The sequence below is a fragment of the Denticeps clupeoides genome, chromosome 3 (genome assembly GCF_900700375.1).
Source record: "Denticeps clupeoides chromosome 3, fDenClu1.1, whole genome shotgun sequence".
Taxonomy (NCBI): domain Eukaryota; kingdom Metazoa; phylum Chordata; class Actinopteri; order Clupeiformes; family Denticipitidae; genus Denticeps; species Denticeps clupeoides.
The window spans coordinates 16,191,683-16,254,339 of record NC_041709.1 but is presented as its reverse complement, the minus strand read 5'-3'; the positions used below and the strand labels follow the sequence as shown (position 1 = coordinate 16,254,339).

General features: G+C 39.5%; 3 protein-coding genes across 6 annotated transcripts; 1 reads left to right on the top strand and 2 right to left on the bottom strand.

Annotated features, from left to right (window-relative positions):
- Positions 1-7,380: 7,380 nt before the first annotated feature.
- Positions 7,381-11,392, bottom strand: arid6 (AT-rich interaction domain 6). The gene is made up of 6 exons (XM_028973925.1): positions 11,260-11,392; positions 10,498-10,646; positions 10,354-10,406; positions 10,073-10,170; positions 9,553-9,712; positions 7,381-9,411 (listed from the first exon to the last, which is right to left on the bottom strand). Exons 2-6 carry the CDS (start codon positions 10,640-10,642, stop codon positions 7,984-7,986), a joined length of 1,884 nt encoding a protein of 627 aa, XP_028829758.1. The 5' UTR covers positions 10,643-10,646; positions 11,260-11,392; the 3' UTR covers positions 7,381-7,983.
- Positions 11,393-21,268: 9,876 nt separating this feature from the next.
- On the top strand, positions 21,269-23,276 carry c20h2orf81 (chromosome 20 C2orf81 homolog). 4 transcript variants are annotated; one of them, XM_028973999.1, is made up of 3 exons: positions 21,269-21,495; positions 21,681-21,936; positions 22,017-23,276. In XM_028973999.1, the coding sequence occupies exons 2-3, from the start codon at positions 21,688-21,690 to the stop codon at positions 22,659-22,661; spliced, it is 894 nt and encodes a 297-aa protein (XP_028829832.1). In that variant the 5' UTR covers positions 21,269-21,495; positions 21,681-21,687; the 3' UTR covers positions 22,662-23,276. The 4 variants fall into 4 exon arrangements, with proteins under 4 accessions (XP_028829832.1, XP_028829833.1, XP_028829834.1 ...); XM_028974000.1 differs by having other exon boundaries at positions 21,607-21,936; XM_028974001.1 differs by having other exon boundaries at positions 21,269-21,936; positions 22,017-22,229; positions 22,332-23,276.
- A 7,406-nt stretch (positions 23,277-30,682) lies between these two features.
- On the bottom strand, positions 30,683-36,418 carry aqp3b (aquaporin 3b). Its single transcript, XM_028971862.1, has 6 exons — positions 36,203-36,418; positions 34,213-34,339; positions 33,650-33,787; positions 33,183-33,301; positions 32,183-32,400; positions 30,683-32,048 (listed from the first exon to the last, which is right to left on the bottom strand). The coding sequence occupies exons 1-6, from the start codon at positions 36,308-36,310 to the stop codon at positions 31,859-31,861; spliced, it is 900 nt and encodes a 299-aa protein (XP_028827695.1). The 5' UTR covers positions 36,311-36,418; the 3' UTR covers positions 30,683-31,858.
- Positions 36,419-62,657: the final 26,239 nt, after the last annotated feature.

Sequence of the window (62,657 nt, the reverse complement as noted above, 5' to 3'; positions counted from 1 at the left end):
TGGCCTGCACAGAGCCCAGACCTCAATACTATTGAGAATCTGTGGTGGCTGCTTCAAGTGAATTTCCATGCTTGGAAACCATGTAATTTGAATCAGTTAGAACAACTTGAAATGGTAGAATGGGCCAAAATTCCTTAGTGTCAACCTAGTACAGAACTACTGTAAGAGATTGGTGTCAGTTGTGGCTCAGAAAAGGTACATTGACTATTAATGGCTAGAGGGCTAATCATTTTGGACATTGTTATTTATGTTGTTGTTTTTAAAACACTTGGTCATTAATGGTCATTAACAACAAACCAAGAGTGTTATCTATTTTAGTATGTACATATATTCATATAGATATATTGTATGTGTACATACACTCGGATTTTTTATCTAAATTTACATATTCACATACATACATTCATATTTTCAATACACTCTTTTCAGTTTTTTACAGATGCAAATTCCCACTTCTGACTTGTAAATTTAAAGTAGACCTTCAAATTAGATACTTTGTAATGTTAGAGTGGCTACATTGTAACATCAGGGACGTAAAAATTAATCAGTAATTTGTTGAATTAAAGCAGTTTAAGGAAACTGTGTTTTGTTCCTGCGTGGTCAGACAGACAGGGAAGGCATTTTAGGGCGATTCATATTCTACTTCTTTTGCGCACACGGAAGCAATTTGCTTGCAGTGTGTCCATATACCTTTGTGTGCATTCCTTTTTAGGCACGCATAGGGTGGAAATCAGGCATGATTAAAATATTTAAACAAACACACAATGCCATGTGACAAGCGGAAAATATTTTCATGTAAAAGTTGCTCGGCTGTACTGCTGAGAGAGGCAAAGTAAATTTTGGTTTTCATTTCATCTACTATGAGTGTCTATGTAATAAGTGACCTAATGATGTGCCCATCTGAATCTCTTTCCCACACATTTGATATATGTGTGGGAAAATGACATATGAGCGCCTTGAGCAACCTGAGATTCCTTGACTTTGGCTCATTTTTGGTGAAGAACATATAACATTACACTCTTTCAGTGACTTCACACTGTCCACTGCCCCATCCACTGGACCTGCAAAAATATGAGCACCACATTGAGCTGTTAATGGCTGTTTGTTTATATTTTTACATTGGTGCTTATTAAACTGAGCATCTATTGTAATATACATTTAAATTAAAAGGAATTTTGGGGCATTTCTGTGGAGTGTACAGGGCAAGTATTAAAGCGTCACTATTTCTCCAATATGATGTGCATAGTGCATGCTGTGAGATGTCTACAGGAGATATCCTGTTGCTAGTGTACAAGGTGTATTACATGCAAAGAAAATGTACAGAAATGGAGGAGAAAGGGAGAAGATTTTGCGACACACTTTTGGGTGTCAGGTGACAGGAGTGGGTTAAAATGGGCCAGGAAGAGGAAGTTGGGCACGTGAGAGCAGTCATTCTACAGACATTTTTTAGCTCTTTTCATTTCTTCTGGGTGTCAGAAGTAATTATACTGAAACAAAAAAGCACTGCGTGTGTGGGGAAGCAGATATTTCTGATTGTCTTTTTGTAAATTCTGATTCCTCACTCTGAATCAGTGTTAAATGGGGGTGGGAATAATCCTGTCTGACCTCAGGTTTAACTTGTTCCAAACACTCTGTTGGGGGTCTAAAGCCCAGATGAATCAACTCTTCTCTACTCAACTCTTGCTGTAATTTCTACATCGGAAACTGTAAACCAGTCCAGCCTCTACATTCATGCATTTTAATGAATTTCCTTCTAGAAGAAAAATAAAAGGCAGGTGTCCTGATGCCTTTCTCAACTTTCACGTAAGAGATCACAGTCACTTGGTAGCATGGCTTAGCCATGGACAGCCACCATCGCCTGATTTCTCAAACGATTTCCCAATGCCTGCACACGTGGGTAATAAAACATAATGAAGTGGATGACAAATGAACCTTCATCATAATGCTGAATCACCATGAGCTTGGAGGTTTGCAACTGGGGTCACGGAAAACTGCCAGAAGATAAATTCAGGATTTCAGAGATGATCATTTGGGTCTCTCTCCCCCGTCCTTCCTGGGTCACTCTCCCCTTCCCCAAATACATTGCGTGATTATAAATCATTCTGTTCCACTGTACATAGAATGGATTTGGACTTGGGCTTCAGAAAAAAAAGTGCAGAATTATTTGGTGTTTTTCTTTTTTTACACGTTAACATGCCATTTCACTTTGGTCCTAAATGTGAAACATTAAAACATTCATCCTCCTCAATAAAATACAGCTTTTGAGAATTTACCGTCCATTTGTATAACTCGACCTTTGTCTCACTGATTTCTGTTCGTTCATTTAATTTTTTTTTATACGTACATGATTTTATTATTTTGTTAATTTAATGAATGTAAAGAATATTATGTAGACTGACTGTAAATATCATTGTATAGCAGAGCATTTGTGGTTTTGGTTTAAAAATGTTTATGAGAAAGCAGCAACACCGTGTAGCTTTTGAAGAGATTACTGGATGTATAAGAAAAAAAAAATCTTGCACTAAACCAGAAAACTGACATCTGAAACGACACAGTGTGCTGCAGAACCACATAGTTGCGTGTCTGTAACATGGAGAAAGACGTTTATGAATGAGATTTCTGTTACAGCGTCTGTTGCAATCTGTACTCACAAGCATGAGCATCAGACAGTCTGGGTGCATGAGACAGAATGTAATGTATACTCTAGTAATAAATGCCTTTATGCATCACTCCAAAACTATTTGGGACAGAAGTAGTCTCTGCTGTGGTGTTTGTGTTTCAGTTAAATATAGTAAACATGAGGTCATCTGGTTGATTGTCCAAGTTATGCAGACATTTATCAGACAACTGTGTACTGGTCAGAGGATAAATCAGCTGTGGGTGGCTCACTGTCTGTCAACTTGTCTTTACTTTATTTTATTATGATGGAATAGAGGGTTCTATCTGTGCTATTGTACAGTTCTCCTTGTGGAACATGCAACCTGTGGACAATAGACAGTGGGACGTTTACATTGAGATATTAATTGACACAAAAATGAACTTTGTTTTAGTGTTTAAACATTTACATAAAGAACAATATATTCTTTTTTTTACATTATGCTTTATCTGTTCAAAACACACACTTGTTAACAAAGGACTCAATTACTTCAAACCCTTGTACAGCAAAAATGTGCAACGTGCCTGTTCTGTTTCCACATGTTGATATCTTGCCAAAGCAGGTGTAACATGACGTTAAGAACCGAAAGAATTTTATCAAAGGACAAATCAAAGTATTTCTCTTTTGATTAAATCTAAGAAATTCAAGAGTTTAGAGTACAGTGTAGATTGACGACTGAGTGTAATTTGGGTAACATGATTACAGATTCTAGGGTCCAGAGGCTGATTTATTTCCAGGAAGTCTTTCATACAGTATGTCCTTCTATGTTTAAAACAGCATGATGAGTTAAATACATCAGTAAATAGGAAAGAACTTTTTTGATAACACTCCTTGGATATTATGATTGGTCCTTGAATATTGCATAGAAGACATGGCATATTATTACATTTATTAGTACTAACATGAAACAAAATTGGTAAAAAATGGGACAAGCTTGCACACATTTATACGTTATTTCAAATATTCAACCTGCAGAATGTGTTATGAATGTGTGATATTTTTCTTAGTTGCTGTCCCAGGCCACTGTCTTATCTTACACAACTGGCTTGACAAGTCTCTGGCTCTGGTGCATGTTTTTGTCACTGGAACTATAATAAAGATTTCTGAGCCAGAAAACAAGACATTAAAAAGTTCTGCTTGTGTGAACTATCAAACTATCAGACTTCTTATTTTGAAGAGACATCAATGGCTGTCAATCATCAGATTTTCTCTTCATGGCTCACCACTAAATATTCAGCCAGTTAAACAGCATACGCATCTATGTTTGAGTCAAGGAAAATGAAGTAAATATTGATGTACATTAATTTCTTTGAATTTCCCTGCATATTTGTCTGCGTGGGTATTCAGTTAATAAAACAAACTTAAACACTTCAGTTAACAAATAGTTTATCTGCCTATTCTGTCAATATACCACTCACTATACAAAAAGCAAACTCTATACAATGCTTTATCTCTTGTACAAACATGTTATAAACAGAACAAGATATTGTCCCACTGCTAGTTTAACCAGGATAGAAAAAAGAAAAATTTTGTGAAGCCACAAAATACATTTTTAAACCAAAAAGTTGGCTTATGGTTTGGCTCATTTGCTTTAACAAATGATGTTGCTCCATACTGTTTTGTTGCTTTATTCTGTAAGTGAAATGTGCGGGTGATGCACAGCTGCTACAGGCATGACATTAATTACATAGAGTATTTGATCAAGTAATCAATCTGAACAATTCATTTGTTGTTCAAGAGTACTGGTGTAGGGTAGAGTGTTACCTTGCTGTTATGGAGGTAACATAATCACAGATAAATCACAGATAATGCCTGTGCTGTACATTCTTCCACGTGACATTCCTCTAGTTCCAGAAAGTTGTTTATCTAGAGATTGATCAATGCTTTTTTGTGTATTATTGTTCAATACGTTCTGTTACAAGAACGTTTTGGACTATCTGCAAATGCAAAAGAATATTGTTATCGTAATAAAATCTTCAAAACGTAATCGGATGACATTGTCCAAGGATGCAGGATGGTGGTGGATATGCTTTGAGCAACTGGAATCTGATGTTTTTTTGTTTTTCCACAAACCATTTTGGAACACTTTTTGCAAATTGCAAATTGTCCTTCTAAAAGAGGGAACTACCATCATGGAATACAGTCATGGCTAGAAGTTCATGGTTTTCACAAAGTTTTTTTTCGATCTTTTTGTCAGTTGTTTCTGTGGGGTATAATAACAAGCATTCAAGTTATTTTATTGACAATTACATCAAGTTTATGCAAAGAGTCAATATTTGCAGCGTTGGCTCTTTTTTTAAAGACCACTGCAATTCGCCCTGGCATACTGTCAATCAACTTCTGGTCCAAATCTTGATTGAAGGCAACCCATTCCTTCATAATCGGTGCTAGGAGTTTGTCAGAATTTGAGGGGTTTTGTTTGTCCACCCGTCTTTTGAGGATTGACTACAAGTTCTCAATTAGATTAAGGTGCGGGGATTTTCCTGGCCGTGGACCCAAAATGTCAAAATGACAAAATTGTGAGTGAGCCCACTCCCTTGAATGATAAGCAGCCAAACACATGAATGGTCTCAGGATGCTTTTCTGTTGGTATGAGACAGGAATGATGGTAGTGCTCACCTTTTCTTCTCCAGACAATATTTTTACCAGATGCCCCAAACAATCGGAAAGGGGCTTCATCAGAGAAAATGACTTCAGCAGTCCAATATAAAAATGGCATGATAAAAACTGAAGCAACTAACTTTGTGAAAACCAGAATATGTGTGGAATGTTACATCCACACAAATGTTTCCCAGCATCACACTGACTTGGCAAGCTATGCTATTTACAAGAAACTGTGATGCACAATGTTTTCTGACACAACATGCATCATGAGCTTTAACTGCCCATGTTCCTGTCACTGTTTCATCAGTGTTCCTTGGACAATGTTTGGCAATTCTGACCACTGCAGATGAGGAGAACTTTCCACGAGAGTTGCAAGTTTGGTAATGTTGAGACCCAGCCATTTAGCCATCACAATTTGACCTTCTCGAAGTCGCTCAAGTTCTTACACATGCTGAATTTTTTGACTTCCAACACATCAACTTCAAAGACATCACATCACCTGTCAATGGTCCTGGAATCTAGAATCTTTGTCCACTTCTGCACACATACATTTACAGCATTTATCAGATGCCCTTATCCAGAACGACTTACAATCAGTAGTTACAGGAACAGTCACCCCATGGAACAACTTAAGTGTCTTGCTCAGGGACACAATGGTAGAAAGTGGGATTTGAACCTTGGTCTTCTGGTTCGTAGGTGAGTGTGTTATCCCTAGGCTACTACCATATGTTACCAACCAGCCCATTCACCAGTTTCTGACCCAATAACTGCTGACCAACTGCTGTCTAACATTACTTTCCTATGAGCTTTTTCAGCAACATCAGTTTAACCTCAGCAGGTACACCCATCATTTAACAACATAATTCTCTCCAGATAAGTGAAAGCTGCACTGCTCTGGTTTGGAGGTAACCACCCCGAAGAAATTCCCTTTCAAAGAAACCAGTTCTGCTAGCTAGGAAATGTTAAATAATTTTCCATGCTTACAAACATGCAACACCTACCTCCATTATAATATATTGCCATGTGCATGACATGCCAGCAGACAGGTGGCAGATGAGGTGACTGTGGTATTCTACAAGTATAAGTTCTACAACTGTGCAACCTACCCATGTATGCATACACACGCACACAAATGACCAAACCAAACCAAAAGTTGAAATATGGGAGCAGTCAGCGTCTAGCCTTTTGTAACATGCACACATTATGATTTTGTACATATATTTGTACATGTAGAATATGAGTGTTTAAGTAGTGTGCATGCAAACAAGAACATTTTCAACTGGGATTCCCCAGGAAAGTTATAATGCATCAATAAATACATATAAATTAATACGGTTATTTACACACATAAAATGATTTCACATTTTGACGTGTGTGTTTGTGTTTTATATGTTCTGTTGTGTTTCATTATATAGTAATTTTTGTAGATACCATCAGCAATAATACAGTGGCATACAATAACTTTCACATTCTCCCAAAAATTGTCTTCATACACATACACAAATCTATCTACAAATATCTATTAAATATGGTGTTATCACAGAAACATTGTTGACATTTATTACTTACTACACCGACACCTGAGCTTGTCGAAACTGCACTCCCACACAATATTAAATTCCTAGCCTGCGTAACCAGAAGAACAGCATCTGATGATACATTACAAATTGGTCTCTTCAGTCACTATCGCTAAAATATTGTTGACTTTTTGGTGAATTTAGAGTAACATTCATTAAACTATTATTAAAGTAAATTTCTCAAATATTTTCTGGATATCTAATTTGCCTTTGCAGATGAGGTGCTGTTATAATTCAGTCCACTATGTTATTATTTGTTAATCTGGCATGCCAAAACTACTACTATTACTACTACTGCTACTACTTCTACTACTGCTACTACTACTACTACTACTAATACTAATACTTATAATAATAGAAATTAAACTAACTACACTATCTACAATATTAATATAAATGCCTGTTAATGCCAAGAAATTTGTAAACAGCCAGGGTTGGTTGGTAAATTTGACTATCCTGATATTTTTCTGATTCTGTGGTATTTTAATGACAGATATTCTAATATTTATCCTATTGTGGAAATATGGATTGTCTTACAAATTGTATTTTTACAAATGAATAATTTTAATATGCATTATATAATTATTTACCTTTTTAAAAAATAATACAATAATAATTAAAAACAAATCTTTCTGATCAAAAGTCATATATCATACATGACCTGAATTCTTTGATCAGCAAATATGTAACTTCACAATTTTAATCATACATAGATCTTTATACACAAAATAAAACCATCCCAACAACTACACAATTAAGGGAGCTGACTGGTTCAAGAGTCTTTTTATCTCCATGAGTAAATGACTTAATAAATTTCTTAAAATTTTCCATACACATAGGCTTTTGGGGGACAAATATTGCCCCATATGTACACAAGTAATAAATGAAACTAGCTCTGTGTGGACTAGGAAAGTGCACTTTTTCGATTCTAACATACTGCATGCTCATAAAAACATGCACAAACTCTATACATAGAAATTCTAACATAATCATTAGAATAACAGGCAAAATATTTCTATACACACTTTTTTATGACAGTCATTCTCAATATGGACATATCTATTTCAGTATATTGACTTTGCATGTAATTTGAGTGTCTATGCTTGATTTTTAACATTTGTGTCTCCTAATGAAAGTTGGGCTTGCTTATGGAGAGATGGAGATTAGCTTTTTCAGCTTCACATACTCCTCTGGAGACAGCTGTAACATGAGCGGAGGAGAAGTGTTAACTTTCATTGTCATTTCTGGAGGCACTGTATGTCTCCCTAACAGTTCCAGGGGTATATGTGGCATCATTCTGACAGGAGGGCTTTTGCTTGCAGCCTTATGAAGGTTCTGTGTAGGGGATGTTGAACTTAAGCGTTCTTGTCTCGGGATTCCCATTTCAGACTTTTTGTCATTTTGTTCCTGAGTGTTTGTAGTCTTTAAGCACAATGGATTGTCAGACCCTTGTCCCTTTGAGGGACATGGCAGGCATGGCAAATTAAAAGCATTTAAGCTATAGGGCATCTTTAAGTCATCATCTGCAATGGGTGGCTTAATGTTATTATGGTGGTACAAGGATGTTAGCTGGCTTTGATTGGGGATTTTTCCTTGATCAGCCATGTCATTACGTCTTTGTGTATGATTGTTAACTTGGCTCAAGTCAATAGGTTTTTCTCCCAAGCTTCTTGATGCTGATTGAGTTGGAATTCTAATTTCAGGGCTCAGTGTCATGTCTTCAGAGAGCTGGAAGGGGGATGAAGCAGACTGTTTTGAAACAAGCCATGGCACCTGGCATGCTTTGATCCAGTCTTGAAACAGCCACAGTGGTATTTGGAGCTCCTTCCGACTTACTGGTTCAACATGTGACTGGCTGGCAGTATGACTGAGGTTAAGTGGAAGTACACCTGATTGTGAGGTTCCCATTGTTCCTTCAATTTTCCAGGCCAGCTGATTGCTTCCTGCTGGCTTGACTGGCAAGACTTTGGGTTGAGGAATTTTGCATCCGTGGAGTGAAATGAAACTTGGAAGGTCTATGCTTGAAGCAGGTTCTCTGGAGGTCAAGTCATTCACTGGGCTTTTTTTGGTTATTTGGGGATAGACAGCTGTCTGGGTAGAGCCACAAGGTAACACTGGAATTGAGTCTCCCAGTGATGTTTCCAATCCATCATCTTTAGGCAAGTCCCAAGACTGACACAGAGGAGGGTTGAGGAACTTTGGGGTTTTGTTGCAATTGGGTGGTGAGAATGAAGAAGGCGTACAACTTATTGTATCTACATGATCTCCTTTCTGACTGAGGTTAAGTGGCTCCTCCCAGCCTGAGGATGAATTGTATTCTTTGGCGAGATTGCGCAGTCTCTCAAGAGATTTTCTGTGGTTAGTTACTGTTGGAATTTGAGGGAAGGGGTACAAGGCTGGCATGTAGTCATTGGACTGATGTTGGGAGGCATTGGTTGAGCTGTGGGGCAGTATGGAGGGGCCCAGGGAGAAGCAACTTTGAAGAGCTTGGCTCTTGGGTTTGAAGTACTGATGGAAGCCCATTGGCAATGGGAGCATCCGCATTTGGCTTTCTGCTAGAAAATCATGCGATCTCTACATTGAGAGAGAGAGAAGGACCCTGTTACATAACTACATCAACAATGGAAAATAGTCTGTGTTGTTTGTTCAGAGTGGGAGAAGACATGATTTTAGGGCAGGTCTATTTTGTGCATGTACTAAATGAGAAAATCATACCTGATACAGTTTGCTGAAGTCTTGACGTTTGGCATTCCTTGGATATTCACTGTCGTTGTCACCAAAACTATTGTGGTGCAACCGTTTGTGTGGCTGAGGGACTGTGATTGTAATGTCATCTCCATAGCCAGTAAGGTGGTACTCAAAGGGAAGGAGCAGTCTATAAGAAAAGGGTATATACTTTAAAAACAGTGACATGAACAAGAACATAAGACAGGCTGAAGGGGATATGTGCAGTTGGGGCTGATGAGAGGTGGTTAAGCCTGGTATCAATTGAAAGAAGTGCTTCTCTGGTTTCGTACGACACCCAGAATGGTAGTGGAGGAGTGGGTGAATTATGTGAACTGTTGTATTTAGTTTCAACTGATACTTACATTCCCTAAACAATTTTTGTTAATTTGTTAATTAGCACTTCAATTCAGTTTATGGAACCATTAAAATGGATCTAGGACCATTTGATTGCTGATGTTAATGTAATTTAACATGGATTTCCATCTCAGACATAGACAATGTCACTTACTTCTCGTAATGTCTCCGTGTACAGGTGGCTGCGCTGGTGCTGCGTGGATTCCCTCCCAGGACATTGTACACCTTCTTCCATAGCTGCTGACTGCTTACCTAAACAAGAGGTAGGATTTCCTTGGTTAATGTGGCCACATATAAAAGTTGTAAGAAATGCAAGTCCAGGCAAGTGTGACCTTATTCACTCAGTGAGGACTGATACAGATCACTTTGAAACAATTCTAATAACTGATAACTTGGAAAGTACAGAATCTTCTGGAAGAAGCTGATAAATTTTACCTGGTGATAGCCACCAAATTCCTTTACAGCCTTGTACATCAAAAACAGATCAACTGCAATGAAACCACATACACACACAAGATTATTAATGAAAAAAGGCAGAAAAGCCAGTTGTTTCAATTTCAATACAAGTTTTTTACTCACTCTGTTTAAAGCCCAGGTGAGGTATTCTCTCAATAGGAGTGTCCCTTTGCGACATAAACTGGTAGAGGTCCTTAAGGAACTTCTCCTCACCTAGGTCTTCTTCTCCTTCAGTGGACTGTGCCACATTTGAAACCTCTTCAGCCATGATTCTGCCAAAAAAAAAATTAAATACAGTGCAGTGTTTCAGGCTTTTTTTTCATTCAACATCTTTCCTCTTTTTTCTTATATAGAACAAATATGTGTTCTAAAAAAGAATTGTGCAACGGTCATATATTACTAATAATAGAACAAAGCAGTATCAGACAAATAATTAAACTTGGGCAGGTGCAACTACATGTTTGACATGAACTCAAACATTACACCGTTTCAAGATTGCATGATGAACAGCCATAAAAATCTACTGAGCTGAATGAAAAATTTGTGATGGATAACCTATCTTGCTGTGATGTAGTCTTTCTGTCATTTTGTCAACATTCCACTGTGATGAGTTTTCTGCAGTTGTACAAGTCACTACAATGCTAACAGTGTTCTGCTAAATCAAGCAGGCACCCAAATAGGGCAGTCATGTAAAGCCAAGAACAAATACAAGTTCCTCAAGACCAGTTCATTATCATGCTCACAATATGCTCAAACATCACTGTTCTGCAGCACTGTGTTCACTTTAAGGTTTAAAGGTTTAAACATATTTGCTATGAAAGCATTGTGCTAGCTACAGAGGCTTCTCCTCATGTCATAGATCATGAATATAAAAAAAAAGCTTACCAAATTAGATGGGATTTAATATTTCCAGCGGGGGATGTAGCCCCTTCAGGATGATGACAAAGTAAAGCCCTTTCTTAGGATCCAAAACAACTACAAAAAAAAAAGAATAAAAAAAAAACACGCAAAATGCTCAGTCTATGTGCTCAGATCAAGACAACTGTCACAACTGTCACACACGGACGCCAACGTACGCCTCTCTTGTACACCTCGATGACATCACAACCCATAATTTGCAGCGATGTGTTCTTTGTGCTGTATACTTCCTGATTGGAGCTAAGAGTCTGACTGGTTTTTCTAGTTTTTTGGAAACTAGAAGAACATTCTTTAGTTTTTTAATATTACAGTTTTTGAACTAAATCCACCCCACTACAGAGATTAGGATCCAGCTTCAATTCAATGTGAACATTTGACTAAAACGTATATGGCAAATTAACTGAGCATGTTCATGTAAAGCAACATGATGAGATCTAATACGGAGGCAGCATGTGGAGGTTGGATCCGTAGTCAGGTTAGACATGGAAGGAGGCAATGTGAGGTCAAATGTGGTGGGTGAATCTTTTGTATAGTGCATCAGGGGGTCAACCTTTACCTCCAAAACACAAATATTTATTATGCCAAAGTAGGGAAATTTGATGTGATGCAAATCAATCCAGCATTAAACATTAAGCAATGAAACATGTTATGAATAAAATTGCTTAAAAATCTTTCATCGTTTTACAGCACATCAGGCACTTCTGCATATTTGAGCATGAGGAGATTGGACTTTCTGTTGGTGCCACAGTACTTTTGTAGGGCTGTGATTCTTCACCAAATGTCAGTGCACTCAGTAAATGTCACCAACATTTTTAGGAGCTGTGTCAACATGTGGTCGAAACACATGCTTCCTGGATGTTTGATGGTACTACATTTACATTTACAGCATTTACCAGAGCCCATATCAGGGACAGTCCCCCTAGAGACAATCAGGCTTAAGTGTCTTGCTCAGGACAGAATGGTAAGTGGAAGTAATTGGGGTTGTCTTCTGGTTCATAGGCGAGTCTGTTACCCAATAGGCCAATACCACCCTACATATTACATTCTCTTCACAATCTCTTTAACAATATTTGTGCAGAATTTTGTGGTCAGATATTTACATTTTGAAATCCAACATTATACATACATGCCCAACTTAAATGTTTAAAAAATGTGGGCTAAAGGCTCTGCAATGTCTTTTAAAATGACAAAGCCAATTCCTATTTACTTCTCGTTAGTAACTATGATTTGTAATGGGCTGCAAAAGATTTGGAAGAATATAAGTTAGGATGTTCCATTTAGGATGTTACATACACCATGATCTGAGAGAGTGTGCTCTGCAAGAAAGAAGCTTCTTTTTGACTTAAAATCACCTACACAGACAAGCCAAAAGATTTCTGGATGACAATTCTATGATGAGGTTCAATTGGATAAACACACCAAAGAACACAGTACCATATATAAATCAAGAAGAGCATCTTGCTCTGGGGCTGTTTTACTGCCAGTGGTACTCGTACACGGCACAAAGAGGATGGAATAAGTAGATGAAGGAGGGATGAAACAAGTGGATGTTTCAACAAGACATTGAAGTTTTTTTAATGGCTCCCTAAACCATACAGTGTTATTTGGAACATTTAGCCATTCTTCACATGGTTGGATGCAGTTATCATTTTGTACCTGTGTGGATTTTAGATGCTTTACACTATTTATTGTGGCATGTTTGCTGCAAATCTTCTGCTAATTTGAGAGCTAATGTACTTGTAACAGGGAATCGACTAAAGTGGTAGAGCAGCTTAATGTCATGATAAGAGAGAACAATTGTACTGATAAGAATGAGTACAGAAGTACAGAGTACGTCACATACACACATACAGGAATGCACAAGAATTTAGGGGGGGAAACTATATAGTGTACTCATACAAAAAAAAACATTTCAGTGTTGAATGTTCTTTAGGTACAGCATTGCTCACAAACCTAGACAGGTATGCTCTTTGGCATTTGACGTGACAACTAATGTGGTATTGTGATTTACAGCTCAATAGAAAAATGGCAGGAATTCTAGTCACGATATGTGTTTAGTATTAGTGGAATTAACTGTCATTGAGTTGAACAATGACATCTTACTTTAGACTTAAATTACTTCCTTCATGACCTTTGAAAAAGATTCAGAAATGCAAATCAAAATATAATGTATTTTCCTTAAACAGAAACATCAAAAAGCTAAAAGTATTTCACAAAATGTGAATATTGAGGACTGTGAATTGTGAGATGAGAACTAATCTTCAGCTGAAAGATGAAATGTCTTGAAAGTCCAATGATCTACATGGCTTACATATGGCAAGGCCTACGTATGGTAATGTTTTCACTGAAAATAATTTAAAAAAATTTAAATGACTACCATGGGCAACATATAACAAAATTACTACTGGGAAATCAGGATGATTTTGATCATAGGTGTAACTAATTGTAGAACTGTTAATGAAGAAGTTAATAAATTACTTGAATGGAGGACAAAAGGACAAAATGAGGACAAAAAGATATTTGTGACAAAAGTAAAACACAATGCCACATTTATGCCAATGCATTATGGGTCTGTAATGACTGGCTTCTCTGGTTTGTTGACCATTTTTCAAAGTTATCAAGATCATTCAGAGCAATGAATGTCTAATTATTTATTCAACAGCATCAGGGAGGGAGCAGAAATTGCAGGAGATGTAAAAGGGAAAAAAGCTGATTTAAAGCATTTAATCACTGGAGTTTGAATATTGAAGAGCAGCATCCAGGTCCACGGCCACATAAAGCATTAATGAAACCTGGGACTGACAACGTTTTAGCTTTAGCACACACTGACTTTAAGGCAGTAGAGAAACTGGGAAGAACTGGAAAGTTCAATTCTTCTAGTCTGAACAAGGGAAATGAATTCCAGCTTTATCTTGTTTTTTTTTTTTTTGTTTTTTTGCTGCAACCTGAACTCTAAATGGGGTGGGAATAAATCCTGCCTGTTGCTTGGTGATTCTTGTGCATCTGTCAGCCACGCGCTGACAGTAGTGAGACAGCGAGTTGGTGTCACAGATTTTATTTAAAGTATTGACCAATATGAAAATGTCCGCAGCTCCACGCCTGATCAGCAAGCAGTCAACAGTAAGCAGTTAGTCAGGAGATGTAAAACATTTGCCTAAGGCTCTGTAAAGAAAAACAAACTAATACAAAAGCACAATAAGAAAAATCATAATAATTGCAGAGCACATACCTTTGACACACCCAAACTATTTTTTTAAGCAGATCAACCCTTCTGGCACATAAAGCTGACATTTCCTGATTGAAGCCTCCACATACCAGAAATCTTTTACTGTCTGCAAGTGCGTGGAATTATGTCTGATGAGCACAAAAATGAAAAATTCCTCAACAAAGAACATGCACCCTAAAAATGACTAACAACCTATGTAAACAGAAGGGCTTTGGGGGAATAAATGTGCTCATCATTCTCAGGCTATTCAAAAAACCTGAAAATGTTTTGGTAAAAGTTGAAGAAATGAGGAAGCAAGGAAATGGGTGAAGACTTCCTTCTCCTGCTTAGTGCCAAGATACATATCAAAGCAAGTTACAAAGCTACACCATTTACTCACACCCACAAACACCAAAGACTGTCCATTTACACAATACTGTAAATGAACACAAAATAGACAGTATTGGAATGCATGCAATCGGGTAAAATAATATCAACATGATGATTAAGAGATCTACATGAGAAAAAAAAATCTGGTTCAGCTATTAATTTCCATTTCTTCAACTTTTACGCACATATTTTGTTGTTTTCTCCCACCAATATCATGGCCATTTTTTGTGGCACTACATTGAATGTTCACAAGTCAGAATTTACAGAAATAAACAAGACAGAACGGTTTGTTAGTTATCTGTAATGTTTAAATTGGGAGAAGCCCATAGTGAAGATTCACAGTTGTCACATGCCATAATTCCACATTCTGAATGGATTCAGTACATCAGTATGCCTTCCCCTGTTTCCTTTTATTTCCGTTGATTATAAAATTGTCATCACTGTGGCACTGTTGATGAATTGCTGTTTTAGTCCCCTCAGGCCCCAGGTATAGCATGCTCAGCGCTCTTTACAGTTTGCCTACCAGGCAGATGTCACCTTCTACACCAAGCACATTCGCACCTGGAAAAAGCATGGTTCGAATCCTGTTCCAGGACTTCTCAATCCGACCCTGTCTGCTCCAGGAAACACTGTCCAGGATCGAGTGGACAGTCACAAACTACCTCACCGACAGACCACAGTATATCAGGCTGAAAAATATCACATCTGATTCTGTGGTCAGCAGCACAGTTTATGGATGACATGGCCATCAGGGGGTGTATCAGGGATGAACAGGAAGTACAGGAGTCTGGTGAGGAACTTTGTTGTCTGGCGCCACACAAACCACCTACAGCTCAACACCTCAAAGACCAAGGAACTGGTTATAGATTTCAGGAGGTCCAGAACAAGTCCACAACCAGTTCAGGTCAAGAGGGAGGAGGAGGTCAACATCTACAAGTACCTCAGGCTGTGGGTGGACAATTAACTGGACTGGACAGATAACATTTTAAAAAATATAGATTTTTATTTTTTCAATAAATATTTTTGTAATTATCATATTCCTTATAGTGTGTCAAATTCCTTCTCAAATTCTGGTGTACTGCTGCTAACAACTAAATTTCTTGGAGGAACCTTCCTGGGGGGTTAAAAAAGTTTTTAACTACCTACCTAAGTAATTCATACTTTCTGATGCGACAGTTGCAAACAGCCCCAACATGCAATGACTTATATTTTTTTAACAAATTGATATTTTAATTTTGTCCACAATACTGTATATTTGACCTGTCATAAACAGCAGTCCCATCATGGAAATATATATTTCAAGATTAAGAATAAAATCCGATGAGAATAAAGGTCTCTTATTCAAGGAAAATCTAAACACTGTCTATTTTAGTTCAACCTTCATTTTAATGCCAGCTAAATTAATAAATATAATAGAAATAACACACAATCAATACACATGCATTAGTTACCTTAATTTAGCATGGTGCCAGACACAAATCACATTTATTGATATTTAAATATGGTTTGCTTCTTTCTTTGTTCATGAACAATTGTAAGTATTAACTATTTTGCTTTCGTTTATTTTCTATTTGGAGCAACTAAGCCAATAAGCACCTCAGGAATCAGCTCCAGTTACAGTTTTTATTTTGCTTTAAAATAATTGCATTTTATTAGTGCTGATTTGATTTGGTGTGTTTTACATGGAATGATCTAATTCCCATTTAGCATATATAAATTCTTTAAGTTAAAAAGGTGAAACTAAACCAAACAAAAATATTTTATAAATTTATCAATATTTGTCAGAGTCTTTTGGTAGTCTTTTCATGATGATGCATAAATCAGGGAAGCCATATGATCCTCAGATGGGTTCTTTGGCTCAAATTAAGATGGGGCGGACATGGATCTGTTTGGTACATCCTAAAGGGGCATATTTGTTACTAGGGGTTCTGGCCCATGACAAAAGAAAGGACAACAAGTTGCGTCGCCTCCTAGGGGAAGCGCAGGGGAAAGCGGAAGTGATGCAAAAGGGAAATGGTAGGGAGGCGGGCGGGCGGGGTGGAGGCTCCTTTTATCGTGGCTGTCCACAGCAGGAACAGGTAGGCACCTGCAAACACAACACAAAACACAGAATAGAAACACACCACAAATACCAAGACATAACAATGTTACCTGGTGATGGGTGGATTAAGTGCCGAAATGGGAAAAAAGGACATTTTCCCTTCAATAGTTATTTTCAATTGAGCAATTATGTTTTTTATGTATTCATATATCGGTTTGTATCTTGGTCCCCTCTTTTTTTCTTTCATCAACCTTTGCAATCTCTTTGTAAATATTATTTTGAAATACTAATTTTGACAACTGTCCACTGCTTTTCTATTCTGTCATACCCTACCGGTCACGACCACGAACTGACAGGGAAAGGAAGCACAGAAACGGGACATAAAAAGGATTTAATAAACATAAAATGGCACAAGGGCCAAAATGGACAAAACAAAACACAAACCGCAGGCATGTGGCTATTGCCAGGAACTGAAAACATTGAGAAGGTAAGTAACAGAGTCCACATTAATGAAGCATCCATGTTCTGCTGCCCAACAGGTCCTCGAACCATGGACGCCTGATCAGCTGCGCCTGTCCATGGTTCAAGCCCTGCTGTCAAGCTGAGTGGGGCCAGCTGTGTCCCCTGCTGCACCCCGCCGTGACACTACCATATGTGAAATATTTTTCTAATATTTAACATTTTTAACTATCAAGCTTTTTCCTGCTTTTTAAGGCTGGTATTTCCTTTGCCTGCACTTGATCTTCCTTTGTATAGCACATGAAAGGATGTATTCAAGGGGGACAATGGATTCATCTCAGGTTACACAAGCAGAGAAATGCAGAGACATTTATTTTTGTTTGTCAGAAAAACTTTTACAATTGCTGACACCACTACAGAGTATAAAGAATTTTCATTTAAATGTGAAGTCAACTAAAATGTACTGATTTACTAGGTATTGGTTGATATTAGTAGTAGTTTTGGCCATGCAACTTTCAAAATGTGAAAGTTAATTTGCAAAATTGGTAGTAGTACACTGTTGAATATGAATTAAAGTAAAACAAGTCAAAGCGGTACAACATACAGGGAGTGCAGAATTATTAGGCAAATGAGTATTTTGTCCACATCATCCTCTTCATGCATGTTACTCCAAGCTGTATAGGCTCGAAAGCCTACTACCAATTAAGCATATTAGGTGATGTGCATCTCTGTAATGAGAAGGGGTGTGGTCTAATGACATCAACACCCTATATCAGGTGTGCATAATTATTAGGCAACTTCCTTTCCTTTGGCAAAATGGGTCAAAAGAAGGACTTGACAGGCTCAGAAAAGTCAAAAATAGTGAGATATCTTGCAGAGGGATGCAGCAAAATTGCAAAGCTTCTGAAGCGTGATCATCAAACAATCAACCGTTTCATTCAAAATAGTCAATATCTCAAGACTGATTTTTCTAAGGTTTTATGGACTGATGAAATGAGAGTGAGTCTTGATGGGCGAGATGGATGGGCCCGTGGCTGGATTGCTAAAGGGCAGAGAGCTCCAGTCCGACTCAGACGACAGCAAGGTGGAGGTGGAGTACTGATTTGGGCTGGTATCATCAAAGATGAGCTTGTGGGGCCTTTTCAGGTTGAGGATGGAGTCAAGCTCAACTCCCAGTCCTACTGCCAGTTTCTCGAAGACACCTTCTTCAAGCAGTGGTACAGGAAGAAGTCTACATCCTTCAAGAAAAACATGATTTTCATGCAGGACAATGCTCCATCACGCGTGTTCAAGTACTCCACAGCGTGGCTGGCAAGAAAGGGTATAAAAGAAGAAAAACTAATGACATGGCCTCCTTGTTCACCTGCTCTGAACCCCATTGAGAACCAGTGGTCCATCATCAAGTGTGAGATTTACAAGGAGGGAAAACAGTACACCTCTCTGAACAGTGTCTGGGAGGCTGTGGTTGCTGCTGCACGCAATGTTGATGGTGAACAGATCAAAACACTGAAAGAATCCATGGATGGCAGGCTTTTGAGTGTCCTTGCAAAGAAAGGTGGCTATATTGGTCGCTGATTTGTTTTTGTTTTGAATGTCAGAAATGTATATTTGTGAATGTGGAGATAATAGTCACCTGCACACACAGATATCCCCCTAAAATAGCTAAAAATAAAAACAAACTAAAAACTACTTCCAAAAACATTCAGCTGTGATATTAATGAGTTTTTTGGGTTCATTGAGAACATGGTTGTTCAATAATAAAATGATTCCTCAAAAATACAACTTGCCTAATAATTCGGCACTCCCTGTACTTTACTTTGCATAAAGAAATGCTTGGCTGTCTCTGTCGGTCTGTGTAACCATTATCAAAAGTTTAAAGGTCAGCTTGATTGTTCATTTGGCTCATATGAAATAACATGACCATTCTCACGGCAAACAGTCATGTTCATATTCAAGGTAAAATTCTGTGTGAGGTTTGTGCCGTCAATTAAACAAGGAGAAGCTGCCATAAAACCTTCTGTGTTGCAGCACCACCGTCTGCTCGCACATTTCCTTTTCCACTTGTGGTCATGGGCTTCCGTCTTCTGCTCCCTCTTTTGGTACTTTGGTGAAATGCTGATCATATCACTACCCAATTTATCATTATTTCATTTTTTCACATCAATATCATGAAAATAACTTACATACATAACAAACAACTTTGCCCTCTGACAAGTCATCATTCGACTGACCATCATAGACAAAGAAAAATGAATGGGAGTTTAGGAAAAAGGCCAAAAAGTTAAATTATTGTGAGATTATCTTCCTCTACCCAGTTTAATTGCTGAGAGAAGTCCAACTGTTGACATGTTCGAGAATACAGCACGTTCCATTCACGGCCATTAAACTCTTTACATAACTTTGAGACCATGTTACTGTAAATACCGAACAAATACAAGTAAACAGACATTTAGTGTAAGCATAAACAGCAGCTTTCAGCATTCAGCCATGATTCCCTCTGTGATATGTATTCTTTTCAATTCATAATTTGAGGGTGAAATGAGTGGAAGGTTCTCCTCCCATTTCTTCCACAATACTAAGCCCTTTACCAGACCTTTTATTTTGAAATTACAACAGAATTTGGCCACATCAACATAACTGCCGTACAGCATGCATGTCACACAGCATGTAAAACTATAGTTACGTAGCTCTTGCTCGGTGCAAAATTTACAACAGGCCAGGAAAAAAAACGTTTATACAGTACAGGTTTATGCTAAAAAATATCTATGCAATCAGGCCTTCTTAAAGAGACCAAAGACATTGCAGCCTGGAGAATTAACCTAGAAGCAATGTCATGTGCTTAATTTAGTTAATCTCCTTAATTACCACTCGCAGCAGCATTTTCTTTTTGCTGTTATCTCTTCCAAGCATGCCTACTCTAACCACGTGCCATTTGCCTTTCCACACACCAGAGGAAACACTTGTTAAGGGTGTTTATTGCAGTGTGTAGCATGACATAAACAGGGCTGAGAATCAATGCAATCAAGCGAAGAAGCAAGAGCTGGGCTGACCTCCCACGGTTCCCTTCCCGAACAGGACAGAATTCAACCAAGGGAGCAAGCAGAATTCATCTGCTAAAAAATCTCTCTCTCTCCTTTTTATACACATTCTGACAACCTTATATTGGGGGAAAACACAAGGCCTTCACAGATCAAGATAATCTTGGATTTTGTTTAACGTTATGTTGTTCTGTCTGTGCATAATATAAATCAAATATGTAATGTAATTAACTTTGTAGTGATAAAGTACATTTTAAAATAACACTTGACCAAATGATAAATCTTAATGTAAAACAAATAAAATTGTATTCTAAAACAATATGATGGCTAATTTATGCTACATTGCATTTAGTGCTGCTCCGTTTCCTTGCTTTTCTGAATGAATGTGAGGAAACATGGCAGCCATGTATTCTATGTAACCATAGTAACCACAGTGTATTGCGTTTCATCTGCCTTAAATAAAATGATTTAATTAATAAGGATTTTAAAAACAAACAGACATTCAGACAAAGATAAGGTGGAAGTAACTTTTATTATTTTGTCAGGATGCTTTTCTCTCTCTCTCTCTCTCCCTCTCTCTCTCTGCCTCTCTCTGTGTGTCTCTCTGTCTCTCTGTTGCTCTCTCTGTACCTCGATCTCTCTCTCTGTCTCTCTTTATCTGTTTGTCTATCTGTCACTATCTCTGTATCTGTCTCTCTCTGTCTCTCCGTGTCTCTTTGTCTCTCTCTCTGTCTATCTGTCTCTCTCTCTATCTCTCTCTCTTTCTCAGCGTCTCTCTGTCTCTCTCTCAGTATCTCTCTCTCTCAGTCGCCCTCTCTCTCTCTGTCTATCTGTCTCTCTCTCTGTATCTCTCTCTCTTTCTCAGCGTCTCTCTGTCTCTCTCTATATATCTCTCTCTTTGTCTATCTGTCACTGTCTCTGTATCTCTCTCTCTCAGTCTCCCTCTCTCTCTCTGCGCGACACAGACCGGAAAAAGACGCCCTCCCCGTTGCCTAGTGACCCGTCAACAGAAGATATAACACGAACCCAGCACGGAATAAACATAAAAACAAATTAGAAAAAATCTCGAGGTGAGCTTCCGATTTCCAAAAACAACCTATTTCCGTGTATGTAAAATGATTCTGCATGAGCCTCGTTGTTGTTTATCAATGAGCGTGTGCTAAATGTCATTCTTTTCTTAGTTTTAACCATCAATAACTACGCGCATGTTACTTCCTCGTCTGCTCTAAACGTACGTGATCTGAACGGGCTGCAGAACAGCTATGTCGCGTTCGGCCACCAAGTCACGTGGCGACAGAAGCCGCTTGGCGGCAGCTGCCCCTGCGCCACCTCCACAGCCGCCCTCCACCCGGGAGGCCGCAGCGACGTTCGTAGTGCCCGGTCGCCTCACCGAGGCTGACTGGGACGCCATGGTGACGCAGGAGGAAGGCGAGGGGATCGTGGCAGAGGTTGCGACAGAGCTGATGAGCCACGTGATGGCCAGATGTTTCGAAGTCCATTTGAAGGAACAGGTATGCGCTCCTCTACTGCACCCTTCTGTCCCACCGTATTCAACGTGCCGCCTTCATCATCTTCTCCTTGCTGACGGAAGTTAGTGCCGTTTTTGGTGTCCTCAACGAGAGACGTCTTGGTGAAGACCGTGGAGAGTTTTTTCCTCATGAGAGACGAAGGAGAAGATCCAAGCAGCAGGCTGTCGCTGCAGGAGGATGCTGAGCCTGAGCCTTGTTCCCCAGACTCCTGGGCTGAAGGCTGCGTGCCTGTGCTCTACTCTACCAGGGTTCCATCGCACAAACCTCTTTTACAAGTATGTGAGAACTTCGAAATCGTAAACTGTACTTCTGTACTCGCACATCATGCCGGGAATACTGCGTATGTGACAAATAAATCAGTGCAAATTACTCCACAGACATTATTGGACCTCCATCTGGGCGAGTCTGCTGACAGTTTACCCATATCAGCGTCCCAGGAGGACCTTGGAGGACCTGCAAACATTGCCTCAGTAAATCAAGAGAAAACTGGGCTTCCTGGAGTCTCACAGGACCCAAAGTCAGGCACGGCAACCCTGAATGCAGCGTTGCCACAGTTACCAGACCTGCCGCAAAAAAAGAAACAAAGAAAGAAGCAGCCCACCTCACATCCACACCAGCCAACCAGTCCTCGTCGTCCCCTCAAAGGTCCTCTCCTCGGCGTCGTCAAAGACAATCGGCATGGGAGGGCCTTTCAAAACCATAATTAAATGCAGCTCCTCACATCCAGACGCCTGACTCTTCAATCCAATTCAGCCCGGCTACCTCAGAACTGTGGTAAAGAGTCAGGAGTCAGGCAGAGACCAAGGCTGAGGCATAATACGAATGTGCTTTCAAATTGAAGTCCCTCTGTCTCCTGGCATGGCCTTGAAAGGGTCTGAAAAAATTTGAATCCTCATCATGGCCTGTCTATTTACTGTTACTGAGTGCTCTTGTAATAAATTGTAATAACAGCATGAACTTGGTGGACTAAAGTTGCACAATCCAAACTCTTAATGCATGATTTACGCTTCAGCGCATCAGCCACGTGTAAAGTATTTTTTATTTCAATTCTGTGGCCTCCCTACAATGCAACGGCATAATTTTCACCACGTGGTGGCACTGTTGCTTACACTCATTGCACGGGTTGGGGGAATGTTTTGAGGGAATGGGCCACACATCAACACTTCAGCCGGTACCGTACTCAGTTGCCTGAGGCAGTGGTTAAATGCTGGATTTTGTTAGGGCTGCTAGCAGTGAGAATCGTGCCTATGTACTTCAGAGCATAATTGCGGTAGTATGTAGTTATGCACAATAATAAAATAAAAAAAAAAGCAAATTGCCAATGTATTGCTCCTATTATTCTTTAAATATATAACTTGGCCCTCATATCTTTGTTCTCCGCGGCTTTGAAGTGCCTGTATCAGATCAAGCGCGGTGCTGCGTGATGTGCTCGCTTTACACAGGGAGCCATGAGGTCACCGAAAGGTTAATAGAATAATACACGCCCTAATATTCATAGGCTCCTTCCAGCTCACAGGTCAGTGATTTTCTTTCCCTGATACTACCACAAGCATGTTTTCTGAGATATGCTCTCTTCTGTGAGAGAAAATCAGTTTGATTGACATCGTAGGCATGCATATGTATGTGTTTACTGAGCGGAGCTTAAAAGATGACTGACTGTGTCGTGCTGCCCCCGGCGCTTTCGTCTACAACCAACCGCCCCGTCGGAATAGTAAAATTTAAAAAAATAAAAAAGATGTTGCTGCCGTAAACTCCTTAGCTCATGAAATGCTTTTTTTTTTTTTTTTTTTACGAGCTCAAATACAATTGTGCCATGGAAAGCGGGGATTCTGTTGATTGTGTGTGATTGACTTTGGCTTTGATGGTGCCTGGGAGACCAACACACAATTGGCAGCGCTTTCAGGGAGCGGCTCGAGGTTGATGCCTGGGACTTTAATTAAATATCACTGCACTCGGGCAGAGAGGCCCAATCAGCACTATTCTGACTGTGCTAATGAGAAGGTGGGCTTGTTAATGGAGTGTTATTTCATTTTAGATTCTTACTTTAACACTGCAGCCATAGAGTCGCTGAATGTTCCGTATGCTTTAAAGATTCGAGACTAAGCCTAGCAGGTGGGTTCTGTGGGTTCTGTGGGGACTGGGGTTTGACTGACATCAGAGTTATTTGGTGATGCCTCCCTTCTGACGTCGCTGAAAGGCCACGTCATTTAGGAATTTGAAATGTCAAGCACCCCTCTGAAGTTTGAGCTGCGGGATACAGACCGGCCCAGGGGCCGTAAGTGCTGCTGAGATTACTGGCTTCATGTTGTGAATATATGTTGCCTGTGGCATTTTAGTATCGGCCTCCATGAAAAAAAAAAACGTTTCTTATGCCCTCTTCTGTGGTGGCATGTGATTTAGAGTGATATTTACCTCTTATAAACCAGCTGAAGTTTGTAAATGATTTGTGGGAAATCTATGATCAGTAATCTTCATCAAGAATCATGGAAGTATTAAAGCAACAACAACAACAAAAAAATTATTAACACAAAAAAAACAAAAAAAAAACCACCCAGCAGGGTCCTTTGTGAGAAGGATGGTCAAACCTGACGAGAGTTGAACAGAGTCTCGTTAAGCGCACGCAGTCGCTCAGAAGTCAGCTCGTGTTAAGGGGAAGAATGGACACTCAATGATGGGAGCCCTGGAGCTCTGTAGTGGGAGTGATTGATGGGTGCTCTGGGTAAAGTGGGTGAGGCTAGTGATTACTGAATACAGGGGAAGGTGACTGGGTGTGAATGTGTGTAGGGCATCAACAATGTGGGACTCACAAATCAGGCATTGTAGTCCTCACCCTAACTACTGATTGTAAGTTACTCTTTATAAATGCCAGAAATGTAAAATGACAGGGACAAAAGTCTTACCATCAGGACACCCTGGGGGAGCAGTGTCCTGATTCATTGGTTTGAAAATGTCTTTGTACCGGGCCCAAAAGGTGGGTGCTTGGATGTGACCTGCAGTCAAGATGGGTTGAGGGTCTTCTGGGATGACCCCCTTGGACAAGTGAATATGAGACAGTACATTTGCTTTGATGTTCTTTGAAACTGAATGATAAGAGATGGTAAAGTCAATGCGAGCAAAAAACAGGGCATGCCTGGCTTGTCAGGGGTTGATTGTTTTCATTGTCTAGAGGCTCTCCAGGTTTCGGTGGTCAGTGTAGACCAAAAACAGGTGAGAAAAATGCACAGGGAAAAATTTTGAGGAGCTCATCTGACCTCTGGGAGAGGACCGCCCTGACGCCAGTCTCACTTGGGTCCAGCTTCTTCAGCATGGGGCGATGGTGTGACTCAGCCCATCAAAAGCCCCCTCTCCACTCCATACTCAGCCCCTCCAGCCAGGAAGGAGCTGCAGGGAAGGTGCAGGGCATCACATGCTCCAACTGAATAAAAACACATTTGAATAATTAATAGTGCATGTCAGTTTATGTAGTGCAATTTGTGTTGAATTTATTTGTTGAAATTAATTACTTTCATATAAACAATACTTTCCTAGCTTTAATAATTCCACATATAAACACATAAAGAATTGTTGTGATATTCTTTTTTGTCTTGATTTTAAATAGTATTGTAAAATCTAAATAAACAGTTTTTACGATTTAAATGTTTTGAATTTTGGCTTAACATACTATCCATATTACGTGTAACATATTAGGCATGTGTGTAACATATTACATGTAACATATTATCCATGCATATAACATGTTATGTGTAACATATTATCTATGCGTATAACATGTTATGTGTAACATATTATCCATGCGTGTAACATATTACGTGTAACATATTATCCATGCATGTAACATATTACGTGTAACATATTAGGAATGCGTGTAACATATTACATGTAACATATTATCCATGCGTGTAACATATTACATGTAACATATTATCCATGCGTATAACATGTTATGTGTAACATATTATCCATGCGTATAACATGTTATGTGTAACATATTATCCATGCGTGTAACATATTACGTGTAACATATTATCCATGCGTGTAACATATTACGTGTAACATATCCATGTGTGTGATTATTATTGTGGTCGCAGATGGTCACTAAATAGTGAATAGAAAGGGTTACACATTAAGAAAGACTAGAGACAACGAGAGACAGAGAGCGTTAATAGCATTGCTTAAAAAATAATGAAATGTATTTTTGTTGTTGGAAAGCACAAACACACCCAGGCGTCTGATAGCAAATGAAATGCTTTACAGCCTGTGCTGTTAGGATAAGGTAAACAAGCTATTGTTTTACAACCACACCGTGTTTTTTATCACACCATCTTAAAGCTACGTTTCTCACGCACAATGGCTAAAATTGTCCAACAGCCACAGGAAAGATGGTCATATAATAATGGGCCGGAAAGAACCAGAGACTCTACAGTGAGTTGATACCGACTGTTTTAAATGGTATTATATAACATAATAAATAGTTAGAAACTATGCATCGGTTTTATCTTAAAAGGATTAATTGTTTTTTTGTTTTGGAGAACTGTTTGCCTTTAACACATGCACTCATGTCAAGGGGGCCTTCAAATCAATCAAGCATTTTCAACAAATGGTAATGTCAGAACAGGGTCATAAATAAATCTAACTTTTTCAACATTTTGAAAGAAAGTGCCTTATATGAACCAGTTTTGTGACCCAAAGTGTTTTTAATTTGCTTAATTAAAAAGTGTTTTTCATAATAACATTCATTTGAGTTTAATTCCACGTTCCTTCAATTTAAACTGAACTGACGTGCAGCACGCCATGTTATTCCCTGCCTGTCAACTACGGCATAATTTGGGGATGCGTAATCAGTTCTAGAATTTATTTACGTGAGTGAAATGCAAGCCTTGAACAAATCATTGCATGAAGACGTCCCCTTTGCATGAAGACGTCCCCTCTGGACCGACTACAGTCATGGAATGGATTTCTCCATTAATCTCTTTACCGTAAAAACTTTACATGTGCACATTAATCTTCCTGCTGTTTTCAATCTGCGTAGGTCTTGAGCCAGACATGCTGGCAATATAGTGGAGGACTGACAGCTAGAGCCAAATGCCAAGCCAGTGGAATGCCAGACGGCATGCCAAGGAGCAAACGGCAATATCTTTATTTATTTTTTGTGAAATTTCAAAAGGACCCAATTTGATAATAATAATCTCATGTGCCGTTGCTTCACTACCACAGATGTAATCAATGTGCAATTTAGAATCTATATCATTACATATGTTACACACCTAAATGTGTAATTTCAATGGAAGACTGTCATGCTTCATTAATAATCTGACTAAAAAGATGAGTTTTGAGATGAGATGTTTTCTAATATTGGACTAAGCGATGCACATATGGACAGCATATGGTGCACAGCACATCAGACTTGAGATGATGAAAACACCCAAAAAGGCTGTTTCTAAGGATTCCAGGAAAAAAAGAAAGATCAAAGACAAATATTTAGATTTCTTTAATATACAGAAGATCATACAGATTTTTGCTTGTCAGGCTATTAAGTACACTGAAACACTTTTCATGTCACTTTGCATATTACAACACATTTGGACAAGTTATAGTAGATATATCAGAAACATAAGTTGCACCAATTGATGAACCACTGAGAATGTTCTAAGTAAAGAATCCATTTGGACAATGTCTGATACAGCGTGTCATGATTGCATGATTTGTAAGGTGCCAATGAGCCCACACGCTGGCAGCCTTTCATGGCTGCACACTGCTCACTGATGGGTTAAACATGTGCACCATGTGCTGTGCTGCAGTGTTTTACAATGACAATCTCTTCACTTTCGCTTAACTTTAGGTTTAACCAGCAAAGAATGAAATATGAATGATGAAAGTAAACATACTGCCAAATTCTGACATTTCTGGATGCTCCAGTTTCATATTATGATTGTTTTGTATTCTGTTTAAGGTTGAATCGTATCGTAAATCATACATGATGTTGGGCTATGAGTCAGGTGAACCTTTACCCAAATTGTCAGGTGCCTTTACAAATAAATTGTCCATGCACTGCTCTGTTTTTTCCAGAGTCTTGTTTTGAGTTGGTGGTGCCGAGGCACGTTGCAGAGGGGGTTCCATGAGAGAAACTGTTGTCAGCTGGTTGGCAGGCCCTCTGGGACTCCCGCCATTGTTGTCAGGTCCACACTCCATCTCTCAAGGGCCCTCCCAGCTCCACACAGCCAAAAAGATGACTGTGTCTCCAGGACTTATTCTGTGTTCTAAATCCTAGTCTGTGTCTAACCTTGTCTGTGACTCTCCCTCCAGGTCCTTGTTCCCCTGGTGTTGTTGCCAGTGCCCAGTTTTGTGTTTCCCATGGGCATGTGTCTGCTTTCCCCACTCCCTGTTTACCACAATCCTTTACCCCAAAGTACAGAGCCTGTAGACCCTGTACCGAGTCCTTTAGTTTGGTTTGCACCTCCCAACTGCCCCTTCCCAATAATCATTTGGGAACTAATCTGCGCCTGGATCTCGTAACACTCACTTACTTTTTGTCAGACTCTTGTTGAGAAAATGTTGCATTTCTGCTTTCTCCATTGTCAGTCGATTCCTCTTCTCATCCACAATGTTAGATGCTCTGCTAAAACGTCTTTCACTCTCAACACCGGTTGGAGGGGCACTGAGGAACTTTACTGCAGTGGCAGCAAGAATAGGAGAGCAAGCATGGTTGTTCCCCCAGCACTCGAAATGTGCTGTCACTATGCCTAATCGTAAGTCAGCCATGATCCAGGCTCTTCATGTTCCTCCAGGATGTTGTCATATAGACTTGTCAAGCTGCTCTGGCATCTGCTTTGACCAGCCCCTTCCATGCGAGGCTCTTTATCTGCTGTTGCCAGTGATGATGTTTTTTCGCCTGAAACCCTGTGCAGTGTTTCTTCCATCTATTACATTTCTTTTGTTAGGCCATCTTTCACAATGACACAAAAATAAAAAATCTTTAATACAAGACATTCCAGCACCATTTAATTTATGTAAAATGAAATGAAAAGTTAGAATTTTGTACTAAATAACAATTTCAGTATTGTTGAATTGTACAATAAACAGTAAACATTAGTAAACAAACTATATTTATTTACTGTAATTACTGCTACATGTAATCTGTACTGTGGTGTTACTGTCTTTACTTTTGTCTTTGGAACTCTTCAAAGGGCCCTAACACGGTCACAGCTTTTTCCAATAATGCCCTGCTGTTAACGGACACTGTTTACAGGCACGTTATGAGAACAGAGGGCTTGTTTCTGTTCAAACTTTGAATAATATAGAACAAACTGTTCCACCTTTTCTGAATGTCTTGTTGAAACGATTTGTGGACACATTAAGGTGTCACTAACACTGTGTTTATAAGCCCCTCGTGCACAACAAGCTGCAGTGTGTGAAAAAACCCAAGCTGGGAAGTTGAGTTATTGTCATTTCAGCTACATTCATGTTAGACAGTACATAGAGAAACAAAAGGTTTCTCCAGAACCTTGTGCTACATGTAACATTTAAACAATTAAACAAAGTTACATAAAGAGCACGTGCTACATGCGCAAAACTGGACTACATAAGGTGCAAACAGGGGACACAGGCGATGCAAGAGTAACATTTAACAAAAACATGTAGACAGCAGTGAGAGACAGTGCTAAACTAGTGAAAAGAATAATAAATGTGCAAAGTCAAATATTGCAAATATTGCTGTGCAAAATGGAACAGTGCATTAATAGATAATTGTATTCAATATAACAGAGGTGTGTCTGTCACTCCAGAGGGGAAAGTCCCTGAGTGTTCAGGTGTCTGATGGCCTGTGGAAAGAAGCTAGAAGCTAGTCTGGCAGTGAGGGCCCGAATGCGTCTGTACCTTTTTTCCCGGATGGCAGGAGGGTGAAGAGTGCATGTGAGGGGTGTGTACCTCCGTTATGGAGGTAATAGAGACTCCAATGATCTTTTTTATGTTTACTTTTTTATGTTTACTTTCATATAGCACATCTGATTCAACCTCTGTACCTATTCTTGAGTTGAATTAGGTGTGGTGGAACATGGAAAGATCTAAGCTTTTCAGAGCTCCAGGACCAGAGTTGATTTAAAATTGGGGCAGTGGTGGCCTAGCGGTTAAGGAAGCGGCCCCCGTAATCATGACAGGTGCCCGATCCGCCAAGGTGCCATAGAGGTGCCACTGAGCAAAGCACCGTCCCCACACACTGCTCCCCGGCGCCTGTCATGGCTGCCCACTGCTCACTATGGGTGATGGGTTAAATGCAGAGGACAAATTTCACTGTGTGCGCCGTGTGCTGTGCTGCTGTGTATCACATGTGACAATCACTTCACTTCACTTGCTCAGTGGCACCTTGGGGGTTCGGGATTCGAACCACCAACCTTCCAATTATGGGTCCATCACTGCTGTTATGTTTTTGTTCATATTTTTTTGTGTGAGCTAAAGTGACCTTGAGATAATATGAGATATAAGCGGATGGTCAGCAAAAACTAAATCTTTCAGTTCTATTTCGGGTGTAGGACTGCTTAATTATAATATCATATAATATCATAATATCAGGACAAATTTCACTGTGTGCACTGTGCTGCTGTGTATCACAAGTGACAAACACTTCACTTTCAAATATGATGTATAGAGTATGATGTTGGACTAATGTTTGCACTTAAATGGAGTATTCCAGTATTTTGTCAAATAACTGATTTTTTTTTCTGTTGATGACATTTTATTCTTGACACAGAGATGTTTGATGATCATAACCATGCTTTCATAATAGTACAAAGAAATGAATGGTTTCTAATACATATGTTTGACTTAAAATTCATAAGCATTCAATATACGATGTGTCAGAAGATTGTACATTATACGTGCATTCACCATGCTTTAATTCAAGTCTATGAATGCAAAAAATAAATGTTATTTTTCAAAAATATTTTTGGGTGGAATTAACTCTTAACATTTTGAATCATTTTGAAATAGGGAAACACAAGTAACGCAAGAAATGTTTCTAATCTAATCTGTTTTGAAAGAAAAAGGGTTAAATATTTAAGCTTTAAAAAGTGATAATTTATCTCTGGAGAGTGAGGAGCTATATACTCACAGGTGTTAAAATGAGCTCTGTGGGAGTTATTTCAACACTTTTTGCTGTGTAGAAGAGTGTACAAAGTATTCAAGGTGTACGTATATTTTAAGCTATATATGTGAGCAATGAATGTGTGACTGTAATGTTCTAAGTAACAATACACTTATAGTACGTCCTCATATCCAAGAAGATTTCCAATGTTCTGGAAACACAAAGCGCCTCAGTGGACAAACAGAGAGCAGGAAATGGATAACAGGTATCATATAATCTTTGTTAAATATGTTAATTGCCTTTCATTTAGGGAAAGGGCACATGGGCGTTATTGGCACTGCAAAAAGTAGTCTTACAGAACTAGACCTTAAGGTTAGTCTTGGACTGTCACAGGGGAGATGAATTTCAGAATCAGAAGGTACTGCATAGCTTCAGATCAATATGTTCATAAACAGGAACAAACAAGTCAATGAGCTGATAATGTCACCCCTTATTTAGTCAAACCATGGTAAGATAGCAATCAGTCTCCACTGTCATTGAGGGTGAATGGCCACAGCCCAAACAAGTTCTATAGAATTATTCTGAAATTGTTTTAATCTAGAATACAATTGGACAATGTTTGAAGAATGTGTCTATAAAAATGGTAATTTTGACCCACAAAATAATCAAGGTCTTATACAGCCTGTAGCATATGATATATACAAAAGGTCACATTACACATTGTGTCACATTGTGACAGAACAGGGATTTTTTTTCACTTGGTTTCCTTTGGAACTTGCTGAAGCTGGAGTACAACTGGACCGAGGTACACAGGAAGACGGCAAAAGGTCACACAGCATCTCTGGTGCTGATGTTAGACAATTTGAGGCGCTCCTTGTCCTCTTCATCTTTAACTGATGTGTTCTCCCTTGCTTCCCCCTCTACATGATAACCTACCATAAGCTGGTACACAAGCACACCAACAAGAGTCCCAATGAAAGGAGCAAAGATTGGCACAAAGAACCAGTAGTCCTTTGCCCTACAATGGACAGAATATAGAAGATCTTAGAAACTTGAATTTGATTAAAATGACAAATGGGCATTAAATGCAGCAAATATATGACTAGATGAGTGAGCAAAGTGATAGAAATGGGAGAAAAGAAAGAAACTCACGTGAAAACTGCACTGCCCCATCCTGCAATTGCAGTAAAAATACGTGGTCCCAGGTCTCTGGCTGGGTTAACTGCGTAGCCTGAGTTGAAGCCCATAGAGAGTCCAATGACCAGCACCACAAAGCCTACAGTGAAAGCCTCCAGGCCTTTAGGGACTGAGTTGTTGTGAGGGTCCACGATGGCCAGGATGCACACAATCAGGGCAGCCGTGCCTATCAACTGGACAAACCATTTGATGGTTGATAGGACATCTTCAGAATAATGCAGTAGTACATTTGACCTCTGACATAAAAAGGTTCAACCTACTGTATATGTTAGTGAAACTGCTACTGAATTATGAATTGCAATTGGCCACACATCTGATTTCCACTTAGCTTCTGAATGCTGCCTAAATGTAATGTGGATGATGTCTGTGCAATTTAATAAACATTTGAACTACAGTTACATGTTTACAGGCATGATTCTTGGCCTGTTCTCTTTCTCATTTAAAACCAAAATTTATTCTCAGAATATCAAGCCAAAGAGAAATGTAAAATGAGACTGTAACCACTTTTGTGAAAATCACTCATCAGTCACTAATGTAAATGTGCTGAATTGTTTGTTACTATCACATACATGTGGAATTTTTGGACCTACAATTTTGGTTTCACCACTGGGGAATGTACAGTATGTGTGCTCTTAATCATACGTTCTGGCCAACTGAAACAGGTCTGGAAGTGATTCTGGTCTGAGATGGATATTTCAGAAATAACCATGGAAAGTGTACTCAACACAGACAGCAGGAGTTAAGCTTCTTGCGGCCTCTCCACTCCGCAGGTGGAGGAGTCTGAATTTCCGCCAAAGCCATTGAAAGAATTTGGGCCTTAGGGTACAATTTTTCCCTAAGGACACTACACAGCGAGTCATGTTTGCAGGATGTTTCTCAGCAAGTTTAACCCACAAAGGATGAAAATGTAAATATACATATACATGAATACATATAATTCATCTTTTTCACTTACTTGGTCAAAGAACCCATTAACAAGAGAAAGATGTTGGGAGGGGTATGTAGCAAAAATGTCAGCAGTGGCATTTTGCCCTTCAACCAGAAATAAGCCATTCCCATAGTCCTGTAAGGCATCTGCAGAGATAAAACATCCACAACAGTATTGTATACAACAAATGCTATTGTACCACAGTGTAGTACATTTACAGATTGGTGGTTATAGTTATATTATTAAAAGCAAATGTAATGTTTTTAAAAGGCATGGTCACAACTGCAGCTTTTATTAAACAATATAGTAAGAAAACATGAATAGGCCTATTCTATGAATGTTAGTCAAAAATACCCCTCATGCAACTCCTCGCCTCATAGTCCAGTGGGTATGGCCCATTGATCTAATTATAGATTAGCCAATATGATTTTACATTTGATTTTACATTTACATTTGAGTTATATTGCAATGATTTTAAATTGCAACCTACTCACCAAAGTACATTCCAAATATGACCCCTGACCCAAGAAATGCACCTAGTGTCTGAAACAAGAAATAAACTGGGAATTTCTTCCAGGGCTCCCTGCCCAGAATGCAAAGGGCCAAAGTGACACTTGGGTTCAGATGGCCTCCTGTTAGAAAGAGAAATCATTGATATTAGCATTACCAATTATTTATAATTACTATTATTATTACTACTGTCATCTTTGAAATTACATCTCATCCGTCTTTTTAAAGGCTAAAACTTTAATTACTGTTTATTCTGTGATGTATTTTTTTGTTATTATTAATTATTTTTTTTAAAGAACAGATATGCAGCCCATTCTCAAGGAAAATCTAAATTAAATGTTATTTTGACAGTTTATAAAGAACTTCATGGCTTTGACCTAGTTCTTTCATCATAGAGGAGGATCTTCATTTGAGGTTCTAATTTCTTCCTTTGTTTTCTTAAATATAAATAATACATAAATAAAAATTGCAATTCACTACGTCTTTATTGACTCATTATTAAGTTTCCTATATAAATTAGTTAAAATGTTTGACTTGGGCATCTGACCTGAGATTTGTCCACACACCAGGATCCCCAGCGTGGCTGCTAAGCCAAACGCAAAATTGACGGTGAGGAACATTCCATGGGTGCCTCCGCTCAACACCAACTGTGCGACTGCGCCGCAACCGAACATCTGGCCGGAGACAAAGAAGCCAAGGTTTATTTTAGGGCTCTGTGCTGTACAGACAGTACATTGTCTGGGGCAGGCAAAATACCAAAGAAAAAAGCAGCAGCTGCTTCACCTGGAAAAAAAAAACAAAAAACTTACATTTTATAACACATATACACTCCACAGCAGAGGTCCCAGTTCAGGGGGAGCCACTCACCCAAGACCACCCAAATGTGAAGAGGAAGATGTCATTAGTGGCAGTTTGTTGGGATGCGGCAGCAAGGTCACCCACCCTTAGCTTGTTGTTGCTGTTTTTTTAAACCGAGGTCTGAGAAAAGGTGGCCGTGGAGATGGCTGAAGATGGTGGGTGTGTTTACCTGGCCACCCACCCATAGTAAAGTGTTATTAAGGGCATCTGTGTTTGGCCACAGTTGGATTGTGCACCGGCGCTCGGGTTGTATAATGCTGTGCCTCTCCGTGCTGCCTTTGTGCAGAACAGGTGGGCAGACGAGTCTTATTTTCCTTCCAAGGCATTGTTGCTGCTGAGTTTTGGTCTCTATTGGAAACAGATGGTGTGCGGAGGCTATATTTGACCTTTGGCTTTTTTCAAAAAGGATTTTCTCCCCCTCCTCCTCTTTTTTAGAGCTTCCAGAAGATTCTGAAGGTTTTTTTTTTGTTCTTGTTTCCAAAGAAAAATTGTGGGAAGTCACCTATTAATACTTAAACATTGAAATCTGAAATTATGATATTCACAGTTTCAGGGCCATTAGCTTCTCTTAGACTAAAACCATGAGGAGAATAAAGCAATGTGGTCCTCCCTATATTCATACCAGCTCAAAATACCCCAAATCCCTCCCACTTTGTCCACACATGCTATCCTTTGAGCATCAGTAAACCCAAGGAGCCTCATTTTCCTCTTATCAGATCCCAGCACCTGATTCCAATTCAAGCGTCGAGGTGAACTGCAGGTGCTGCAGTTGTTGCTATCGGTAAAAGGCTTTATTTCTGGCAGGTCTTCTAAAAAGCCCACTGGCGTGGGGGAGGGGTCTAATGATAGATCTGGGGATGCGGTGATCCCAAGAACAAACAAGCTCTATATCTCTCGGTTCTACCTAATTTACTACCTGTTGGAAGTGAGTTTTTTTTTTTTTTCCTATCGCTGGTTTAATAATGTTATGCTGTGAAATAGTTAAGGCGTCTTTTTTTAGTGTATGTCAGTGTGTGTGCGTGTGTACAAAACCATCCTTTCCTTGCTATTTCATTCTACAGACTACTAGAACTGAGTGTATTATCACTGCGAGGGCCCTCTGTCCCACCCATTAAATTCTGAAGATGTCTGTCTGTAGAGTACAACTTTGCCCAAATGTCTTATTTAAGGATTCTGGCTCTACTTGAATCAGAAAACCACAAGGTCAAGGATTCAACCCCCACTTACTACCATTGTGTCCCTGAGCAGGACACTTAACCCTGAGTGTCTCCAGGGGGGCACTGTCCCTGTAACTACTGACTGTAAATTGCTCTGGATAAGACCGTCTGATAAATGCCAGAAAAGTACATTTTACTTATTGTATTGTATCTAAAAATCTAACCTCTGACTGATATTTTTTTCTTTCTGTTGAGCCATATTTAACATTATTTTTTTTACGAAACACCCCACCAAAACTGTATCACTTGCAAGAAACTGACAGCAGTTGTGCCGCACGCTCTCAATGATAAAACATGAATGTTCCTCGTGGAAAGCAGTTTCTTGTTACAGCCTGTGTCAGAAACAGAGACTTTACAGAGTGTGACGTTTCTCCACTCACACGCCTGAGCACAAAACAAGTTAACAGTTTCAGCATCGAATGCTCTGGCAACTGGAGTAGATAAAAGACAGGCGAGTCTCACCACCAGGACGAGGGTGCCCAAGCATTCCGCCAGAGCCTGGCGAACCAGCAGGTTGCGGATTCGTAAGGAGCGGCCAATCTTGTCCAGGATGACCTTCTGTCTGCCCATGTTACAGCGACTAGTGGGTTAGAGTGGGGATGGCAGTGGTACTGATGATGGCCTCTTCACACCAGCTCTGCTCTTCTACCTCTTGTGGGAGTCAATGAAAAAGCTAGACTGGATTCTGGGTCTTGAAGGAGCCTTCAAGGATCCCTCCCTTGTTGATTAAAAAAAAAAAGTAAAAGATAGTCCTTGCTCACCACTCCCTCTCTGCTTCCACTCATATCTCTTCCTCCCCGCCACTTTTTTTTTCCCTCAGAGATTTCCATTTTCACATTGTTTTTCTCTATTTATGCTTTCACTTCCTGGCCTTTATGAGGGCTAATGAGGTTTAGAAACTGTAGTGAACGTTGCACTACATTGTAAACTGAATAAGGATTGTTCCAAACAAAAAGTTAACAAATTTCTTCCATGAAAATTCCATAAATAGATTTGCATACATTAGCAAACAAGGCTCAGATAAACAAAGTAAATGTGTTCATTTTGAAGGTTCAATGAATATAATAAGACGTTTAGGGTGTGGCATCCAAACTACTTACATATAAGATAATGTCGTAACGAATTAATATTTTATTCCTACTTAAAATTAAGAGAATTACATATTGATTATATTTTGATGCTGCACCTGCTGCTTGACATGTGAGTCTTGCCTCAATGTTTTATAACTAAATATTATCTAAAAAAAAAAAGAACAGCCTCTATTAACAAAACAACAGACAATTTCCCTTAAAACTGGGAGGAGCTTCCTGTGTCCTCCTTTTGGTTTCTTTAAGATAAAATCCAAAAAAAGGAGATAAGCAAATGCTCACAGTGCTCCTTTTCCCCCGTCTCCATTTCAACATCCTGGATAGTATTCAAGAAATGACCACCAACAACTGAGTGGAGTTCTCATGTGGAAGTGTACAGTTTCACCAAATCATTTATCAGACTAGGGGACTCGTGAGCATGTGGCCTTTTTAGGGGGGCTTATTTAAATTCCATCATTCGTATGTCAGAGCTGCCCGACACTGACCCCAGATATCAACCACGCCGTTCACAACGATTTCTCACTCAGTGTAGCCCAGTCGTGCACACACCAGTACCAACAGAAAGCACCAATAGAGAGCAACACTGCAGTCTTAATATAACGCTCCTTTCTTCAAAACAGGAAGACAGTAGCTGCCTGAAGGAGCAAACAAATGTCTCAGAGATGTATTTCTTGATCAAACATTTACTACAAGAGAACGCACCCTCTTACCAGAACTGATCAATCTTAGTTCAATCCATTAACCTATCTGTATTCATCAAAACTGACTAGGCTACTGTCAAAGTATGATCCCACCTTAAGAAAATGAAACTCAGGTTCAAATCCTGCTTACTACCATTGTGTCCCTGAGCAAGACACTTAAGTTGCTCCAGGGGGACTGTCCCATGTAACTACTGATTGTAAGTCGCTCTGGATAAAGGCGTCTGATAAATGCCGTAAATGTAATGATAATAATAATATTAATAATAATAAATAAAACGTAATAATAATACAAACTAAAATTATAAATACTAATAAGTCTCAGTGCTTTAGAGAAGTGTAAAAAAGTGGTGTCCCGATCCGCCAAGGTGCCACTGAGGTGCCACTGAGCAAAGCACCGTCCCCACACACTGTTCCCCGGGCGCCTGTCATGGCTGCCCACTGCTCACCAAGGGTGATGGTTAAAAGCAGAGGACACATTTCGTTGTGTTGCTCTGCAGTGTTTCGCAATGACAATCACTTCACTTTTCACTTTCATTTCAATCCAAGTGAATGTAAATGAAGGGCATCATGTTGGGCATACTGTCAAATCCTAAAAAAAAGGTTTAAAGGATATTTATGGGAAATGCTTTGAGATTATGGAGGGTTATTGAAGTTACTGAAGTGAAACTGAAGAGTAAGTTTCCTTTAGCCAGACGTTTTGATATCAATCTAGAAAGCATCAGCAGAGCCACCAAATCTTTTTACGTTTTCTGTCAAAAAATGAGCGCCGTTTTAAGGCGCCAGAACGGGCACCTATAAATCACTGCATTAACGTCTCGTGCAACAATAAATAGATGGATAAATAAATGAAACACACGCCAGATTGTGACTCTGATGCCATTGTCACTGCCACGACCGACACTGTGCTAGAACCGTGCGCGTTTTCAGCCACGTGGCGGCAGCAGCTGATCGACGGCCGCGGGCTGCGCGGGTTGCCAGGGTCGCCTCTTTCACGCATTTATCCAGAAGATACGGGGACAGTCCCCCTGGAGACACTCAGGGTTAAATGTCTTGCTCAGGGACACAGGGGTAGTCCGTGGGGTTTGAACCTGGGTCTTCTGGTTCATAGGGGAGTGATTTACCCTCTAGGGTACCACCCGAGCCTACAGATGCCATATATTGGAGGTGAAATTGTATAATTTGGTGTGGTCAGCTAGTCAAGCTGGCTCAGTGCATTTTAAACATGTTTGGGTGAACCATGTCTGTTGAACAGAGAGTTCCAGTGTCTGCAGTAATGCTTCTAATGCTGAAACCAAAGGCATAGTATTTACCATCCATTTCTGTTATCTTGAGAAGATGTTTCTGAACAAACAGCCCTATAATTTACTGCCATTAATAATAATTTTACCCTCATTGATTCACTAAAAGCACAAACATGTTTACAGTATCTCTTTTGCATGGGGTTTCCTTCACTCAATAGCCACTTGATCAGGAATGTCTGTCAGTACAATGGTTCTACAAAGTATGCAGAAATTTTCAGGTTCAAATGTTGTGTACAGTTAATGTTAATCCAAAATATGTGTTAGTGCCACATTACATATAACACAATGTTTAGTTTTTAAACTAAAACTGAAATACTTTACAGGCTTAAATATTTTAAAACTTTCTGTACACTGAACAAGGACAAACAGGACAACATCATGTAATATTGGATATTTTGAACACACAAGACAAGCAGAGATGTGCAAAATGAGCAGAATGGAAGGAGGTGCATAAGGCTGGAAGTGTATTGTTTTACAGTCTTTTGGTGATGGCAGGCCATTGAGTGCATCGAGAGCTCTGACTGCTTGTGGGAAGAATCTCTTGAGGTGTCTGGCAGTTCCAGTTCTATGCAGGTAGGAGGGAGAACAGGGCATGTAAGGGGTGGAGAGAGTCCTTCACAATGTTGCGAGCTCGATGGATGAGGTGTTATTTGTAGAGCCAAAGAATTTCATGCTTCGGAATTTTGTGCCATACTGTTTTAGAAAAAAGGCAAAGATCAGAAGACCGGGATGGGTGTGAATTCCACCGCATAAATGTGTGAAGCTGTGACTATCTGAGGAAGAATGGTATTCTTCTGACAATCTTTGCATAACACCTTCAGACAATCTTTGCATAATACCTTTTTTAAACCAAGATGGAGTCGCAAAAGTAGCTTGCAGTGGCCTCTCCGGGTCTACAATGGTTTCGACATTGACAGATCTTGTGTGGCGATCTTCAAGAACGCAAAGAACCTCTCCTGGGCTCTCAATCGTGTGGTAGTAGCCTAGTGGGTAACACACTCGCCTATGAACCAGAAGACCCGGGTTCGAATCCCACTTACTGCCATTGTGTCCCTGAGCAAGACACTTAACCCTAAGTTGCTCCAGGGGGGGACTGTCCCTGTAACTACTGATTGTAAGTCGCTCTGGATAAGGGCATCTGATAAATGCTGTAAATGTAAATGTAAATGTCAATACCAGCTCAACAGCTAAGAAAGCCCAGTAGTGTCTTTACTTCCTGCTGAGGCTGAGGAAAGCCCATCTCCCACCAACCATCCTCACCACCTTCTATAGAGGGACTACTGAGAGCATTCTGACCAGCTGCATCACTGCCTGGTTTGGGAAGTGCTCTGAATTGGACCGCAGGACCCTACAGCGGAAAATGAGGACAGCTGAGAGGACAGCTCTCTTCCCTCCATAACCGACATTTACATCAGGAATGCAACCAGCATTGTGAAGGACTCTACACACGCCTCACATGCACTCTTCATCCTCCTGCCATCCGGATAAAGTGGGGTAGTGAGGTACTCTCACTATGAAATAGCTATAAGGCTCAGGGACTTTCCCCTTTGGACTGACACATTCACACACACACACACACACACACACACACACATACAATACCTCTGTTATATTGAGTAATATTATCTATTAATTAACTGTTCCATTTTTCACAGCAATATTTGCACTATTTTTACTTTGCACATTTAGCATTGTCTGTTTCATTGTTGTCTACGTTTTTTTGCCCCCTATTTGCACATTATGTTGTCCAGTTTTGTCAGTGCTTAACCGTTACACGTAGCACCAGGTTTCAGAGAAAAGTTGTTTCATTTCTTTATGTACTTTCAAAAATATATATGTAACTTAAATGACAACTTGAACTTGATTTGCTATGATTTGCAATTTACAATGCAATGATTCCTTTTGGATGCCTTTGTGGGATCTTGATGTGAAATTTACATTTACATTTACAGCATTTGTCAGACGCCCTTATCCAGAGCGACTTGCAATCAGTAGTTACAGGGACAGTCTCCCTGGAGCAATTTAGGATTAAGTGTCTTGCTCAGGGACACAATGGTAGTAAGTGGGATTCGAACCCGGGTCTTCTGGTTCATAGGCGAGTGTGTTACCCACTAGGCTACTACCACCACTACTGCCACTACTCTTACTCTGATGGAGAAATATTATATTTACTCACAACTTTACCTATCCATTATGTCACTACTAACCAATAGAAATTGCATACCTGTTTTGACACTTTCATTACACCAATTTTTATGCAAAGTGAAAGTAAAGTGATGTCCCTTCCTCTACCCCACCGCTGGAAGTGGTCAGATCTTCACCCCTGCCATTTTCCCTCAGCTGGATCCAAGATCATCTTGCCTGTTGCAAGACCATGGATGGGGCGCATGTCTTCATTTCTTTTCTGTTGTCTCTTGGCTGCATTTGTGAATAAATCTTTAATTCCTTGCCTGCTCAACCGAGTCTTTCAGATATAACTAGAATACATTATCAGCCACCACGCTGCGCCCCTTGTGACGCTGACACTTACGGTGTTACACATAGACAGTAATTGGCACGTCAGCACTTCTGTGTGACAGTGGGTCTGTGTAAATGTATGTGAAGTAAAATGAAAACATCAAAAGCATCATGTCCCGTGGGAAAATGTGATGAAAGGAGGAGGAGAAAGCAACAGAGGTAGGGTTTGGCTGATTGCAATATCTCAATCTGCCGCATTGTCTTTTCACCCATTTTAGCTGAGCATTTAGGTATAGGTACATTTAGGTACAGTATTGGGATGGGATTAAAGGCATTGGTGGTTGCGATATGCAGCTGTAAACAGCTTGTATCCAGCGAACTGTAAATCCATGTTAAATGGATTGAACTGAAGACTATTGATTGTTGTTTATGGGGGTAGAGTTTATTGATGTCTGGACTTCTGTGGACTTTAAAAGTTTCAGTATTCAGAGACAAGCATAATAGACAAAGATTAAATAATTAGTCATTGCTAATCTTGTAGTGTTATGACTTCGATTGAGAACCATCACAAACATATACACTTCCCATCTAGACACAGTTATGCACAATTATGCAAACAGAGGGCATAAACTGATTTTTACATGGAATTGTCTAGAATCATTGTAATTAAGTTGTTCTAAAAGCATACTAAATACACAAAAATTCAGCCAAAATCATGGTGTGGTGCTTCAAGTAACATAGTGTAAATAAATAATAAACACACACACACACACACACACACACATATATATAATACAGTGCAAATATAAACAATACAATAAGCTATAATTGTAAAATATTTAAAGAAAATAAACTGATAACATAGACAACAGATTTTTTATTGTATTAAGAAATGTAGTAGATACAATGCAGTTCATTAATGACTGCAGTAGTCAATGTGTAGCCGGTGAAGGTCTGTGCTGTGTGTTTTTTTTTAATGAGCCCAACAACAATGTTCAGTTGGAAACAGGCTCCCTTTAATTCTGATAATGCAATACAAACAAAAAAGTTCCAGCTGTCATAATAAGGTTTAATAAATTAAATGAACAAAGGCACAATGGCCACAAACAAAAAGAATAAATGCAGTAAACTAGCACCATGCCCTAAAATCATCAATCACTTCCCTTTGACAGAACCAGGAGTGGAGCACCACGAGTGACAGACCACAATGATGACCAGTACCTAAGGACCTATGCACTCAGACATCGTTATGCAACAATCACTGATGAGTGTCACGTCAGCGTTGCTGGAGAAGGCGAGGTGAGCGATACGCTGAGGTCAACATGGTTCCCAGGGTTTGCTTTGGTGGAGGAGGTGCAACAGTCTGGGCAGGCATCACCAGTCGGCACAAAATAGATTTGATTATTGTACATGACTCAGTCTACCTCTGTTGCACATCATAGAACCCATCATCATCCCTCAATTCTGCCAGCATGTCACCAACTTTCTGTCCATGGATGAATTGTCACAGCTCGACTTTCATTGCGGCAAATGGTGGAAACACCCGCTACTGACATTGTCAATTTTTGCTATTTGGGGTTATCCCTGTTATTGTCTACATTTTTGTGGTAATTAATATTAAACTAATGAAAATGGTGTTTCTTCTTATACATTATTAGTAATATCAAAGGGAACATTTACACTCACCTCTCAGTTCAATACAAAAGGGTGGAGGCAAGGACAGGGATGAGTCCCCATAATGGCACGTGGGGCTCAAAAGCAAAGTAATAGAAGTTCCCCTTATTTACTAAAATCACAATTATAAGCAAACCACAAGTAACACATTCAACATATTTTGTGCAATTATACAGGCTGCATAATGAAACCTGTTACAAATGTCAAATAATCGGCTGAATCAATGTAACATTGATTACTCTAAGAGTAATATCCAACATGAACATGAGGTCACAGCTCAAACATTCCACCTTGAATGTGGCAAAACCAATCAAATTTCAGTACCATAAAGTGCCACTTCACAATTACATGCTTAATTAATTTAATTTGAAGGAACATGGGCTGCAGTGAATATAAAGGGACCCTTTAAACAACAGAATGTAACTCCAAGTCACTCACACAAATCAAACTGTCCACTTAGGAAGCAACAATGACTGACAATCAACTTCACATGCTGTTGTGTAAATGGAATAGACAACAGGTAGAAATTATAGGTGATTACCAAGACCTCCCCAATAAAGGCGTGGTTCTGCAGGAGGAGGACCACAGACCACTTCTCAGTTCCTATGCTTTCTGGCTGATGTTTTGGTCGCTTTTGAATGCTGGCGATGCTTTCGCTCTAGTGGTAGCATGAGACGGAGTCTACAACCCACACAGGTCGGAAGAAGAAATTCTGGAAATGCCTCTCGGGTCGGATCAGGCATTGAACGATGGACGACAGCAGAATAGGCTGTTGCTATGCTGTATCCAAGCAAACTTTTACTATCAAAACACAGTTTGCAAACAAATATTGTAAATAAATAACAGCCTCTATGAACCTTGCTTGTCTGAGCAGCTGGTGAAATCGGGGAAACTGTCACACTGACCTGTTTTCAGTGCTGTAATTGCTGTGTGTCGAGAAGCAGTGTTTCACACGTTTCTGCCTGCTCCACTTAATACAGCCGCCATGAATTGCCCTTAATATTTGATCAAACTGCTCATCCTGGCCTTTATCCATATGAAATTACCAGGCAATACACGCAAATGTGTTTATATGATGACCACCTCTGGGCGTAAATTTGAAAATGGTTTCTGGCAGAAGGACATGATGATTGAGTGGTCCGATGGGAGCACTATGCTGGCCGAGAATTAATTTTCCACTCAGCCACATATGCATTTGTACGCAAACATGCAGAACCTATTCTTCACCCGTCATCTAACATACATTTTTGTAGCTAAAATAAAACTTTTGCTCTCCTAACAACAATGCAGCCCATGAGTCTATAAATAGCAGATACTTAAATAATAGAATAGAACAATATACCAAGAGACAACCTTTCTCAACATGGCATCAATTTCAACATTTTGTGTTGCTAGTATTGTCAGTAAGTCATTCCAAGTTAGTCACTCAAACAGCCATGAACACATGATGTTACTTAACGGACGAGCAGCGTCAACTGAGGTGAGCGATACGCTGAGGTCAACATGGTCCCCAGGGTTTGCTTTGGTGGAGGAGGTGCAACAGTCTGGGCAGGCATCACCAGTCAGCGCAAAATAGATTTGATTATTGTACATGACTCAGTCTACCTCTGTTGCACATCACAGAACGCATCATCATCCCTCAATTCTGCCAGCACGCCACCAACTTTCTGTCCATGGATGATAATGCAGAATTGTCACAGCTCGACTTTCATTGCGGCAAATGGTGGAAACACCCGCTACTGACATTGTCAATTTTTGCTATTTGGGGCTATCCCTGTTATTGTCTACATTTTTGGGGTAATCAATATTAAACTAATGAAAATGGTGTTTCTTCTTATACATTATTAGTAATATCCAAAGGAACATTTACTTATATCTGTAAAATTCAGAGCAAATAGGAAAAGCATTCATGTAAACAACAATATCCCTAACTCATTGTGAGTAGTGTAGTTACAATTCTTAATATCCTCATTAGTTCTTCACTAACAGTACAGAAAGTAGATAGTTAAATATGCCTATGTCACTGAGCTTTTAGTTTCCGAAGTGGTATTCTCTGTGAAATGTTTGAGAATTGAATATTTATTCTTTAGGTGAAATCCCTGGCTGGATAGGTCACCAGTCCAGTGTAGGGTGAACACACATACTCAACAGGATACCCATTATCACTTCACTTTCACGTGAACACAAATGAAATGTCCAAACATACGTTGTTGTGTGAACACTGATACAATTTTTTCATTTGAAATTCACTTCCAGTTTGGAAAGGAAGTAGAATCTTTGGAATTTTATTGTCTGTAGTTTACCAGCAGTTGTGGCCTAGTGGTTAAGGAAACAGGCCCGTAATCCGTAGGTTGCCAAGGACCTTTTGAGGTCGACTGAGCAAAGCACCGTCCCCATACACTGGACACCTTTCTTGGCTGCCCACTGCTCACCAAGGGTGATGCAGGGTTAAATGCAGAGGACACATTTAGTTGTTTGCACTGTTGCTGTGCTGTGCTTAACTTCTGTTCATTTATTTTGGACTTCTGAGTAGAGTGGATTACATGAAATAGTCATGAAAACGGTATTACATTTTTTAATTCAATTTTTTGTTATTGGTGACACACCATTGGATGATCTACCATAATAAATATATAGTGAAATGGGAATGTGTATGGTGCTGAGTAACTTTGATTATGTTCCAACTGTGAGAGAACTAGGCTAGCGTACCTCTAAGACAGCTGGTCTTATTCCTGGCATGCAGCGTTCTGTCAAAGTCTCATTGTTGCATGTGGTGGAGTGAAGGCAAGCATACTGTTCTGCTCCCACAGAGGAGCTACTGTAGCACCAGGTGTTGGATGAAAACTTTAGTGCCGGTTATCATCAAAAAATATACACACTGCAACTCGGCTTGCTGTGCATTGAGCTGTGTAGCTGCAGGCAGTCAGACTGACCAGGCTAACCCCTGTCTATCACAACTGGCATAAAAACATCAGAACTGGATTGTACAAAAGAATAACACAATTTTATATTTCAAATGTAAGAAAAGTGAAACATATATTATATTAATATTGTAATATTATATCTATATAAAATGCAAGTCCAATTCCCTTTAACATTACTGTTTTACTTACTGACAATTTTAACTTACTTTCAAAGAAAAGCCAAATAGCTGCCCCCTTCTCTTTTATAATGGGATTTTGGAGTTCTCAGTGCAGAAAAAGGGTTTGCAATATGACTCAGTGCAGTTCATTTCAGATTAGGGCCTGGGATCATTCTGAAAGAGTTCAGTCAGCATTTACGGACATTAATCTCTCTCTCTCTCACCCTCTGTGAGTATTTGTGTTAATTAAATAATTAAAAAAAGCAGGACCACATTTACGTTTGATTATTAATAACATTAGGGCAGGGTTATTTTTAAACAAAGTCTTCTTAAATATGTTATATGCCACATGATTTAATTAAAATGATTATCCATGCTCTCTGAAACCCTTCCACTGGGGATACATGTAACAGTGTATTTCTTTTTGCTGATTCCAAACCCGGGAAAATAAGTGGCGTCAAGAAGGGCATCTGACTTGAAGTTTTTGCCATGTGAATTGTGCAGACAGTCAAACTGTTTCACCTGAAGTGTTGACTCCTATAGGAAGCAGCTGAACAAAAAAGATCCAGGCTCTAAGAAGGGTTAAATGGTTCAAATGTGTGTGTCTTTACAACATGTTAAAATAATGTAGCTTTTGTAACAAATGAAGTTCCCATAGGAATAGCATGAACTAAAAATAAAGCTTTTTTGAATAATGCAAAAATATAAGTTGTTTTTGTCATCATGATATAGATTTTATGGCACATAATGTATTTTGCATACTGAAATAAGCAGCCATATGTAGTTGTGCATTTGCACAAAGAGTATTACAGTTTTTATTTAGTCAGTGAAAAAGTTTTGTTATTCACTGTCTTTTATTACCTCCTGTACATGCGCTTGCGATTGTAATGATGAGCCTTTTTTCCAAAGACCCTGTTAGGTGTTTTTGTTGCCTGTCCAATTGAAATAAAAAAAACAGCCCTGTTTATTTCCTCCCTCCAGATTTTCCCATTTATGGCTCAATTCTGGAAGCAAGTACAGAATTTATGCTTTAAAAACCACAGCGTTTTTTGCTTTAAACTCCACAGTAATTTTCTTCTCACTATAAGACATCCTCTGGTTTCTCTAGCTTTGTGTTATAATCCCTGCTTTTAGGTTCATTTTTCTTAATCAGGACACACAGCACTCTCTATCAACAAGGCTATAGATTGATTTTGCTGATGCCATCCTTGACTCTCTGCCACCAGAATTATCAATATAGTCTCCACTGAATTACAGTCTGCACAAAATAAAAGGCTAATTGAAGATCTGAACAGATATTTTGAAGAAAACGTTGCCAAACACCATTATGGACTTCTCTATCCAGATTCAACTGAACTGGGTAAGATTGTACAGTTAATAATGTATTCCAGTTATTAATTGAAATATAATACAATGAGCCTTCATGTTGATGCATACATTCCCACATTCTGGCCATTTTCTTGTGATCTGTTGTTGTCATTATTATAACAGTTTACCTAAGCAGCATTCTCTGTAGCATCCTTTGGTAGCATATCATTGGTTATGTTGTTTTAGTATTGTAAACAATGTTTTTGATATGTTTTGATACTGTATAAACTAAATAATTATGATGGTATTTTGTGTGTTACGACATTCGCTTGGATGAAACTGAAAGGAAACTGGTGACACCTGGCCCACCACTTCATGGTTTGTCTCCTGTTCTCCACCCTAATCAAGTCTTCTCATGTGTTTCCAAATAATGTAACTATAGAAGCTTTGTCACTCACCTATCGTGCATGTGTATATGCACAATCTGTGCCATTTTAATTCCTTAGAGAGTAGCATTTGGTAGCTCATTCTGCCATCAGAGATCCACAGATAACAACAATTACATTTACAGCATTTATCGAACGCCCTTATCCAGAACGACTTACAGTCAGTAGTTACAGGGACAGTCCCCCTCGAGCAGTTTAGGGTTAAGTGTCTTGCTCAGGGACACAATGGTAGTAAGTGGGATTTGAACCTGGGTCTTCTGGTTCATAGGTGAGTGTGTTACCCACTAGGCTACTACCACCCACGATATGTTTTGTATGATAACAAAACATAATGTGTCCGTATGGGAATGCAGTGGGTTCAATTAGTCTGCAGTTAATCTACAATTTGTGGCCAGCAAAGATTCATGACATGGAAAGAGCCACTATAACACATGCCGGCTCATGCTGTTTCACTTGTTAGGGTTTTACCGTTGGAAAAAAAAAGAGAGTTCCTGCAGTTAATGATAGAGATAACAACAGTCTACATGGACATACTGAGTCAGATAGTTCAAGTTCAAGTTCAAATTTTATTTGTCACATACACAGTCATACATGGTATGATATGCAGTGAAATGCTTTTAGCGACTCCTACAGACCAGATTATTGCAAATATTGCAAGTAAACAATGAACCAATATGCAAATATTGCAAACATTAACATAAAACATAAAATGTGTGTAACAGGTAGGGTGCAGGAGTGCAAATAGGTGGAGTCAAAGTATAAAGTGACAAAGTATAACAAAGTAAATGTGCAAGGTAAAAAGAGTTAAAATTAAATTAAAAGTTTGTGCAAGGATTACTAGGGGAATTGAGTCCAGAAGTGATTGAGAGTTGCGACTCCAGTTTCTTCCCATAACGCTGCTTTCCATGACGCTGTATGTTGCAGCCTTATATGGATTGCAGCAACGTGATGGTTCAGACTCAGTTTGTCGTCAATCCAAACTCCAAGGCTTTTTGCAGACGCCGTGGGTGTTAACAGTAACGAGCCAATTTGGATTGAGAGGTTTTGCTGAGGGGAGTTGTTGCCCAGAAAGATCAGAATCTCGGTTTTGGATAGGTTGAGTTGGAGGTGTCGCTCAGACATCCATGCCGATATGTCCAAGAGACAGGCCGAGATTTTTGTTGCTATAGTAGCAACTTCTGGTGGGAAAGTCAAATAGAGCTGGGTGTCATCAGCGTAAGAGTGATAAGAGCGGCCACCAATTGGTCTGTTCAGCGTGCCACCTCCCTCTGAACCGGAACTTCCTGTTTTAGCCTTTGTTTGTATTTAGGCATGAGGAAGATGGTGGCGTGGTCGGATTTTTCCAAACATGTAGGCGGAGCTAATGATGATTGATGTGAACTCCCGAGGAAGATTTGATGGACAATAGTTCCAGGTTGCGTGAGCATGACTGTGAGAGAGGGACAACGCTGTTGCACCAGCTGTTGTTTACCATCAAGCACATGCCGCCTCCCCTTGTCTTCCCTGAGTCCTGTGTCCTGTCCATGTGGTGAACCAAGAAGAACTCGGCCGGCTGGATGGCATGGATCGGCACCGCTGGGTTGCAGTCCCGGATGTCTCTTTACCCTGGCCCTGAGGTCATCAAGCTTGTTCTCCAGTGACTGGACATTGGCCAGCAGGATGCTAGGAAGAGATGTGCTGTGTGCAGATAGGTTAACACAGATATTGCACAGATATTAACACTATTGCAGTCACATGTAAATATTGTATGTAGAAATGGTACCAATGTTACAGAAAAACCAAAGATAAAAGAACAGAGAAAGTGGGATAGAGGAAGAGAGAGAAAAGCCGGGAGGCAGCCTTACCCAGGAGAAATGGGGGAGAAAGCTGGGCAGCCCACAATAGAAAACCATTGGCATCTGACTCCCCAAAAAGTTGCCACAGACCAATCAGGATTATTCTTTGATGTCTCTGCCAAACAGATACAGGAAGATGGGTGTCTTCCTCCCCTGACAAAGACATTCTCATCATGACATCTCAAGCCATTTGCTGTTTTTTTACACCTCTTGTTTGGGGAAGGCCGCAGCTTGATAAAGATACAAGTGGGGGACCTTCACGAAAGACAAAAGCATAAAATTCCATGGACCCGGAATTTCCCATCTTACAGTTATATAGTACAAAATAAAATATAAAGTCAGCTCCAGACACAATGAGGCAGTATGTATTGTAAAGAGAATGGTTCCCAGCACCAAGCTGAAAGCACTCCTATGGAGAAGCAATGAGGTTTTGAGACATTTGTTTTTTCCAAGACAAATATAAAGAACAGTCATTGATGCCCATTTCACAGAGTTTGGACAGCAGGATGCAGATGTTCACCCTGTCATAGGCTGCTTGTGCAGATGCTTGTTCTTTGGCTACTGTCACATACATTCAGTGAAGTGGCCAGTCTTAAAGCCTGACAGATTTGGATCAAGGAGGTCAATCCATGAGTGGAATTCAGAAACCTGTTTGAAAAATGTTCTTTTGATATCCTTTGATAAGAATGGAAGTAACGAGACTGGCCGGTAGTTCTGAACTTTAATAGGGTGGTGGGAAGGCTTTTTGAGCTGATGTGTTACCTGTGAACGTGGCTGGAAATGTTCCAGATGGCAGGGAAGCATTTATCACATGTGTGATTGCTGACACAATGGTAGGAGAGATGGCTAGCAGGAGGGGGCTACAAATGGGGGCCAGTCGGGTCTGAGTGGTTCAGAGAATTGGCCACTGATGGCCACCACCCTTTCAATAAAGAAGGAGGCAAAGATATCAGCTTCTCAGATATGGAAAATAATTTCAGAGAGTCTGTGGTATTGCTGATTTCTATCATTTAAAAGAGTAGTTTTAGTGGCACCGATGACGGATGTGAAGGAAGATCTGATTGGCAGATGAACTTTGAGTCTAGCAATATGACCCTTGAGATCATTATTTCTAAAATATTATGTATTAGTATTAAAATGCTTATTCTCAGATTATTTTAATGCATTTGTTACTTCCAAATCATTATTATAAGGTATGAAAGTTTAGTTTAATTTTATCATAAATGTGGCCTCTGCAATTGACTCATCTTTTTCTTACATGACTAAATTTAAGCAATAAGATTCATGTGAAATTAAATATAAAACACAAAAATATTAATATTGAATGGAAGGTCACCTCCACACAGGGTGAGCTACATTACCTGTGGCTAACAAAGTCTTTCTAGTTTCCAACTATTCTATCACTGTCATGACTCGGGGCTCAAGGGGGGAAAAGGCGCAAAAGCAGGGCATTATGAGATTGAAAAGAACAGGAAAGGGACTGAAAAACAACCCAAAGGCGTGTGGCAATTGCCAGGAACTGAAACATAAACCAGGTACGTCGGTGTCAATATCGCAGCACCCACTGCCGACATGCTTTTCAAGGAGCCCTGAGAAGTCATGCTTAAGTGGCTCCAACTGAGATTACTCAGGACTCCGTGATTTAGGTGCCACCGTCTGTGATGGCTCCATGACCTGGGGCGTCACAATCACACACTGGACATGGCGAGGAACGAGGACGCATACACATGAAGCCATGAAACAGGGGTGTATTAGATGGTGGACAGGACAGGGGAAACATCAGGTAACGGTGACCCGACAGCGAACAGGGCAGATTTATACAATCAGACACAGGTGAAAACAATCAGGACACATTACAGCACAGGACGAACATGAAACTCCGGTCCGAATCCCCCTTTGTATGTGACCAACCATGACACATACACTCACAATTAGCATAAGGTAATTTATTAGGAAACACATCAGGATGAGAGCTAGTTCTTGAAAGAGGCTTAGTTATCATGAAAGCAGCTTTTCCAGGATTGGTTTGAATTGGTTTGGTTTAATTGGTTTAATTGGTTTGAAAAGATAAACAAAAAGATCAAACTTAAATGTTTTTTTTTATTTTTTATCATTTTGTTGCAATGGTACTTGTCAACAGGCAGGGAAACAGCAAGTGAACAATCCGTTTTTAATAAGGATGGGCTGGAGGGAGGAAAAATAGCAAGTTTGAGGATCTTAGTACCTTTGACATGGTTCATATTATTCGTAGCTTAAGAACCCACCATATCTGAAACATACAGTATATCTGGAAAGTATTCACAGCGCATAACTTTTTTCAAATTTTTTATTATTACAAAATAGATCAAATAAATTTTTTCCTGAGAATTCTACTTGGTCAAATTTAATAATAATAATAATAATAATAATAATAATAATAATAATAATAATCAAAACAGAGAAATCACATGTACATAATATTCAATGCCTTTGTTTCTGCAGCTTATTTGGAGTCCTCCTGGGGAAAAATCTGTTGATTTTTGATGATTTGGAAAGGCATACCCCTGTGTATATAAGGTCCCAAAGTAACAGTTCATATCAGAGCACAAACTAAGCAAGAAGTCAAAGGAATTTTCTGTAGACCTTTAAGACAGGATTGTCTCGAGGCACAAATCTGGACAAAGTTGCCAAAAGACACCTGAAGGACTATCAGACCATGAGAAACAAAATTCTCTGGTGTGAATGCAAGACGTCACATTTGGAAGAAACCAGCAATCGCTCATCTCTAGGCAAGTACCATCCCTATAGTGAATATAGTAAAGCATGGTGGTGACAGCATCATGCTGTGGGAATCTTTTTCAGGTGCAGGAAAATGTGGAAAAAAGTGATTCGATGTGAATACCTTCCAGATACCCTGTATCATTGAGGATGTCCTGGAAAGATCAATCCATGTAAATCTTTTTCAGGGACCTTGCAGACCACTTGAGGGGTTGTGACCTTTTGGGTATCTTCTTTTCTATGCAAGGTTTTGACCTCATAATATGTTTAAAATATGTTTAGTGTTTAGTGTAACATCTAAACTGAAGTGAAAGTGATAGCACAGCACATGGTGCACTCAACAAAATGTGTCCTCTGCTTTTAACCTATCACGCTTAGTGAGCAGTGGGCAGCCATGAATGATGGCAAGGGAGCAGTGTGTGGTCTAGTATGCTACTATGCTCAAGGGGACCTTTTGATTATGTGCCAGCTTCCTTAACTGCTTGGCCACCACTGTTCCACTACAGTAGAAACTGATGATATTAAGACAGTTATTGCTCCTGATGGTGAGAGACAGATTTTATACTGCAGTATCATGACCTATATGTTCTAGTGTATACACAATTTAGCCCATGAACACAGAAAACCAACATGTTTTTAAGATTGTTCATGACATACAGTGATGTCAGAAAACACATGGAGTTGGATTACCTTGTGTTATTTTATGACCCAGTTGGCTCTGGTTATAGTGCACAAGGTCGATAGAAAAAGCCTCCGCTGACATTTTATCCCTGTTTAATGGTTCCACCCTCTCAAATATGCATCATTCAATCTCTTTTGTATGGATTACAACTCTATCAACTCTCACTGAGTGTCAACTTATGATCACTCAGACATCTCTTTTTCTGTCTCTCTCTCCCATTTTCTTTCAAGACCTCTTACAGTCTTTCTAAAAAAATTGTAATGCCTGATTGCTGTTTGTGTGAAGAGCCATTTAAAGGCATGAATATGGAAATATATCTGTTAAGATATCCTGCTTGTGTCTTAGAGTCTTATACATGTGAGACAATTGCATTAGTCATTGGAAAATATGTTTTTTGAGTATTCATATATATTTATTTCTAGATGTGCTTCTCCTTGGTTTCACAAAAATTAGTGTTGAGATTGGGAATAGTGAATATTCAATAATGATAATTATTTCATATTTGTGATCTATTTTTTGTATGTCAGTTTTAAGATATGTAGTCTACTGTTCATTGACTCCACATATACTTCACCCTCAATGTCTCATAGAGCCCTTTGTGAAGTTCCTTTTAAAAACATGATGCAGCTACCAATCTCACGCCAGAAGAAGCTGAAAATTAAGAAAATGCATAATGCCTCAGAATTGTTTGTACTTCCACATACAGGCCATAACTGATGAAAAGGAATGCAGAGAATAATAGGTTGCTTTCTGGTGGTTCTTATTAGATCCCTTGGGTACTGATACTAGTCAAACAAAGAGTTTTGTAATCTCCCTGATTTGCCTCTGTCTCTTCACAATGTACCTCTGTGGATTGAGGAAAATAAAAGGAAGTTGTTAACGTAGCAAAGGATCATAAATTAGTCATATGCACCCTCTTTAGATGCCACAGTAATTCACAATCTACAGCTAAAACATTGATAAAAATGTAGGTATGAAAGCAAGGGATAAGCACATCTTTAATATATGATAAATAAGTGTTTTTATTACACAAAAATGCTTTTAATGACAAGATACAGAGAGCCTATAGCACAAGTGCACAAAATGTATTCATTTTATTCACACTCTCACATCAGCATAACTGAACAGATGAAGAATAAGGACTTTAATGGAAATATAATGGAAAACAGGTGAGACAACAAATAAAGTAAAAACGAAGAAGTACAAAGTTCCTGGTCCAATACTGACCTCTAGTGGCTCAGGCACATCTGGGCTGGGACTTAACATTGATTTTTGGAAAGAACGTCATAACAAATATTTCCACACAACAGCTGAATTTCTTGGTCCATTTTCTCAAGGTAGATTTAACATCACAAGGGTTGATATTGAACTGAAGTGACCTGTGTGTGCATATGAGTGTGTGGAGGCGTAAAACGCGAAGCTACACACTTGTTCAAGCCACTCTTATTCCACTTAGGGCTGCCGGAGGTGAAGATAGGTTGCAGGGTCAGGGTGGATCAGGGTGATGACAGTTAGGGCACGAGGTAGGACTATATAAGGAGGGTAATTCGAAACATATGGTGAAGTCTTAATTGAGATTAACATAGGGTAACAAACCCTATTGCACAAAGATATGTGCCATTAAATGAGCCAGAGGTAATAGAAATGAGAAGACACAATTTTAGTGACAAACTTACAAGAAGGCTGGTTATTGAACTCTTAGTCAATTTCATGTTACATCAAATACAAAAAAAACATGCCATAAAAACAGAGCCATGACACAGAAACAAGTTAAATTTCTTTGAAAGTATTTTCAAAGCATATTTTGAACAGAATCTCATGTTCTCTGGTCAATTCCATATGTTTTTTTTAAACAGAATAAAATGCTTCATAAATCACTACTTAAGTCACAAACGATAATATTCTTTTGCCGGATGTCCTGAGGCCAGTCAGCCAAGGCTGCCCTGGAGCCTATGTAAACTTCGGTAAACTACTACAATAACATTACAAAACACGTTCAACTCCTTCCCTTGTGAAATTGTCCCAGTTGCTGCTCAACTCTCCACTGAGCAAGTCCTGGTTATCACTGAAGACTGTGCGTTTGATCTCAGTTGAATCTGATCCCTACTTAGCCAGAGATATAATAAATAGAAAATAAAGCTCCAAGCGCTTCTTGCAGAAAGTGACTGGAGGCTTTTAGCCTGAAGAGTTAGTGAAGATAAGAAGGGTCCCGTGGCTGGTGAAAGATGAAAAAGCAGCCGAAGAATACCCGAGTGTAGGGAGGCAGGCGCTTGTGTCTAGCAGACACTTTGGTCTCCGTGCCATCCCCAGGAGTCAGGATAACTCAAATACTGTTTTAACTCTAGAGTATTTGTTGAAATGAATGTTTACATTTTGTTCAGCATTTTAAGAGAATTTTTTTCTCTCTCTCTGTCCACTCAGAGAAGTAATCACTGCACACACAATTCTGCGGCATTACTGGCTGAGAGCTGAAAATCATTCATATGTAGCACAAATAATAATGTTATTCAGACTGGACCCCTTTTGCTTTCACTTATTTTCTGTGCTTGCCTGGTGTGGTGAACGTGGGCGTTGAACTGCCATCATGTTCTGTCATTTAGAAAGCGACATGGTGCTGTGCTGCTGTGAGGGGCTGATGGCTTTGTAGTGTTGGCTCAGGGCAGGATTAGTATCAGATTAGCCTTTCCCCCTCTTTATACTGTATGCCCTCCAGCCCGTTGGCATCAGGGGACAGGTTTGAAGATGGTCAATGTCATGTCCTCTTTTAGAGGGAAGGTTGAACCCATTTTAGCCATTTAGCCTTCGCTGCATCACAGTGTTAGCATTTGGAGTTTTTATGTATGTAAGAACCTGGCAACAGATGTTTGTCTTTTCATCCATGTGCATAGGTTGTAAATATTTATAATAACCCAGCATCTTTTGACCTTGAAGACGAATTAAAGAAAGAAAATGGTAGTAGCCTAGTGGGTAACACACTCGCCTGTCAACCAGAAGACCCGGGTTCGAATCCCACTTACGACCATTGTGTCCCTGAGCAAGACACTTAACCCTAAATTGCTCCAGGGGGACTGTCCCCTGTAACTACTGATTGTAAGTCGCTCTGGATAAGGGCGTCTGATAAATAATGTAAATGTAATGTAAATGTATTTGGTCAACACATTCACGATGGAACTTTTTTTCTCACAGAAAATATAGAATATTGTAATATAACAGAAAACTAGATATTGGATAACGTAAGCATTTTTAAAATATGTTTATGCATTGATGAGTTTGTAATGAGATAACAGTATGCACTATTCATAACTGGTATACATGTTTATAATTAGTTGGAACCTGAAACTAAAACAATATATGGTATAATTCTAGTAGTGGATTTTAAGCTGATGAAAATTCAAACAAAGCATAGTATGAGGTACTATCAGGGGTATTTCAGTGGTATGAGTTCTAAATGTATGGTTACCTTACTAATGTTTTTTTCCAACAACGGAGCATAAAGACCAGGTTTTTGTGCTCTGATGAAGCCCACAATTACCAGGGTGAGGGGACATTTAGTGGAGTGGTGAACTCTGGGAAATTGCATTCATTCACCCACACAGTGCATTACTGAACTGCACACATAGCTCTATTGTGAAGCCACTCAGAGCATCCCTGACCCTCAAATTTTATAACATTGAAGTGAGGGGAAAACAGTGTTGCAAAATAATAATGTCAGAAAGTAAATACATTTCATTCCAGGGGTTGAGTTAAAGTGATGGCTGTCCTTTTCCCAGGTCCCAAGTTCAAATGTTGAATGCTGAATACCTCACAATCATATTGACCTGTTTGTATTACTCACAAAAAAGCTTTTTTTTGTGTGTGTGTTCCACACACTGCAGCCAAACAGCCTTGAGCTACACTTTATTGATGTGTGCAGGTGACCTTTTGCTTTGACTGAAATTTGATTTCCTACCTCAATTTTTTTCTTTTGAGAGAACTACAGAGAGTTTAATGTCAGTACGGCATGAGCCTATTCATTAGGCCTTTTTTAATCTCTTGCTGTACATTTTTGTTGCAATAAAATCAACAATGCCACTATTAGTTCACTTGGCAGAACTGACATAATATTTACTGAAGCATTGTAGAGGGGCCTCGAAGCTCTAATGTCCTGTATTATTCTGTTTCTTAAACATTAACAACAAGAACAAGAATGACACAAACAGTACAAAGAGAAAATGCAGAACATAAAGAAAAGTAAAAAGAAAGCCCCGTGTCAACCCCACCCTGGCTCCACCTGACAAAAAGAAAAGAGAAATGCACAATTGCCTGTACAACAGCAACTGCTAAAACAGTTAATTCACCTCTGAAAGAATGTACACATGCTCAGTCACATCGTGACGATTACCTCGGCCTGTGTAGAGCTCAGCCAGGCCTGGCCAGTGGGGATCGCAAAGATTGCAATAAATGGAGGGCTCCAAGTTCAACCCCATGACAAAAGACATTACATCAAAATAATAAGACCAGAAATTAGTCTAGTTCTGAACACGATGCTCCCTTGCCATTAGTGTGAACTGTAGTTGGACAATTCTTCTCGCTCTCCCTGAGTATTTTGGTTGAACACTACATGACCTGGGTGATTTGATCATGTGACTCAAGGGAGAAGCTACCTTGGCTCTGTCCCTCAGAAGCCAGGAGATGTCAGACCCAATTCCAAGCCACAAGAACTAAGAACAAAGGGATCTAGTGATCATGGACCCTGTCTCCTTCATGGCTAGGTGCCCTGATCAGCTATTTATTGCAAGTCTTCTGTTCAGTTCTACTACCTGCCAAAGCCACCATTAGAATAACATGAACAATTAAGAAATAAAAAGGCTTAACTGTTGAGTTGATTGAAATAGATTTAGAAATTGTTTGGAGTTCCCTTTTGATAAAACATCACAGCTGCACACAACTCATACAGCAAATTTCAGTCATATGGTTTGATGAACCATTTTTCTACCTGCTCAGAGCACATACGGACCAAATGAATTGTTTTTTCGACTTCATTGGGTCTACATTTAATGCATAAACCTGTGGTGGGCTGTCACAGTATAATTTATACTGTCACAGTTGCACGCTGCTGCAAAAAAAAAAAAAAAAAGAGTGTACAAACACATCTGTGCTGAACATAGCTTTATTACGTCACCAGGCCCTTCTCCAGCTGATCCATGAACCAACATATGTAAATGATTGCGGATAGGTGACACCATACAAAAAATGTGGTTCAAGAATTGTTTAAACAACTAAACAATGATTGAGGAGTCAACTTAGGCTCCAAATGGTGCATTTTCTGAATTGCAAATAATGTATAGTATAATGAATTAAATAGACTCATGCTTCGGCTCAGATTATCCCCTTTATGTCTGTTGATTCTACCCAATGTCCCCCTCCCTCAACCAAACCCAGTGATCTTTTCTCCATTTCTGTGTGGGCAGCACTGATGGAACTGGCTGTAGCTCTTGATCTGGTTTACTGGAAAATATTGACACAGACAGTTTCATTGCAGAGAGAGTCAAACCCTGTTCATCTCTGGGAGACGCTCTCTTTGAAGTGTTCAGCTGGAGCCTCTGTGCAGACTAGACAGGTGAGATGAATCCAGAATCACAATGAATATCATTGGCAGCACACTTTAATCATGCAGGAAGGGTGTGAGATGGCACACAAAGTCTTACTGTTACATTAAATCATTCCCTTTGGATGGTAAAGGCGAGACACATCCAAGCTTTTATCGCTAAATGAATTTGTTCCATGAGAGAGCTACAGAAAGAAATTGTCTGAAGAGTAAAACCTATGTCTAAAAATGTATTTAATCTTTTTATACCAATTAATTTAGCTGATCCTAATTACATTTGGTTAGAGAGATTTTTAATGCAAGCGATTCATTGGCAGAAGGGATGTTTTTGGGGCCATTTGAAAAGGACAGAAATGTTGGAACTGCTCTGACATTCCTGAAAATAGTTTCTGTAATAACAACTAATTTAAATGTTTTATACTTTTCCATTAATTGTAAATATCTGACAATATAACTTTGTAAAGATGTGTACAACCTTCTCTCCAAAAGTGTCTCTGTGTCAGAATTGCCTGCAGCTGGGCTCCACACCTGACTCCAATCCTGACGCCCCATAAATGCCGGAAGTTTCCGCCCCTTCTGGGTCTCCGGCATTTTCGTGAACTTCAGTTGATAACAGTGTTTGTAATTTGAGTTCTGGCAATCGCCACACGCCTACGGGGTAGTTTATGTTCGTAATTTAAGTTAAATTGTTTTCGGCCACCGCGCTATTGTTTATTTGTATTTCTTTATTGTTTGTTATAATAAAACCCCCTTCCCAGTATGTCAAACCTCTGCGCTTCCTTCCCTCGTAAGTCCGTAGTCGTGACACTCTGAATGAAAATGAGGGAACTGAAAACTCTCGCTAGATCAGTGTTAAAGGACAGTTGCTTTGTGGTCAGATGAGTACAAAATCTAGCTCTTTGGCAGAGGAGTTTGGAGGAGGAGTAATGCTGCATATGACTGCAAGAATTCAGTCCCCACCATCAAACATGGAGGTGGAAACATTATGCTTTGGGGGTGTTGTGGCGCATAACTTGTTCAATGGCCACTCAATGACAGACATCTCAAGACTTCTTTGAATGGCTATCCAGGAAACTGTAAATCATACCTTGATGGATGGATGCACAGATGCAGGTGAGCAGGGCATGTAGGGCATGCAAGCCTTGTTTGCGCAGGGCAGGCCTTGTTAGCACAGTATGTAGCATGTCAATCCGAAGGTTGTGAGCTTGATCCTCACACAGGGCAGTGTTCGATTCACATTTAAGGGCAGTGGTGGCCTAGCGGATAAGAAATTGGCCTCGAAATCAGAATGTTGCTGGTTTGAATCCCAATCTGCAAAGGTGCCACTGAGCAAAGCACCGTCTCCACACACTGCTCCCAGGGTGCCTGTTGTCGTTTCCTGTTGTGGGGTAAACACCCAGCTCAAACTGTACAAAAAATACCATACAAAAAAAAAAATTGAGAAAAAGCTCACAATTTGTACAGTCTGTATGGTCCTATGCAACCTGACTGCTTGCTCTACACAAGCAATATGAACACATTGGAAGCAGAAGAAGAAGTACCCACATGAGTAGTAATGCTAAACATTTTGTGTGCAGTAAAATGGTGCACATATGGATACACTTTTTAAAGGGGGAGGGGATCACAAAAATGTATTTTATTTTCCACTAATGTTTCAGCCAGTTGTTCCAATCATGATAAGTAGGCAAGCTCACATTAAAAGGATTTGCTTGTGTCTATCAAAGATGAATGAATCGAGATTCTATATTCTGCTACTTGAACTTGGTCGCACAGACAAATCTCACGACTGGTGACCAATTTCAAAGAAGAGAGAGAATCTGTAATCATACATCATGTACAACTCACCATAAAGCTGGGATTCGGCCAGACCTGAGGATTAGTGCATGCAAAAAACATTTACCAACCACCAAAATATATTTACAAGCAACAAATCACTAATCACTTTTCATTTACCACACAAGCTCACCCAATCTGCTCGACCGGACCAAATGACCCGGCTTGGGCCAAGAATTACAGCTCTAATAACTTGCACATTTAAAAATATTTCAGTCACTTATTGAACATCCATCTACAACCATGCATCTTCCCTGGACCTTGTAATTGTTCCTGGATGAAGTCAATACCACAACCTAAATCTGTGTAGTCCTTCTGTTAGCTGAGTCTGTTTTCTTTCAGTAAATAGAAAAAAATGGGCATTCTATAAATGTGGCGTTTGTCAGATGTGAGAAGCTCTGCCTAAACAGCCATTTAAGAAAGATTTGTGTTACAGTTATGTTATGTTATGTTGCTATTTATAAGTTAATGTAGTTGATTAAAAATTAAGAAATACTTAGTTTTCATGTATCTGTTCGTTACTAATGTTCGTTACATGTCCATCACTGACTGGAAGGCACACACTAAAATAAACATCCACACCAAACTTACTGCTGTAATTACATTAATCCATTTGTTGATGTGAAAGTGTCAATAACATTTTTGTTTACGTATTTTCAAACTTGGAGAAAATACAAATGTGCAGAAAATGTGAATAAGCCATTAGGCGGTTGAAAATTAATGACACAATCCGAATTTGAAATATAGTAAACATCAGGCTACTCATTTTGGTATATCTGGATGTGGGCATTTTGCTGAAACAAATCAACTGGCTTCAATTATATACTGAAAGAATAAATCAATGCGTGACTATAGACTATCCAATAGTCTAACTCCAACTTTCGGAGATCCCCCAGACAGCAGGGGACAACTGCTTATATGCAACAGTCTAAGACAATTTTAATTCCTGTAGCACAGCTCACAAACCTGGCACTCAGTCAGAGGGATATTTACCAGGCCGCCGTGGCTGGTAGGAGCGCCAACATCCTGTCTGATCCATTCTGGGCTCCGTCTACACCAGTGGAGAATGTAATTATCTGTCTCACTGATTTCTTATTACAAGATCATCCACTGATGTCCCTAATGTAATAGATTTGTTTTTAATATTGATGTAAATTGTTGTTTTTGTCACACGATGGAGCATAGTGGAAGGGAAGAATAAAAATAATATGTTTCTCTCTCTCTCTTCCTCTAACTCTCTTAAAGTCTTTAGTAAGTTTTCCTCCTTTCAGCTAGAGTTTGTCATGAGTCTGTAAGCAAACAGGAGGACCATATGGTGCAACGTGTGGTTTCTAACCTTTGTGCACTGTCTGCAGTATCACTTTCTGTGTTTTTGTCTCATTAAATCATCGGAAGATTTGTTTGGATTTGCATGTGTCATCGGGCAACTGGAGGTTTATTGCATTGCCTCAAAGGAACAGATTCAGTTTTATTTCCTTATTATCTACCTATGACCTCAGCAATAAAACCCAACTCACACAGAAATAAAAAATGTTTCATACTCATCATGTTGCTTATACTGTGATAATTTTGATGCATAGTCTCACAGGTGGTGTGGCTGCATTAACATACTGTATAGTTCATGATCCTTCATATATGATCCTTCAGATCCAGCCAGACTTGTGACCTGTTCCTCCAAATCTCACTTTATATGATCCTCCACAGCCTCCACAGGAAATGTAGTCTCTGTTGAGCTTTCTTGATCAATGAGGTGGTGTTGACTGTCCAAATAAAATCCTCAGTGCACATCCAGGAACTCTGTGCTCTTTACAGTCTCCACTGCTGAACCGTTTATGATGAGTGGACTTTGGTCAGGATGTGATTTTCTGATGTCCACAATGATCTCATTTGTTTTATCGACATTCAGAGACAGATTGTGGTTGTGGCACCATGCAGATAGCCATTCCAACTCCTTTTTCTTATGCAGACTCATCATCCCTGCTTATCAGTCGTACATCCGCAAAATTGATGATGTGCTTGGTGGTGTGTGTGGCTGTGCAGTCGTGAGTAAGCAGGGTGAAGAGCAGGCAACTAAATGTGTACACACACTAGGCATGGTTGACGTGAACCAGACCCAAGTATGATTGTCCCCCCTCGCCCCTCCTCCCTCTGGCCTGCACTCACATA

Excerpts from the sequence above, each read along its gene's own strand:
- arid6 (XM_028973925.1), bottom strand. The coding sequence starts at position 10,642 with ATGGCTGAAGAGGTTTCAAATGTGGCACAGTCCACTGAAGGAGAAGAA. Across the intron at positions 9,713-10,072 it reads ACACGGAGACATTACGAGAA|ACTGCTCCTTCCCTTTGAGT; the intron begins GTAAGTGACATT and ends CTTTTCTTATAG. Across the intron at positions 9,412-9,552 it reads ACTTCAGCAAACTGTATCAG|AGATCGCATGATTTTCTAGC; the intron begins GTATGATTTTCT and ends CTCTCAATGTAG.
- c20h2orf81 (XM_028973999.1), top strand. The coding sequence starts at position 21,688 with ATGTCGCGTTCGGCCACCAAGTCACGTGGCGACAGAAGCCGCTTGGCG. Across the intron at positions 21,937-22,016 it reads AAGTCCATTTGAAGGAACAG|TTAGTGCCGTTTTTGGTGTC; the intron begins GTATGCGCTCCT and ends TGCTGACGGAAG.
- aqp3b (XM_028971862.1), bottom strand. The coding sequence starts at position 36,310 with ATGGGCAGACAGAAGGTCATCCTGGACAAGATTGGCCGCTCCTTACGA. Across the intron at positions 34,340-36,202 it reads TGGGCACCCTCGTCCTGGTG|ATGTTCGGTTGCGGCGCAGT; the intron begins GTGAGACTCGCC and ends GTCTCCGGCCAG. Across the intron at positions 32,049-32,182 it reads TGGGGCAGTGCAGTTTTCAC|GGCAAAGGACTACTGGTTCT; the intron begins GTGAGTTTCTTT and ends TGTCCATTGTAG.